Below are 72,089 nucleotides of genomic sequence, written 5' to 3'. Positions count from 1 at the left end.
AATTTGTATTGAATAAGAAACTCAAAACAAATCATTCTTCAGGATGAGACTTCTGGGCTTAGTTTCCTTAACTATAAAATGGAGATAATCCCTACCTTGTATGACTTTTCTGACTTGTTACAACCTGTATGGCCACTGTATCTATGGAAACTTTATCTAGAATTATGCCTAAAGAGAAAATGCTGCAACTTTGCAAGATAATGATTTCACCCAAGGCCAGACACAGTGCAGTGGGCTTCTGGTGGAAGGCAGTAATGAAAGAAAAAGTCCTGCTTAGCCTCAGGAATGGCAAGAGTGACTGGGAACTTAAGGTTGATTGTAAATATGAAAATTTCAGAGGTTTGAATCTCCTCTACTCTCTCAGCTGCCATAATCTGAGAGCTAAACTCCTAGAGGAAAGTCAGAGAGACTTCTGTCACCTCAGAAATCTTTAGCACTCTATTGGCTAGAAAAAGTTCTATCTAGAAATTGTTACATCACTCATTAGTTAGGTATGCAAACAAATAGGGCAATGAAACAAACACTCTTGTATGAAGTATTATGGAAGCAGAGTCAAAGGAACATTTAACCATGGTGACAGACCTGGACCAGATACATAGAAATGGCCTCTTAAGGCAGTGACTCTTGGGCTGAACTCTATAGGCTGTTAGATGAAAAGAGAGGAGTACAGTGCAGATGGGAAAAGAAACAGTTCAATCATGATGGACCGACAGTGCTTCCAGTTCTAGATGGCAGAAAAGAAGTACATGTGCTCATCTCCTCCTGTGAGAGTACCAAAATCACAACTAGTAGTTGGACAACCATCAAACGGAGGATGCTGGAACCTACCAAAAAAAGATAGCCCATATCCAAAGATGAAGAAGAAGCCAAAGTGAGATGGTAGGAGGGGCACAATCATGATAAAATCAAATCCCATACCTGCTGGGTGCATGGCGCACAAACTGGAGAACAATAATACCAAAGACGTTCTCTGACTGCTGTGAAGGTTTGGAACCCCATGTCAGATTTCCCAGCCTGGGGCCGCAACAAAGGGACTGGGAATCCTCAGGGAATCTGACCTGGAAGGCCAGTGGGACTTGATTATAAGACTTCCACAGGACTAGGGGAAACAGATTCCAGTCCTGGAGGGCACAAACAAAACCTTACACGTACCAAGACTCAGAGGGGAGGGGCAGTGACTCCTCAGGAGATTGAATCAGAACTACCTGCTAGTGTTGGAGGGTCTCCTGTGGAGGCGAGGGTCGGCAGGGGCTCAAAGCAGGGATGGGGAGACTGGCAGCAGCTATCTGGGAAGGTCCTCTTTGGTGTAAACTCTCCTGGGGTTCGCCATTAACCCAACCATAGAGCCCATAGACCTGAGGGCTGTGACCTGGATCACCTCAGGCCAAAAACTACCAGGGAGGGAGTGAGACTCCACTCCTGAGCAGATAATTAGACTAAAGTTTTGTTGAACAAGGCTCTGCCCACCAGAGAAAGACCCAGGCTTTCCCACCACCAGTCCCTCCCATGAGGAAGCTTACACAAGCCTTTTAGCCTCCTCCATCAGAGGGCACACAGAAGGAGCAAGAACACCCATAATCACACAGGGACTAACACAAAACCAAAGAAAGGCAATGCCAAAGAATGCTCAAACTACCTCACAATTGCACTCATCTCACATGCTAATAAAGTAATGCTCAAAATATTCCAAGTCAGGCTTCAGCAATACGTGAACCATGAACTTTTAGATGTTCAAGCTGGTTTTAGTAAAGGTAGAGGAACCAGAGATCAAATCGACAACATCTGCTGGGTCATCGAAAAAGCAAGAGAGTTCCAGAAAAACATCGATTTCTGCTTCATTGACTATGCCAAAGCCTTTGTGTGAATCACAATTAACTGTGGAAAATTCTGAAAGAGATGGGAATACCAGACCACCTGATCTGCCTCTTAAGAAACCTGTATGCAGGTCAGGAAGCAACAGTTAGAACTGGATATGGAACAACAGACTTGTTTTAAATAGGAAAAGGAGTACGTCAAGGCTGTATATTGTCACCCTGCTTATTTAACTTATATGCAGAGTACATCATGAGAAATGCTGGGCTGGAGGAAGCACAAACTGGAATCAAGATTGCCGGGAGAAATATTAATAACCTCAGATATGCAGATGACACCACCCTTATGGCAGAAAGTGAAGACGAACTAAAGAGCCTTTTGATGAAAGCAAAAGAGGAGAGTGAAAATGTTGGCTTAAAGCTCAACATTCAGAAAACTAAGATCATGGCATCTGGTCCTATCACTTCTTGGCAAATAGATGGAGAAACAGTGGAAACAGTGGCTGACTTTATTTTTTGGGCTCCAAAATCACTGCAGATGGTTATTGCAGCCATGAAATTAAAAGATGCTTACTCCTTGGAAGGAAAGTTATGACCAATCTAGACAGCATATTAAAAAGCAGAGACATTACTTTGCCAACAAAGGTCCATCTAGTCAAGGCTGTGGTTTTTCCAGTGGCCATGTATGGATGTGAGAGTTGGACTGTAAAGAAAGCTGAGCACCGAAGAATTAATGCTTTTGAACTGTGGTGTTGGAGAAGACTCTTGAGAGTCCCTTGGACTTCAAGGAGATCCAGCCAGTCCATCCTAAAGGAGATCAGTCCTGGGTGTTCATTAGAAGGACTGATGCTGAATCTGAAACTCCAAAACTTTGGCCACCTCATGCGAAGAGCTGACTCACTGGAAAAGACCCTGATGCTGGGAAAGATTGGGGGCAGGTGGAGAAGGGGACGACAGAGGATGAGATGGTTAGATGGCATCACCGACTCAATGGACATGGGTTCGGGTGGACTCTGGCAGTTGGTGATGGACAGGGAGGTCTAGTGTGCTGCAGTTCATGGGGTCGCAAAAAGTTGGACATGACTGAGTGACTGAACTGAAAGTACATATAGTAATGGGAACTGAATATCTTGCTCTTTAAAACAACTCATTGCTCAATATTGACTAAAAGGCATACTAAGACATATCTTAAACTATGTAAGTCACTGTTAGAGTTAATTTATAGTATTTTATGGTATGCATATGATTAATACTCATTAATATGAAATTCTACTTTCTTGGGGTGCTATATATAATTTTTAAGTGGCTCATTAAAATAAACAAGAGCAGAGAGAGATCAAAGGCTGCAACCAGAACTTGTGTTCAATTCTCAAAGGTCAATTTTTAATATAAATGTAAATGTACGTGTAAGTTGGTAGGATGTGGGGTGGGTAGAAGTAAAATGTATGCTGAAATTTTAGAGTCCAGCAGGAAGCAACATGGAATAGTGATAAAAAAAAAAAAGTGCTCTTTTGGAGTGAAACAGGCATCAATTCTGTAAATTCTTCTGTGCAAATTAGAACAAGTCCCTCAACCATTCTGAAGCTTGGTTTCTTTTTCCACAAAGTAAGGCTATTCTTACTAAGGCTTTATTTAATACGGCTATTAAATAACAGGAGGAATGGGGAATTCCCTGGTAGTCCAGTGGTTAGGACTTTGTACTTCGACTGCGGAGGGCCCTGCAGGTTTAGTCCTTGGTCAGGAAATAGGATCCCACAAGCTGTGCAATATGGCCGAAAGAAAAGGATGTCGGCAAGTGCTTGGTACACGGAAGCATCTGGTAGAACTATTAATAGTCCTCTGAGCCACTACCTCCACATGTTAAGTTGATCTGGAAAATATGGCTTTGTGGGAGTGAAGACAAGTTGACGTAGACAAAGAGTTGATTTTTTAAACTAAATTTTCTCTAGCATATTTAGGAAAGAAGCCATAGATACAAATTCAACTAACTCTAAGATTTATAAATTGTGAGCTATCTGCTCTGGAAATGTGTGCTCCTGGGACATTGCAGATATATTTGTCTTTTGTTTCCAACACATACATAACTAGGTAAATTGCTCCTTTTAAATTATTTCAAGTACGATGTAAACATTTACAACTTTAAGCCAAAATAAATCCCAAGCCATAAACTTAAGACACAGCTTTGAAGGGAATTTGCCAATATATAACAGAAGCTTTAAAATTTGGTTAATCCTATGACCCACTTTTAGAAATTCATCCTAAATAAATAATTATGGATATGCCGAAAGATTCAGCCTATAAAACTGTCTATGAATCTTTATAACAGTGAAATATTAGAAATAAGGAGATTCAAAAACAGTGGTCTGGATAAATAAATTTTATCTTTCCATATTGTGAGGCCATTAAAACCACAATAAAGAAGAATATTTAATGGCGTTAAAATAAATTCTTAATGTTCTAAGTGGAAAAAAATAGGACAGCAGAATGTACATGAGATGACTTTTGTGAAAAATACTTAAGTGTGTAAGAAAAAGATGAAAGAAAATTGCTCCAAATGTTATGAATAATTATCATAAGCATGTGGGAGAACTTTATTTTTATTCTTGCTTATTTGGATTTCCTATAAGTTCTACCATAAATATTTATTTTTATTTTAAAGGGTACTGCTTTCTCAAACTTATTTAAATCCATGCCATAAACAACTCGATAATAGCATTGAAATGTGTATATTATCATATGTGAAACAGATCGCCAGTCAAGGTTTGATGCATGAGACAGGGTGCTCAGGGCTGGTGCACTGGGATGACCCAGAGGGATGGGATGGGGAGGGAGGTGGGAGGGGGGTTCAGGAAGGGGAACACATCTAAACCCATGGCTGATTCATGTCAATGTATGGCAAAAATCAAATTTAAAAATTAGGGGGAAAAAAAAAAGAAAATAAACAACTTGAAAACACAAACAGTATTCTGGAAACATATGTTTATATAGAAATACTTGACAAATATAGTATGTTTATTCTATTAAAAGTTAGGCAAATTGATGAGTATTTTGATTCCTTAATAGAAAAGTGAAGAAAGGACATGAATAAAATAATTAATACAACAAATATAAAGTTATGTGAAAATTTTCAACTTTAGAGACAATCAAATGCATGCAAATTAATAAAATTTGGTGACTCTAAACCTATTAAATTTGCATAGTTTAAAGAAAAAGAGCACAGTTTAAATAATAATCAGTGCTAGTAGGGAAATAGATTTTTGCATTCATTATAGGTAGAAGTTTAAAATGGTTCAATATTTTTGTAAAATACATAAAGCAATGTGTATCAGCTGCTTTAAATATTGGTAATGTTTGAATAAATGATTCCACTTTTGGGAATTTGGAAATGATTCTACTTTAGGGAGTGATTTAGAAATCACTCTAATTATAGAATCTATATTATGAACAAAAATGTTCATTGTAGCATTATGAGAGGATAACTGGAAACAATGCCTATCAATGGGAGAGAGAGTGACATTTTCATTACAGAATAGTATATAGGTATTAAAGCAATGGTTAAGAATGCTACATCATAAGATAAAATGTATTTTTAAAGTGAAAAGCCATGTCTCACAACAAATATGTGTGTGCACATTCACATACATACAGTCACCCACTCACTCAAGTACAGAGATACATATAACCTATAAGACAATACACCAATAATTTTAAAGCTGTCATCTGTGGTGTTGGAGAAGACCCTTGAGTGTCTCTTGGACTGCAAGGAGATCAAACCAGTCAATTCTAAAGGAAATCAGTTCTGAATATTCATTGGACGGACTGATGCTGAAGCTGAAACTCCAATACTTTGGCCACCTGATGTGAACTGACTCACTGGAAAAGACCCTGATGCTGGGAAAGATTGAAGGCAGGAGGAGAAGGGGACGACAGAGGATGAGATGGTTGGATGACATCACCGACTTGATGGACATGAGTTTGAGCAAGTTTGGGAATTGGTGATGGACAGGGAAGCCTTGCGTGCTGTAGTCCATGGGGTCGCAAAGAGTTGGACACAACTGAGCGACTGAACTGAACTGATCTTTAGATTGTAGAATTGACTTTTTTCTCCTTAAAGTGTGAATGTGTGTGTATAACTGTGCATGTGTGTTTCTTTATGTGTTTCAAATTTCCTTTAATGGCTATGGGTTAGTTTTATAATGTGGAAAATCTCCTCTGTGAAATAAAAAATTTAAAAAAAAATTAATCTTGTGCCCTTAGGAAAGCATAGAGGAGTTAGCCTTCAATGTAGAGAGAGCTAGTGGAATATTTGCCCATTTAACTAAGGTAAGAAAGTTGCTGCGGCTCCTAGGTGGTACAGTGGTAAAGAATTCTCCGGCCAGTGCAGGAGACAGGAGAGACACAGCTTCGATCCCTGGTAGGGAAGATCCTCTAAAGTAGAAAATGGCAACCCAGTCCAGTAATCTTGCCTAGAACATTCCATGGACAGAGGAACCTGGTGGGGCATAGTCCATGGGGTGGCACAGAATTGGACATGTTTGAGAACGCACACACACATACATATATACACAAGAAAGTTGCTAGAGAAAAAACAAAGCAATAGAAGTTAAAGGTAGACTGTATTAATTTAAAGTCTGGTGTGTTAAGTCACTCAGTTGTGTCCGACTCTTTATGACCCCATGGACTGTAGCCTGTCAGGCTCCTCTATCCAGGCATGAATACTGGAGTGGGTTGCCATTCCCTTCTCCAGGGGAATCTTCCCCACCCAGGAATCAAACCCAACTCTCCTGCATTGCAGGCAGATTTTTTTACTGTCTGAGCCACAAAAGGCCAGAGAAAAGTCTGGTAGTTATCTTAAATCAGTTTTATGGGGAAACATATTCAGCTGTTCCATGCAAAGAAATAGAAAGATAAATTATATTTCTTTATCTTTTAAATGTGTTTTTGGTTGGGAAAGGAGGAGAGTGACCATAATGAACATAAAAGTCATTAAAGTAGAACATCAAAGTGAGCAGGTATAAAATACTTCATTGTTATCTTTCCTTCAATGAGTTGTTTTGCAAAATAAGTAGGTGCCATGTGTATGGGACCAACAAAGTTGGAACTGTCCACTGAGCATGCTAAGAAAAAGGATTTTGGCTTGGCTACATGTCTGCTGAACAATAGAAACTGGAGATATTGGCAAGCTAGTCAGTGATCCCTGGAAAATATTTGTGAGGACAGTATAGCTGAGGTCTAATGCCAGTTGTCAATTATTGATCACCAATGTCTTTGTGATTCAGTCTTCTGAGCTACACAGTGTAAATGTTCACTTATTCATTAAACATGTACTGAGTGCTCAGCACTGTACGGGGCAGTGGGATGGAACTACGGATAAGACACACCGTGGTTTCTTCTCTTAGATCCTGGTGGGTGAAACCCCACTGCAGAACAGTGTCGAGCATTGGTGCTAGAATACCGTGATCTAGTTCTCCCCTTAAACCTGCTCCTTCAAACCCTTACATCACTTGTCCCCTAGAAGAGCCCTTCCTTTTGTTCCTCTGCCTCACTGTTTGTCCTTCTTCACACTCCTTTGTTGTTCCTCCTCAGTGGTCTGTACTTGAAAGCATCAGTGTTCTGGAGGCCCCTCCTCTGCCTCTTCTCATCTCTAATTACACTTGCTCTTTAGGTGATTTATGCCAGTCTTGTGACCCTAAATACCACTTGCATACTCATAATTCCCGGTGTATATCTTCAGCCTTTATGTATCACTTTATCTTCAGACTCAACATTCCACTTGGTCACTGAGTAGTCACTTCCAACTGTAAAAGTCCAAACAATGAGTCTTAAATTGGACTCACCCCCAATAAAAATCCTGCTTTCTGAAACTCTCTCCTTGTCAAAAAAATGGCTAATCTATTCTACAAGTGATTCAACCTAAAATCTTTGGCATTATCTTTGACTCTTCTCTTTTTTTTTCTTCTTTTTATTTTTTTCAGTTATGAGAATATGATAACACATTTACAGGAGGCTTGAAAAATACAGAACAAAGTTGCATGTAGTTATACTAGATATTACTATTATTTTTTAAAAAGAGAAATTAAGATTTTTAGTTGGAGTTTTAATATCAAGCCCTCAAAAATTAATAGAATGAAAAGACAGAAAAGTAGATGGATATAGATGACTCTTTTTTTAAAAAAGTCATCAGCATATCCTATTTACTCAACCTTCAAAATATATTCACAAGCCAAATTTTACCATTTCTCCTGCTGTTGACCCTATTCTGAAAAACATCATCTTTCACCTTGATTATCACAATAGTGCGCTCACTGGCTTCTCATTGTCACCTTCAGGATAGTCTCAACAAAGCAGATAGGCTAATTCTTTATAAGAAAATGAGGAAGAGGAAGAGAGAAAGAGAGAGGAAGGTTGATTGGTTCTTATCTTGCTGTAAATGTAAGAGAACTCCGTGTGGCCAGCAAGCCCCTACGTGATCCATGTTTTGGCTACTGCCCTGACTTCATTGTCTGCTGCGTGTCCCCTTGTTCAGTATTCTATACCTGTACCGGCTCCCTGTGCTATTCCTCCAACTTGCTAGGTACTCTTCCTGACTCAGGGCTTTTGCACTTGCTGTTCTCCCTGATTGAAGAGCACTTTTTTCAAATATTGCTTGGCTTGCTCCTCACTGCCTTTCATCTTGACTCAAATGAACTTCCATTACCAGAGAGCTTTCCCTGATCACCCTACATAAGGTTTCAGCCCACATTCTCAGGGCTACTATTTTGCAGGACTCCAGGGAGGGGCATTCACATCATAGCCCCCCATGAATTGTGACCTTTGGGCAGAGTTGAGCAAGGAACAGCTTGAAGAGCTAAACGCAGGGGCCTGTCCATCACTCTGTCTCCTCCTGCTTTGCTCTTCTTCATAGTATTTAATACTACTACTTGGACTAGTTTTTTAGTGAATATTTTTGTCTCCCTTATCCCTTCTGTAATGACAGCTTCTCTGAGTAGTGATTTTGTCTGTCTTGTTTACTACTATGTCTCCAGAGATTAGAACAGCACCTGTCTTGTAATAAATACCTAATAAATATTTACTAAGTAAATGTATGAATAACTTATGGCAGGATTATTAGCATCTAGGCTTGTGCACCCAGTAGGAGCTACTAGGAAAATGCAATAACTGAGTAGTTAAAATATAGGTAGTGTGACTAACAAAATTTTAAATTTTAAAATTTTAATTAATTCAACTTAAAATTTCAAATGGAAACTGTAAAATATTGTTTTTCATTAAACTCAGTGTCATTGTTTTTAATAGGACTACATTTCACTTTAGCCATTGCATTATGTAAGATATTTAAATTACATTATTTTTACTTTCTTAATGTGGATACTAGGTAATTTAAGATTACACATGTGGCTTGCATTATACTTTAATTGAACAGCATTATTCTAGTTTTTCTTTTTAATCTGTAGAAGAACAATACTTATCTCACAGGGGCATTGTGAAGTTTAAATGAGGTAACTCAGGTAAAGCAACTGGCCTAGTGCCTGGTACACAGTAACTGCTCATTAATGCTGGACATTATTGCATCATTACTATTATTACTGAATATGGAACATATGCATACATATAATAGGAACCAGAGGAACTGGTTCTAAATGTGAGGTGAGGAAAGGCTTCATTTTGAAATGTGTTTGAGCTCAGTTCTAAAGGAGAATTATGGCTAAATTAAACAGATCTTAAAGAGTGACAGTTGGCAGGAGATGCATTGGCCAAAGCATTCCCAGAACAAAGGACAGAGTCACAACTTAAATTTGAGTTTTCAGTTTTCTTCTGACTCCAAAACCTGTGCTCTGAACCATTATATGTGTCTTAATAAACCTGTATCAATTGAAATAAGATTTAAATTTATGAGCAGAACCTCCAGATCTGAAAATGGCCTGTTTAATCTTGAGGTTAGCAACTTTGAAACTGTATTTGATTCACTACTTAAACTTCATGCCTGAAGATCCCTAGGGCATTCTTTGGATTTATTATTTAGTGCATTAGAATGCTACATGATAGTTTTAAGTTTTCTTTTCTTATGTTATTATAATCCTAAACATTGACATATGCATATTATAAATCATATGTACAGACACTTTATAAATGGGCAGAGCTATGAGATTTCCATGCCAGCTTCTGTGATTGCATTTATGATTACATTGGTTCCATTGATTACTTAGTGTGATCAGTTCAGTTCAGTTCAGTTGCTCAGTCGTGTCTGACTCTTTGCGACCCCATGAACTGCAGCACGCAGGACTCCCTGTCCATCACCAACTCCCAGAGTTTACTCAAACTCATGTCCATCGAGTTGGTGATGCCATCCAGCCATCTCATCCTCTGTCATTCCCTTCTCCTCCTGCCCCCAATCCCTCGCAGCATCAGGGTCTTTTCCAATGAGTCAGCGCTTCGCATGAGGTGGCCAAAGTGCTGGAGTTTCAGCTTCAGCATTAGTCCTTCCAGTGAACACCCAGGACTGATCTCCTTTAGGATGAACTGGTTGGATTTCCTTGTAGTCCAAGGGACTCTCAACAGTCTTCTGCAACACCACAGTTCAAAAGCATCTATTTTTCAGTGCTCAGTTTTCTTCACAGTCCAACTCTCACATCCATACATGCTCAGTGTGATAGCAGTGCCCAATTCTTATTTCAATGCTCCTCAAACCCAGAGATCAAGGACCAAAGGGGCAAATCAAAGGTCCACAAGATTTTATTTTATATCTTTACATTTAAAGGAGTCAGTGCAGAAAACTTGACCTATTCAACCCTATCTGAGTAGAATTAGTACAAATAGAAGAAGTGAAGAGAAAAAGAGGTTTTTTTGATAGGCAGAATTCAGTTCAATTTTAGTCAGATACTTTGGATTGCTGTAGAAACTACATACCATATTCTGTAAGCTAATATATACTTAAGTATTATTATGATTTTCCTTCATTACTATTCATATGTGTGTATGCACATACACATATATACATATATATATGTATATATATATATATATACACACCAAGCTGTCATAAACATATTTTACATGAAAATTTGCCATAATATTTGGAAAATATTCCTTACATGACTTTGGGCACCATCAAATCATCTGGACCCCCCTGCCCAACGACAAATGTTCTTAAGTTACTGCTATACCTGGAGGGACCATTCTAATTGGCCTTGCAATACACCCGAGGCTTAAATTAATTTATGTGAATCTCACAGCTGGACAGCTGCCCAGCATTATATATTAGCAGCTGTTTGACACAATAAACCAAGAATCAGATTTTCTTGCAGCAAAAATAAATTTTTAACAATGTCACCCATTTCCACAGAGGCGAAACACAAAATATGATTTCTGTATGAGATGATTGTGATAGAAGCTTCCTCGGAGGAAGGGTGTCATTTTCTAAGTCAAGGCTCTGTCCTGCCACATTATTTAAGCACAACATGACATGGAAATATATTTAATAGGATTTGGCTACAGGCAAAAATCTGAAAAAAAAGTACAGGGGTTCGAAGAATGTGCTGTTGAGTTATGCATGGAATTCAGAATTTACTAGAACTGAAATCCTTGAGACACTCTTCTGCTCATAACAAAACAAAACAAGACAAAACAAAAATTCCTCTCAAGTGTAACTGTACTGGTATTCTCATTATAATAGCTGTCATATTCCCAGAACCACCAAGAAGATAAAAAATGCATTCTTGTATTTATTTCAGTTCCACTGAAGCTATTTTTATTCAGTACATACTAAACAACTAGCACTTCACCATACTCTTTGCGACCACCTATTTATTAGTAATAACAGCTGTAGCACTTGCTTGGACATGTTATGTTTCTATAATTTTGCAACAGTGTTGCATGGCAGGTATTAATTTTCTGGCCATCTTTGATCAAGTGTTTGGAACACAATGTGGTGGTGATTCACCCTGCACCTTTCAGAAAAGAGCAACCTGTAAGGACAGAGGGGCAAGACAGAAGCCTGGATCCCTGCAACACATTATGGAGCTGAGGTGTCATTACAGCTCTTGACCAATTAACCAATGGCTACTATAAGAAGAGGAGAAATACAGTCTACTTTGTTTAAGCCACTGTTGATTTGGTATCTTCTTTGCCTCTGAGTCAGAGATCTATAGTTCAGCTAATGTAGATCCTGTGCAAAATTGCAATCTAGGACACTTACAAAAGAGGGAAATTCTTATTTTCAGGCAAAGAAAATAAGTAACAGTAGAATTGCTGGATAATCATTGGGAATATAAAGAAAAAGTAGAAAAACACAAAATTCCCATTGTTTAACTGATAATTATCACATATTCTAAAAGAGAATACAAAGTACATCCAAAAAGCCAATGAATGCAGGAAAGAGCAGAGCTAGGTAATGAACCCTGAATCTGTTACATAATGTGAAAGTCAGGTTGTACCAAAAAGAATGTTTTCAGGGAGAAAGACAATTCCAGACACACAGTAGGCACAAAGCAAATATTTACAGGATTTAATGAACATACTGGCATTTTAATCAAAATATTATGAGCTTAACATTAATCATTTAGACCAGTGATCAGCAATTTTTTTCTTTAAGGGTCAAATAACAACAACAACAATAATAAACATTTTATGCTTTGTGATCAAAGGACAAAATCAAGCATATTGAATACTTATTTGTATAACCACTTGAAATGTAACATTTCAAAAAAAAATCTCAGCTTGAGCCTCAGACTAGATTTGATCTGCAGGATGTTTGTCCACCCTTGATTTAGATCACAGAGGCAATATAGGACAATTGTTCTATCCATGAGGGGCTGGTTCCAGGAACATCTATTCTTCCTTCCCCCTCAGACACCAAAATCCGAGGATGCTCAAGTCCCTTATATAAAATGACACAGTATTTGCATATAACCTATGCACATTCTCCTTTATCCTTTAAATCATCTCTAAATTACTTGTAATACCTAATATAACATGAATGTTATGTAAATAATTGTTGGCATGTGACAAATTCAATTCTTTTTGGAGCTTCTCAGAATTAAAAAAAAATATTTTTAACCCACCATCAGTTGAATCTAAGGATGTGGAACCCATGGATACAGAGGGTCAACTGTATTAAGCAGTCTGACTCAGTAAAAGATCTGAAGTCTAAAAGTTAAAAATAAATATGCGGTAAATCAGCTTTTGATGGGTCCTTATTTATTGGAAGTCCAAAATTTTCTCATGTGACTTTTCACAAGTGGCCCCAGGTTTCTTTCTTGATCTGTTAAATGGATCAATCAGACTGCTCATGACTTTCAAGTCACAGACACCATTAGGTCCATGCACCTTTGCTCACGCTCATTCCTCTTCACTTTCCTGCCTTGCTTGCCTAGATAATTCACTTGAACATTAAATCCAGTTGACAGTATTACCTCTTCCTCTTTATAACTGTCTCTAGATCCTACCCCTACCTCCTGCTCTAAGTCAATATAACTCCTCCTGTGATCTGATACTATCTCATTCATGCCTCTACTATACATTTTTTTCATGTGTACAAGATAAGGTGATTTATATCTCTTTCCCTTATTATAATCAGGGACTCAGTTTTACTTCAGCACCCTGGATAGTGTACACCTCACTGTATTCATTAAAAACAATACTGTTTATTGAGTCTCTTTTTGTATCCAGTATTGTGCTAAGTTCTTGCATTTGTTATCTTATTTAATTCTCACAACTCCCATTTGAGATAAGTTTAACTTCCCCATTTGACAGATGAGAAACACAGAAAAGTTAAACAAATTGCTCATAGCCTCACAGCCAGTAAAATGACAAAGCTTGAACAAGACTAGTTCTGATGAGCTCCAAACAAGCCCATGCTTTGACCTGTTATGTTGCCTCATTGACAGTTGCAAATAAAAATATGTAACTTAAATTAGGCTAATACTATTTCCTGCTGGAGCATTGCTAGGATCTTTAAAAAATTTTTTTTTGTTTTTATTATTTTTTTAATGAGAATGTTTCTTAGTCAATATGTTAGATTTCCAGAGGCGGAGAGAACCTAAGAGACCAAATGGCCCAGCTCCCTTCTTTTCTTCAGATGTTAAAACAGTAGCCATGAGAAAGCACTTATTTTTAACTCACTATCACATAACATATCCTGGCCTCCTGCTGTGCAGTCTCAAACTTTCTAGGTCATCCCTTGAACTCTCCAGCATGTTCACAAGGCTGTCACCTATAGTCAACCTTGTTTCACATCACTAAATTGGCAGATTCAATGTTAATTTTTAAAATAAATGGTGAAAGTTAGGTCTTTAAAATAAGTTAAAATTCTTCTTCCAATTGCACACAAAATAATAAAATAGACAAACTGCCTGTCTTTGGCTTCAGTTTGGAATAATATCTGAGAGTGGGTTTGATGGTCTTCTCTAAGAAGGAAATGGTAACCCACTCTAGTATGCTTCCCTGGGAAATCTCATGGATAGAAGAGCCCTGCAGGCTACAGTCCATGAGGTCGCAAAACAGTTGGACATAACTTAAAAATTAAACAAGAACAAGACCCTTCTAATCCTCTGCCACTAGGCTTACTTTTAATGTCAGTCTAATCACAATGCATTGTCTTTGGGTGTTCATTTATCTGTCTCTCTCAGATTCTGAGCTCCTCAAGAACAAGGACCAAAGTTATATCCCTATTATGTAGCTCAGTTTTTGTCAGAGTTGATGAAGATCGATGAAGATTTACTGATTTAGTGATATGAGGTTGGACCTAGGAGATACAGCCAAGGGAGACCAGTAGGGTGGCTCTCCTGGACTGTGTGTTATGTGGAACTTACTGAAGTCATCTTCATTGCATATTTCCCTTTTACACAAATCTCTTTCCTTAAAAAGCTGTTAGAAAATGCCTATGAGTGAAACTTTGGCACTTTTTTCCCTAAGCCTGAAAATATTAGGAGAATCCAGGTGGTCAAATTCAGTGTAATCAGTGTTTCTCAGGGAACATTGTGAGTGGATGAATGTAGACTGATTATACAGTAAATATTTAATTTTAGGTTCTCATTATTTCATATTGACATTTTGAAGTAGTAAATATTTTTATGCTGGATTCAGCCTACACCATGAAAATAACTCCCTCAATGGCAAAGTCTACACATGTAATTGTATAATTTAATACTTTCATTTAAAACATTTCTACTTTAAAAAAAAATCTTTGGATCTGAAAAGAGTAATTTCTTATCTGAAAAGGCCCAACCTTAGAATCTCTGGACCAGAGATTAATCAGTCTTTAGCTAGGAAAATACAAGTGTCACTTTTCTGAAAATAACTATTTTCATTTGAGTATTTTCCATTCTCTAGTGCCAATCAAACCCAATGGAGATAGTCAAGAAAGAGTTAAAATAGAACACTCCATGGAGGGACATCAAGTGGATAGCTTTTGCTGAAAAAAAGGGTGGTTTCAGACATTTACTGTTAGGAGCAGGAACAACCCTAGAGGGTTGTTGAGGAAATTCATGTTGAGTAACAAGTGGGAAGGTATTCACAGAGAACCAGCTCAGAAGATTTTTAAATTATGGGCTTACTGGCAGTGGGGGGCATTTAAAGCCATCTGGTCTCATATACTCATAAGTAATTCTATCTCAAGTATTCATGAGCATTTTATGGAAGGCATTTGAAGAACTTTTTCACATTATGAATCCAGCACATCTCCTAATGTCCCGCACAAGACACAAGAAGAGAAACTGTGAGTAAATTGACAGTCAGAGAGGCTGGGTGACTGACCGGAATGATACAGCTAGTAAGAGCTGATGAAAAATGCTTTCCCTCACATTGGACTCCTTAGTGTTTTCCTACTTTCTTTACTTACACTACTCTCAGAGAGGTGAGATGGTCTAATTGGGAAGTAGGTGAAGAGTAAGTAGGCACTCTGTTTATCTCCCACTTTTTCCTCCTCCTCCCTTGGGAGCCAATATTCTTGTAGAAGACATGAGTTCTCTGTCATCATTCCTGGTCCAGGAGTCAGCTCAATTCTGGGATTCCACCAAAGGACCACTTGGCTAATAGACTAAGGCCACATGGCTCCAACCTGCCCTGCATCATTAATAGAGATGCTATTCTGGCTTCTGTCTTTCTTATATGCCCAGAACTGAGCAGGGAAGAGGGGTGCTTTTACTCTTCCCTCCCCTTGGGGACAACAAAAGTAACTAACAGAGTTAGGACTCAAATTTTTCAAAGCTCATGCTCCAAAATCACTACTCTAGTGGCAGCAATGATAACAAAATCCCTGCCTTTCTTGTAATTAGTTTGGGATTCTGTTACAGGTTCTGACTCATTAGCCTGCAAGCAAACATGATATGTGTCATTTTGGGGTAGAAACACTCCACTTCACCACGTGCTGAGATGGTGGTATCACCATCTCCCTATAAGAAGTAAAGAGCCCAAGAACCTGAGTGACTACATGGTATTGCTTGTGTTCTCTAGTCATACGGGGTTTCCTATGAGTAAGAAAAACAAATTTTGATATGTCAATCACCCCATCCAGAGACTTGAGAGTTACTTTGTTTCAACATCTTGGCATAGCTCTACTTTAATAAGGAGCTGACTAAGGAAATAAGAGCCAAAGTAGGTACTAGATCTGGGCAAGCTGGACACAAGCCTAACATAGGAATAGACCATCAAATAAAGAACTCGGCATAGTCATGAAAAAACAAGCGTGTCAGCCTTATCATCATTCATTAACAAGGTTTTCCTATATCTTAGCTATTCCCATGTATCTGTCTTACTCATGAATTAAAGTCTAGTCTCTTGGAGAACAAGGATGATATAAGCCATCTCCATGCCCTGTGTACCCAGCACAGTTCCTGGGCATGTCAAATTGTCAGTGTATGGATGTGGAGCAGAAGCCAAATGAAGCATTGGTAATGAATATCAGAGCTGCAGTGGAGTTATTATGTCTTTGTATTATTTGTAATTATCATTAGCATAAATTATACATCTATTCAGCATAAATATATACATATATTGATGTTTAGGTTAACTATTTAGTAAACTGAATATAGTTCATTATATAATAATCAGGCTTTTATTTTAAACAGGCATTTGTGTTTCAGAGGTCAGACCTGTCAATGCTGTTAATTCAGAGTGCCCTAGTGAAGGAGAGAAATAAAAGCTTTGTGTTTTGAAAATTATTGACAAAAATATCCAAAGACTCAAGGAGAGACAGAAAGAAATTTGAAGCTGGAAGGGACTTCCAGCCAAGCCAGTAGCAGAGCAGCACCTAGAGGTGGAGAGCATGGCTTTAGAAAACAATAATTCTGCATATCTGTAAGGACCATGGGCTAAGGATTGCAGCCAAGGTCACCCCTGGGGGTGGAACAGAGCATTTAAGGAGTGGAGCGGAGCTTGCTGTGCTGGGAGATAAGCCAGCAAACACAGCAACGTAAGCCAGAGAGACGCTGCCTTCGATGGAGAGGCAGTGAGCACAGATGAAGGAGAAGTAGAGCTGCTCCCATGCTGACCACAATCCAAGAGAGTAATGTTCGATTTCATGCCAGCCTGGAGGAAAGAGGTTCTAGCTGCCTTTAATTCAAACTGAACAAATGAAAGAGATGGCTCTCATATGCTGAGGCTATGTAGAAACTCCTCCCTTTTACATTCTTAAGGCAGTGTTCTCAGCCTAGGCTTGGATCACGAAAGAACGTTTGGTAAGATCGTTGCCCTCAAGAATCCAACCAGTTATCTAAAAAGAGAGAGATAAAAGGTAACTACTGACAAAGGAATCCTTTAACCAAAGGGGAAAATCCAAAGACCTCAGTTTGGTAGCCTTGATTGTTAATGACATGCTCCCAGACAATATCTCTTGTGTTTTCTACCATGAACCTTTCTCTTGCAAACCCAAAGTTTTGCTGAAAACTGGTGATGTTTTCACTAAATTTAAAATATGCTATGTCTTTTAAAAGACTTGAATTTCTGTTTCCTCGCTTGGAATAGGACTTCCCAGGTATTGCAGAGGTAAAGAATCTGTCTGCCATTGCAGGAGACACAAGAGATGTGAGTTCAATCCCTGGGTCTGAAAGATCTGTTGTCCTAGGAAATGGCAACTCATTCCAGTATATTTTTGCCTGGAAAGTTCCACTGATGAAGGAGCCTGGCAGGCTACAGTCCATGGGATTGCAAAGAGTCAGATATGACTGAGCACTTAGCACACGCACACACTGCTTGGCATACCTTTGTTTGCCTAAGACATCCTATTCAACTTACAAGCTCTAACTGTGATTTCTCTTCCCTGATATTCTTCTTATTCTCCCAAGCGAAACTGATTGACAGAAAGACAGACAGAGAGATGGCTCTTATATCTGTAGATTATCTACCTACCTACCTACCTACCTCGAGTTGTTGCTCAGTTGTTAAGTTGTGAGAGGGGATATTAATATTACTGAATTCATATTATGTGCTTGCTGTTATGGCCTGAATACAGTCCTTTCAAATTCATATGTTGAAGCCCTAGCCCCCACTGTGACTGTCTTTGGAGACAGGTACTATAAGGAGATCGTTAAGCTTAAATGAGGTCAGAAGGGTAGGCCCTGGGATGATAGGGCTCATGACCTTTTAAGAAGAGACACCAGAGAGCTAGCTCTCACTTTGAGAATACAGCAAAGATGAGAACACAGAGGATACCATCTGCAAGTCAGGAAAAGGGCTCTTACCAGAATTCAACTATGATGGCACCCTGATATTGCACTTCCAGTTTCAGAATTGTGAGAAAATAGTTTCTGTTGCTTGAACCACCCAGTCTATGAAAAAAAGTGAAAGTGTAAGTCATTCAGTCATATCGGATTCTTTGTGACCCCATGGATTGTAGCTCGCCAGACTCCTCTGTCCATGGAATTCTCCAGGCAAGAATACTGGAGTGGGTTTCCATGCTCTCCTTCAGGGGACCTTCCTGACCCAGGGGTCAAACCCAAGTCTCTCGCATTGCAGGTTAATTCTTTACCATCTGAGCCACCAGGCTATGGTATTTTATTTTGTAGCCAGAGCTGATTAGGGCAGTCGGTGTTTTCTTTCCTACATTATGCCTTCAGTGACTCTAACCACTAAAGTAGGTGGTATCATTTCCCCTCCTTTTTAAAATACTTATTTTTATTATTATTTATTTGTTTGTCTGTGCCAGGTCTTAGTGGTGGCACACAAGATTTTGATCTTTAGTTGGGGCATGTGGGATCTTTCAGTTAAGGCATGCAAGAGCTTCAGTTGAGTCATGTGAACTCTTAGTTGCGGCATGTGGGACCTAGTTCCCTGAGCAGGGATTGAACTTGGGCCCCCTGCATTGGAACTGCAGGTTCTCAGCCACTGGTTAACTAGAGGTGTCCCTCCCCACTTTCTGAGGGGTGAAACAATGTTCCTGAAGACACATAGTGGGGTGGAGATTTGAGCCCTGGAAGTCCTATACTCTTTTTCTTCTACATCCCCGCATTCCAGGCCTTCCTCTGGACTCTCAGACAGTACTCAGTATACCCTTGGGTGACAGCAGTTTTCATAGCACAAGTATCTGTTGTCCATATTAAACGGTGTGATAAAATTACTCTTAGATGGTAGAATTATTTATCTCAGAGAATCTGAATAACCAAACTGATAGATCATAATTAATAAGAGGAATTCATGTCAACTGCTACAGAAGCCAGAAGCATGAAGAAATTCTTTGGGCTGGGAAGGGTATGAAAAGTGTCATTTGCTAAGTTGTGTCCAACTCTTTGTGGCCCCATGGACTATAACCCGCCAGGCTCCTCTGTCCATGGAATTGTCCAGGCAAGAATACTGGGGGGGCTAACCATTTCCTTCTCCAGGGGATCTTCCCGACCCAGGGATCAAACCCAAGACTCCCATGTTGCAGGCAGATTCTTTACTGTCTGAACCACCAGGAAAGACCGGGGTACTTTCAGCAAAAGAAAAAGAAATAGGTATTAAATGCTCACTCTTTATCATGTACTGTTATTCACTGAAAGAAGAAAAGAGATTACACTAGATCTCCCCTCATGGTTGAGTAGAAGTAAACACTAAATATTAATTTTCTGTTCTCATGTGTCATTTGATTGAGGTCTGGTTGGTTATGTAGGAGTCAACCTGGGCTACCCATGGGAATCATCTAGGAAACTCAAGAACACACTGTGTTTGAGTCCTGCTTCTAGAGGTCTTCATTTATTGATTTAGGGTCTGGCCTGCTATCAGGAGGTATAAAGAGCTCCCCAAATGACTCTGATGTGCAGCCAAGGTTGAAAATCAGTGTACTAGCAATGTGGAAGGAGGAGGAGGATTCCAGGTTTAATAGAGAAAAGGAGACAGAAAGAGGAGGGAGACAGAGGGGGAGGAGGGCAAGAGCTAATCAGAGACACATAGAGACAACCTTCACTCTCACTCTGCAACTAGCTGCATTTAACAAGTGCCCATATTGTGAAAAGCATGGCAGAGGACCTATTAATACAATTCAGAGAGCGTGTATTAAGAACTAAAACAAACAACACAAAAATCAAACACCATTGTTTATTTAGTGAATGTCTTTCAAGGGGCTTTAAGTACTAGAAAGACATTATCTTAATAAGCTCCCATCATCTCTGCCAGGTAGGGGGCAGGTTAGGCTTTTGTTAAATGATGCCATATTGAAGTACATTATTTGCTTAAATCGGAAACTAATGTAATATAAACTATGGGGACCAGTTATACAGTTAACATCGTAAAGATTCTAACTCAGCTTAGCAGAGAATTGCCACTAGATATGCAGTCTCAGGGGACAGGCTGGGAAAAGAGACCTGAAGAGAGGCTGAAGGATAAAGATGCAGTAAAGCAGTAATGGTATTATTATTACTATCGCTACTATTCAGCCTTACAATACCAGGCATCCTGCTCAGTACTTCCCATGTGTCATCTGTAGTGGGCATTCTATTTTAAATGGTATCCCCAATTTATAGTAGAAGAACAGGGTAAACAGAGAAGTCAAGCAGCTTGCTCAAAGGCAAACAGCTCCCAAGTAGCCAAAATAGATTTTGAATTTTGGTCTGACCTGAACGAAACCCAAGAGCCCATTCTCTAGATGTTAGGCATTCTTTTAGGGGAGGGTGAAGGACCAAGACAAGTCAGTGGACATGAGGTAAAGAAATTAAAAATTCCCTCCATGTCTTGAAACAGAACAGGATCTATTGGTGGTTGATGGGGATTGTTTAAAGAATGAATAGGCAGCTGAAGGCTAAAAGCATCTAGGCTGCAGACTTTAGAGTTAGGGTGGTGGAAGGGATTGTAGGTGGAAAAGCAGAGGGGCACTTGATCACCTTCAGCCATCCCAGGAGTGCTGTCGACAGTCGTCAGACAATGCAGTGGGATGAGAGAGAAAAGAGGGGTTATCATGCACTAACCATGGAATCAAAGTTTGTGTTTTAACTTTTATTGGAGTAGAGTTGGTTTCCAGTGTTGTGTAGATTTCATCTGTACAGCAAAGTGAATCGATTATACATACACATATATCTACTCTTATTTAGATTCTTTTTCCATGTAGGCTATTGTAGAGTATTGAGTAGAGTTCCCTGTGGCATACTGTAGGTTCATAATAGTTATCTGTTTTATATATAGCAGTGTATATATATATCAATTCCAAAAATAGATAGTTAGTGGGAACCTGCTACATTGCACAGGGAGCTTAATTTGGTGCTCTGTGATGACCTCAATGGGGCTGTGGGTGGGAGAGAAGTCCGGGAGGGAGGGGATATGTGTGTGTGTGTGTGTGTGTGTGTGTGTGTGTGTGCGCGCGTGCACGCACGTGCGTGCACGTGTGTGTGTGTATGTTTCTTTTCAGTGTACAGAAAAAACTAACACAACACTACAAAGAAATTATACTCCAAAAATTTTGAGTTTTGATTATAAGCTCCTTTATCTACTATTACGCTAATAGCACTTATAAGACATGTGTTGGGTTCAGTACATACACATGCACACACACATCTGTTTGATATTCAAAGATATCATATATATTACCATAGATACATAACAAAGTAAGAGAGTCAGATAATTTTCACATGAAGCCTTAGGGAATAGCAAGAGGAACAAGAGTTTCTGGGGTTAAACCTGACATCAGCCTATTCCATGACTTCAAGTTTTAGGTACTATTTATTGTGCACTATCCATTGGCCAGGCACTGCGCTAAATGCTTGAAATACATCATCTCATTTAGACAACACAATACCCCCCATGTATTGGTAATGCTACTGGCTTTGATTTCCTGATGAAGAACAGAAGCTTCAAGAGGTACATGAGCTCATTCAAGGTCACACAGCTAGTAAACAGTTCAATGGGGATTAGAATTCAGCTCTTCTTTACTTCAGAGTCCATACCCTTAGTCTGTACGCTTTGATGGAAATGACAGTATGGTAAATGTCACCTCTCCATGGGCATTATAACCTATGGGCTTTCCACGTCTGCAAGTTGAGTATGAGAAAACAGCATTTGGTGGCAGCTACAAAAGCAAATGTTAGCTCTATAGATAGATTAAGAGATAGGACAGGAAAGAGAAGAGATCCAAGGTACTCAGCAATGGCTAGTTACCATCTGGGGGTATCAGGCTTTAGTGCTGAATCTATCTTTATAAGGAGATGGTGTATTAGTGTCCGATAGCTGCTATAACATATGGACACAGACTTACTGGTGTAAAACAATACAAATTATTATCTCATAGCTCTGCTGTCAGAAGTCTGACACAGTTCTCACTGGGCTAACATCACAGTATCAGGAGGAGGGCTTCATACCTTCCTGAAGGTTCCAGGAAAGGATCAGTTTCTTGTCTTTTCCAACATCTAGAGACCACCCACACTGGTTGGCGGTGACCTCCTTTCCCATCTTCAAGGTAGCAACAACACTTGAATCCTCACAGTACACCACTCCCTCACTCCAGGGATCTGCTTCTGACGTCATGTCTGTTTCTCTGACTCCTCTTATGCCTCTCTTTTTCACTTTTAAGGTCTCCTGTGATTTACATTGGACTGAGAATTATCTCCCCATTTTAAGGTCAGCTTATTAGCAATCTTCTTGAACCTACATTCCCCCTTGCCACATAAAGTAAATATATACAGGTTCCAGGGGTTTGGACATGGACATCCTTGGGCAGGGGCACTATTCTGCCTGCCACAGATGTTGAGAAACCAGAACACAAGTCAGAGTGATGTCTAGGGAAGTAAGACAATGGCTGAAAACAATACAGTAGCATAGAAAGCATTATTATTTATTGATGGTTTCTTATGTGTCATGGAGGAGGAAATGACAATACACTCCAGTATTCTTGCCTGGGAAATCCCATGGACAGAGGAACCTGGTGGGTTATAGTCCATGGGGTTGTAAAGAGTTGGACACGACTAAGTGACTAACACAGACACACACACACACACACACACAGACACACACACACACCATGTGTCAGGCACTGGTCCAAATGCTTTCCATGTCTCCCCTCAGATAATCTTTACATCAACCATAAATGACAGTTACTATTAATATTTTCATGCTACAGGTTAGGAACAGAACTTTCTGTTCCTTTCTCTCTGAGGAACAGAAAGTTTAATTAACTTGAGAAAAACATGCAAAATCATATAGTCCGGCCTCTTTTCAGAAGAAAAGAAGCAGAGACTCAGAGAGCTATATCTACTTGCCTAAAGCTACACATCAAGATGATGAGAGAGTTAGAGGTTTTCTTTTCTTTTCTTTTTTTTTTTTTTTGGTATTGGGGTATAGCCTAAACAATGTTGTAATAGTTTCAGGTGAATAGCAAAGAGATTCAGCCATACAAATATGTGTATCCATTCTCCCTCAAATCTCCCTCCCACCCAGGCTGCCACATGACATTGAGCAGAGTTCCCTGTGCTATACAGTAGATCCTTGTTGGTTATCCATTTTAAATATTGCAGTGTGTACCTGTCCATCCCAGACTCCCTGACTATCCCTTCCCCCATCCTTCCCCTCAGCAACCATGTTTGTTCTCTAAGTTGGTGACTCTCTTAGTACAGAAAGGATTGTAATGAAAAGCAATAGTCCTCTGCCTACTTCCTAGCCCCAGTCTCACTTTTCCAAAGGTAACTAGTTTCAACATTTTTTTTTGGGGGGGGGGGGTTACTTATTTTTGTTAAGTTACCGCTATATTTCTAAGTTGAATGTTTATCAAGCTCTTAATTGCTGTCTCTCTTTGCAAGAATTTTCCAGAGTTGTCACAACAAAGTTCCATAAACAGAATAGTTTAAGACAACAGAAATTTATTGTCTCTCATTCTGGAAGTTAGAAACCAACAATCTAGATGTTGGCAGGACCATGCTCCCTCTGAAACTTATAAAAGCGACTCCTTCTTTGACTTCTGCTGCCTTTTGTGTTTTTTCAGGCAATATTTAGCATCCCTTGGCTTGCAGTGCTATAATTGTAATCTCTGCCTTTGTCGTCACAGATCATTCTTCCTGTGTGTCTTTGTGTCTTCAGATGGACATCTCCCAATAAGGACACTAGTCGTATTAGATTAGGTGGCCTCATCTTAACTAATTATATCAGCAACAGCCTTACTTCCAAATAGGCCCCATTCTAAGGTATTGGGAGAAAGGACTTCAAAATGGCTTGTTTTAGGGGGGAGACACAATTCAATCCATAACAGTACTGTCTATGGGTTTCTGCAGTAAACAATGAAGCCATTAGGAAAAATATTTCACCTGCCAATGCAGGAGGCACAGCAGATCCAGGTTTGATCCCTGGGGCAGGAAGATCCTCTGGAGGAATAAATGGCAACCTACTCCAGTAGTCTTGCCTGGAAAGTCCCACTGACACAGAAGTCTGGTGGACTACAGTCCACGAGTTTGCAAACAGTCAGACACAACTGAGTGAGCAGGCATGCATGCAACAGGGGGTCTTTATTTAAAATAATAACTAAAAGAGAAGCATCTTGTCCAAGATGGTAGGAAAAAACATGGATTGGTACTCCATTAAAAATATGATAAGGAAATAAGAAGAGTATAAACCAAAAACGATGTCAAACACAGAAAGAGAATCATTGATAGATGAGAGATTTCAAAAAGTCTCTGCAAAACAGAGGGTAGAAACTTATTACTGATGAATGAAGAGAAACTACCTGCATGATGAATTCCCAAGAGTTCCCATACTTGGAAAAGTAAATATGATGGAAGACGGGGGGTGAGATGTGAGGATGAAAATAGAGAGGTTAAATGGAAGCCTGGGGATGAATCTGTAGCCCTATACCCCCAGTGCACTAACGAGTCAGCAGACAGGCATTTGCCCAAGACTGAAGCTTGCCTCGGCATCTCTTGTGGCTCAGCTGGTTTAAGAATCTGCTTGCAATGCAGGAAACACCTGGTCATCTCAAAAAAACCTTCCCACATATAAGCCCTACCTCCTCAGAGCCCTTATGTGGTTTAGTAAAGTTTCATTCTGAAATAGGAGCAGACAACCAAGAATGCTCAGCTACCTGAGGAACATTGACAACATGAAGGAAAAGACCATGATAAAAAGTCACAGAAATATTTAGGAAACAGAAGACAATTTAAAAAAATTCTCATTGCTTTATTTTAAAACATTTGAGAAGATACTGTAACCAATTTTTTAAAAGATGCAATTTTTTAAAGTTAGAAATAAGAGAACAAATTCTTGGAAATTAAAAATGTGATTGCCAATGAAACAATGAAAGACAAAGAAAATCTACAGTAGAGTAAGAAAATAAGGGAAGGGAAATAGGTTAAGGTCTCAGAACAAAAGGTCTGAGGGAAGATGAGTTCTAACTTAAAACTCCCTGCCAATTAAAGGTGAGGGTAGACACAGAACAGGCAAGGACTCAGGAAGTTCACCTGCCCTTCTTAGAAAGTTATCTTATAAAATAAGAGAGGGAATGCCATGAGACACTTACAGAATATCCTACCCAAGAAGGTCATAGAACAATAGTTGGAAGATTAGAAATACCCAGATTGGCTTAGGAGCCCAGGGCCAAGGAAGGAACTCACCAGGTAAAACCAGGTGCAGGTAGAGGCAAAGGCAGTGATGGGATTAAATAGTATCATCTAGAAGTTGGGAAATGCTGGTACTTAAGAAAGGCAACAGGCTAAGTATGAAAAAGGAGATTCCCTTTAAATTTGATGCTGAAGCCCTTCTTTTCTGCATGATACAAGAATTGAGACATAGGATCTGAAAAGGAGACCTAATCTGGACATGGCACTTAGCTCTGCTGTGAACACTATTACGTAATGATAATCATCAGCTTCCAGACTTTCCTGCTGGTCCAGTGGCTAAGACTCCATGCTCCCCAATGCAAGGGGCCCACGTTCAACCCCTGGTCAGGGAACTAGATCCCACGCGTTGCCACTAAGCGTTCAGATGCCCCAACTAAAATCCCACATGCCAGGGGCCACTACTAAGATCCAGAGCAGCCAGATAAATAAATAATAAATAAATATTTAAAAAATAACTCAAGTTCCATGATTCATTTTTAACTTTAGGAATACAGCTACCAAGAATTCATTGAAGTCTTACTCATGGTTCAGGGAGGGAAACCAAGGCTATCGATTTGGAGTGTACGGGGAAAACATGGGTGGGAGGGTTAGGTCAGTAATGTGCTGTCTTATAAAGTGGAGAGTCTAGAGAGACTGGTTGTAGCTGGTGGGAAAGGAAATGGATACGAAGTGTCCTGGGAGGAGCAAAGGTGACCCAAAGAAGAACTGGAATATGGACCAGGAGGAGTGAGCTTATGAATTGGACAAAATCTTCATCAGCCATTGCAAGGGTGCACAGACAATATACAGACAATGCCTAAGAACTTGACAAGCACTTTAGACACATAGAGGTAGTCTGTAGAAAGATGCTCTCCCCAGGTCTGTCCCCCAACCAGATGTGAAAACAGGTTGGCGATAGCTAGACAGGGACTGCAGGAATGATACGGGCAGGAACCGTTGCTTTCCATGATAAGTCTTCTGCCCTTAGGATTTTGTTTTTTCAATGAAGCCCACATATTATTTAAGAAAGTTAAAAATAAAATGCTATGTTTCTATTGTGGCAAATGTCAAACATTTTCTAATTTCCATAAAAGTTTCACAGTTTCAGTAAGAACTTCTCAATCAGGCAAGTGGTTGGAATGCGCTGCCTAGGAAGGTCACAGATTCACGTCCTTCTAAATAGGCAAAAGGAGCCTGGACGACTAGTTGTCTTAGGAGGGAGATTTTTTTTTTTCCCATATGGTTCCTAATCAAACCACATTCTTTAGCTCTAAAGACATTATGAATTCATAGAGAAACTTTACATCCATTTGTAAGGTTTGATGAACCATCTATTTGTCTAAGGAGCACAATTTTAGACAGCACAAATTTAGACAATTTCAGAAGTTTTTTCTCTCCTCCTCCTCCTCCTTCTTCCATTCATATATTTCACAGGTTTAACAGTTTTCCAAAAGCCTCTGCATTGTTTTTAGATGCCCTAACTTTCAAAAACAAAAAATCTGTTAATCATTTGAGGTAAGAGACCTTTATCTGTTGCATTGGTGAATCCCCCAAATTGAGACAGAATGGATGCCTGTTTTAAATCTGGTTTCCAGGGAAGAGATCTGAGACCTGGAAGTTTGCAGACAGAAGATCTGCCAAGAGCTGCTCTCTGAAACTGTATCTGTAGCAGATGTCATAACTAGGACTGAGAGAGGGACAAGCTGAACTCTGATGCACTGGAATACAAATCTCAGCTGATTCTATGGGGATCTATGGAGTTGAGCTTTGTAATTGTCCCCAGTCTAGGCAAGGGGTAGGGTCATTGTGCTCTACCTCATTAACTGTCATTGAATCCAAGCTGCCTTTTAAGGCAGAGGCTTACCTTGGGCAAAACAACTCTTTTGTGCCAAGGGCAGTAGCTAGACAGGGACTCAGTTAGGAGTGACAGCTGCCAATACTCCCAGCACCCTGGGGAATATGAACACCTCAGCCCTAAAGGGGGGCTCTGGGCAGAGTACCCCTACGATGCTCAATTAGAGTGTGTCTACATGAACTGCACAGCCAGAGCTATTCTGTGCCATAGTCCTCCAGGCCCCCTGCACTTCAGCACGGTCTTTCATCCTTCTTGGAACATGTGATTGATTCCTTTTACTTCCCTTAGATGCTTGTATAATTCATACCATCTGACCAGCATGCCTTGCCTTTCCTTGCACCCTGGATTTTCCAGGGTACAATTCTTGGTCTTGGTTCTTGAATCCTCTGGCTAGTTTACATGTCCTTTCTTCTTGAGAAACTTTATAAAGTCTTGCAAATATGGCAGGTATAGACAAATAGCAATAAAAAGTCAAAGAAAGAAGCTCCAGCTTGTGTTTTGAAGTCCCCATCTTAAACTCCATCCCTAGGCCATCCCAGTCACCTTCTCTCTGAAATCTGCCTGCACTCCCAAAGGCGGAGCTAATGTCTACCAACTGTGTTATTTATATACTATAGGCAATTTACCTTGTAATGAGTCTTTCTCACTATGCTTCAAATTCCTCAAGTCATAGTTTGTTCATTTGTTTCCCCTGGCTTCACACAGTTCCTAGCATATAATAGATGTTCAATAAAAACTCCATCAGATGAATGAATGAATCAATCAATCAATCAGTCAATCAAAATTTGGGATATTTCTTATGGCACAAATTCAGTTATTCTCACTGCTTCCTCGCTAAACTGGGAAGTAAACACCCAGATGATAAGCCTACATTGTGCAATTCACCAAGTCAGCACAATAAGCTTATGATTTAAACAAAAAATATGGAGGGGGGGTAAAATTGTAGCTAAAGCTCTAGCACAATCAATTTTAATTAGCATTGCTCATTATAAGAAATGATAAAGTATCAGTCATTATAATTGCAAGTGTTGACAATTATTCAAAGTCATTAACATCTCAAGATAATACAGACTTAACTGAATTTTAAAGATGTGGAGGTAACGTAGGGAGGAGTTGCTAGGAATACCTTCAGTTTTGCATAGGCTCAGTAAACATACCCCATGAATGATCATTTTCAGTTTTTTGGAGAGGTGAAGAGAGATTCTTAAGATACCACTAGCCTGGCCTCCTTCATTATGAGCCACAGCGCTACAGGAAGTTGCTTCTAAACATGTAAATGTCAGTGTTTCACTCAAACACCCTGAGGATTCCCCCACTGCCTACGGAGAGCTCAATCTCCTTAGCCTTGGATTCAAAGCTCTTAATTTCCAGCTCCAGTTTTTCAATGCTCCTATTCTCCTGGTATTCCTTGCTCATACTCACTTTCATCCAGACAATTCCTTTAATCCACTTTCCTCTTTGGAAACTTTGACTTTGCAGAGACAGATCCCCTTGTTTTAAATACTGTACCCCATTTTTTGGACTTAACACATTTTTAAAGATCCAACTCAAATGACCTGTGACCTCAGGATATCTTCAAAATTCTCATTTAGTGTCTACACTAACTTATGATCTAAATTAGATTCACTAGATACAACAACATCATCAGCAAAGATTGACACTCGAGTCCATTCTATGGTCTCCATAGTAAGTTCTTTACTTGCAATAATGCATTACTGTTTTACTTTTTTTAAAAAAAATAAGGGTTATTAGTATTATACTTACTTAACAATTAGGCCACTGAGACAAAGAGGTTTAGAAACTTGCGCTCAATCACCTAATTACAAAGGGGCTCTTTCTCCAGAATTCCCTTTACAGGCCCCAGTAAAAAGAAGACACGCCACACTGAACTGCTAAAGACCTATTTTGAGTAACCTTGATGTGCCACACTTCTGATCAAGAAATCTTAGGATGAAGTGTTGGGGTGATTGAGGATGCAAAACAAAATGGAGAGATGCTGCTCCATAGAAGTGATTCTAATCTAAAAAACAATCAAAGAGGACCTGTGGGTTTTAACTTATAAGGAAACATTCTAGTATAAAATTCAAAGATGGCATTTTAATAGTGTTATCTTCCCCTCGCCACCATTTTCCTGTTCTCCTCCCCTCCTGAATTTCTTCTGCTTCCTTTTGTAACTTGGTAGCATCACAAGTCATGCAGTTTCTGAGTTAATTTGACTTCTCCCTCTTCTTGCCTCATAGGTACACTTAGGTTCACTTAGGTGAAACTGATTCACTCTGAGTTTAGATCATCTTTGTCTCTCAATTGTTTTCTCAACTCCAATTTAACATCCCCAATTTGTAGTCCTAGTTGTGTGCTCAGCTGTTTCAGTTGTGTTCAACTCTTTGCGACACTATGGACTGCAGCCCATCTGGCTCCTGTGTCCATGGGATTCTTCAGGCAAGGGTACAGGAGTGGACTGCCATGCCCTCCTCCAGGGTAGTCCTAGTTACCATGACGGTATTTCTTAACCATACTTTGAATGATAACTTAGCTGGGTACAGAATTCTAAATTGATATTTATTTCTTCTCAGAACCCAGAAGATAGTATTTTATTGCCTTCTGATTGCTTATAATACTTTTGGTAAGTTTGCTGTTTGTCATTTTCTCATAGGTAAGTTTTCTTTTCTTTCAGGTCACTTTTTAAATCTTTTCTTAGTCTGCAGTGTTTTTCCCCCTGTACTTTATTTTGAAATAGCTATCGATTCACAAAAAGTTACAACATAGTAAAGAGGGGTCTTGAGTGAAAGTTGCTCAGTTGTGTCTGACTCTTTGCAACCCCATGGACTGTAGCCTGCCAGGCTCCTCTGTCCATGGAATTCTGTAGGCGAGAATACTGGAGTGGGTAGCTGTTCCCTTCTCCAGGGGATCTTCCCAACCCAGGTCTCCAACGCTGCAGGAGAATTCTTTACCATCTGAGCCTCCAGGGAAGCCCAGAGAGGGGTCTTATGGCCCCTTTATTCAGTGCCCCATTACAGTCATTTTAGGGAGGAAGTTATGCATTAGCAATGATGGGTAGCCTAATGGAAAAGGATGCAAATTGATCTCTAAACCCCTCCCCAGACATACCCAGGAGAATTCACAGATATGCTACAAAAGTAACCACAGAGACTTTTCTAACTCCTGCACCTGCACCCTAGGCACACAGTAGATAGAAACTAACCCCCGGGGCTTCTCCAGCCCCAGCACATGCACCCTTGGGCACCGCTGTGTTCTCAAGTAATCTCAGGCAGCCAGGAGCCCATTAAGGGTTCATAAATATTCTATACATACATACATCTGTTTATAACAGACTGAATCATGGGGAAGATATGTGCAACAGAGCCTGTTGTTATATAACTTCCAATGTCAATCAAAACTCTCAGTCCATGCCCACTTAGATGGATATGTAAAAGCCCTATTTTCCATGTGCCCAGACACACCTCCTTCTCGAGTGGCCTTGAGCATATGTTCATTTGCATTCCGTTTCCTGATTGGTGGTGGGAACAAGCCCTATTTTGCACAGGGCAGAGCCAAGAGGAGGAGATGGGAAGTATAAAAAGAGAAGCCAAGAGGGATGGTTGTCACTCCTTGGGAATTGGCCCACTCCCACATCTCAGGAATGTACTATCTGCTGTCTGTTTAATAGAAGTTCTGTCTTCTTGAGCTATAACTAGTTTGTTGTTTTGAATCCTTGCTACAGTGAGACAAGAGCCAAGAAATCCTGCCTGCTTGAGTTGTAGTTAGTCCATCATTCCAAATCTTTGTTATGATGAAAACAAGAACTGAGGGAGAGAAATAAATGACCTGATGGTTACATCTTACAAAACTCTGGTACATTATCAAAATCAGAAAAGTGCCACTGCTGCAATGTTCATCTATAGCCATCTCTCATTTTGTCACATGTATGATTCAAGAGTATGATTCATGTGGTAAACATTCCAACAAAGATACAGAACTACTTTAGCACTGTGAAGATCTTACTTACACCTCCTCTGTTTCCTCTGTACCACCTTCTTTAGTCCCTGAAACTACTAATCTGCTCTTATCTCTATAATTTTGTCATTTTTAGAATTTTATGTAAATGAAATCATACAGTATGTGATATGTGAAATTGATCTTTTTCATTCAGAATAAAGCTGTTGAGATCCATTCAAATTACTATATCATTTAGTTCATACTTTTTAACTGCTGAGTAGATTTCCATTGTATGAATGTACCACAGATTGCTTAACTATTCAACTACTGAAGAACACTTTAGTTATTTCTAGATTTTGGCTATCAAAATGAAGCTTTTATAAATATTCATGTACAATTTGTGTGTAGATCAGTTTTCCTTTCTCTCAGAATGAATGTACAGGAGTGTGTTTTATGAGTAACTGTATATTTAATCTTATATGAAACTGCCCAACTATTTTCCAGAATTGCTGTACCATTTTAAATTAACAAGATATACATATCTAAGTATAGATTTATATGTTTTATACGTTTATATGTTGTCTGATTCAACGGATTCATGCTGTTCTATTAATTTTGAGAAATTTTGAGCCATTAACTCTTGGAATATCTTTTATTCCTCACATTTTCTATTTCATCCTCTTAGAAATACAATTAAATAAATTGGAACTTCTTCTATTCTCTATAACTAGTTTTTACTCTTTCTTATGTCTTTTACTTCTTTGTTGTCTCTTTGTGCATTTCAACTACTTCTGTATTCCAGTTAACTAATAATGTTTTCAACTATGTTTGCACTACTGTTTAGTTAATTTATTGAGCTTGCCTATTTTAAGGACCATGCCTTCCATTTGTAAAAATTCTCTTAAATAATTCCAAAGATTTTCTTTTTTTTTGTTGTGTCCTTAATAGTTTATTTTTTTTATTTTTCCAAATACCTTATATGATTTTATTAACTAAAATATCCCTCTTTTATAATCTCTATTCCAACCTTTATATCGCCTGAACTTCTTGAGTGTTTAATTCTGTTGTGTTGCCTGCTGACTTTCATTCATAATAATGTCTTTCTTTATACATTTTGCAATTCTGGATTTTTATTTCACCACCATATTTCTCTATGGGAATCTTAGGAAGCCTAGGTTGAAACTGTTTCCCTGCAGAAGTTTTCTATTTACTTTTGTCAGGTATCCCAGGATCAATTTTGCTTTTGGTTTAGTTTCATACTATGAGATAATATATATTTAAAGTCTCAAATCTAATTCCATGTAAATTAAAGCATTTTTTAAACCATCCATAACCCAAAATATACAAACTTCCCTAGTATCTTTCTAATCTGATGGATTAATAGGTTTTACTTAATTCATTCTTTTTTCTTAAAGTCAAATTTTATGAGGGTTTTCTCAGTTTAAACAGAGAAAGCCTAAGGACTAGTAACTTTATACAATATGGACTTAAACACCTATATCCCACATTATTATTAGTATTGCTACTTTTTCTCTCCACTCTACAGCTTTATTGTCACTATTCCAACTTACTGGTTTTAATTTTGGGCTCATTCTTTGTCTCAGGATGATTATAATTTCCTTTTCTTTTTTTAAAAATTGAAGTATGGCTGATTTACAATGTTGTGTTAATTTCTGCTGTATAGCAAAGTGATTCAGTTATACAGATATATATATATATTTTACAATATATATAGTGTTTTACAATAGTCTTTTCCTTTGTTTATCACAAGATTATGAATATAGTTCTATGTGCCATATAGTAGGACCTTGCTGTTTATCCATTCCACATATAACAGCTTACATCTGCTGCCCCCAATCTCCTGTTCCATTCCTCCTGCAACCCTCTCCCTCTTATTTCTTGTAATATCAGTCTTGCATTTATAAAGTTTACTTTATCCAAGTATTTGATAATGTAAAGCCCTTCAGGTTATCTGGACCAACATATTGTTAGAAATGAAAAACTGAATACAACATTTTTACACTTAAGTTTTATATTCAACTTCAATGTTTCTTCAGCAACTTTTATCCTAAACTTTTTCCTGTATTACTGAAAATTTTAATAATCACCATACTACAAAGGTTTTTTGTTTTGTTTTATTACCTTGCAAATAAATATCTCAAAATGAGATATTACAAAACAGACTCATTACTGTTTTAGTCAAGTTCTATATATTTTCAATTCTTAAAGAGGAGTCTACCTTATTTTTATGTGATGATAACATTACCTCATTTTAGAAACATAGCTTTGCTTCACATGCCAACTTAACAATCAGGAAGCTATTATTGTCACAAGCAATTCTCCAAGGGACAAGGAGAATACCCATCAAAGTGAGGACTACCTACAAAAATGTATATTCTTCCTCATTTGTCTTCTAAACAGTTAAAAACTTAAGGTTATGGATTGTGCTCAACAGGCACCTTGATTACTTCATAGAAATTTTAGAATAATAGCATCACAATGCTCTGTTAAAATTGAGTCTGTGACACACTTTTTGGGAATTGTGTAGCAAATCACCTTTTAAAAAATTAATAATCATATACCTGAGCTTCCAAATTATTTTATTTTTAATTTTTAAAATAAATTAGACAGGATCCAGATCATCTTCAAATGTCAATCTGACTCAATTGCTTTATAATATGCTTACTTGAGCAGGAGCAGAGGGGACAGCTATAACTAATATGTGGGTAACTGTGCAAAACCATGGGTCTGCCCATCGGACTGTGTGAGTATTACTTGTCATTTGTTTTATGAAGAAAAAAAAAACAACTATGAGAAATTATTAGTCTAACCCAGCCCATTAATTTTACAGATGCAGAAATGAAGGCCCAGTGAGATTTTACAGTATAAGTTAAAGGCTGAGGTGAGATTTGAGTTCAGATCCTTTAAGTTATAGTTAGTATACTTTCTACCATACCACAAGTGAAAAGTGAGTATTCTAATAGCATCTTAATGGAAAACAGAGTACCACTGGGTTATTTTAGGAGTTCACATTTTTCTCACTGCATTGAAGTGTGCTCTCTTTCGACCAGATTAAAGCTGACAGAGATGAAACAGTTTTGGGCAGATATCCTTGGGTTGGCTCCAGGGCCTCTAATCTGCATTTCATCATGATACAAGCACATGTTTCCATCATTGGTACACCCGTCTGCATCAGCCGGGATGTTAATCGCATGCTAACCCAATTTCCTGTATGAATTTATTACTTACTCTTCATTTAAGTTCGTGAAACCTAACAGAACCCCAAATAAGTATAACAACCTTAACAAGAAAATCTTGGCTCAAGAACTATGCCCACTAGGGCATAACCCCAAGATGAAGCCTCAGGAGCAGTAGGGGCACAAGAAGATCAGTCTCCCAGTAATACCTTGGGAATTCTCTTTGAAACATTATTATAATGAAAAAATGTGTTAGATGACATGGTAGAAATTGAAATATATGATCAAGTCATGATTCGGCAATAAAATACAATTCTTGTTTTAACTTGATACCTGCTCGATGGTACCACATCAATCCGTGATTTTCAAAATTAGAGGTGTGGTCTTTAGAACAGTGTGGAAGATGGCGAAGTGTGTGGAGGGCAAATGGAAGCTATAATGGGAAGGCATTTTGGAAGCTGAGTCCAAATGCAAATTGGTTGTTAGAGAAACTATTCAGATCCATCTGGTGTTACATGTGATGAATACTAGAAATCCCATCAATGGATATTCATTTTGGCAATGGTGAAGGAAAGTAAAATAGAACAAGGCAGGACACCAGAGTGTGGATGTTGGACTCAAACCCTCTTGCAAATGTGCAGCAAACACTCATCCCATGTTTGAGTGAGTAAACATGAAAGGAGAGGAGTTTTTCAGTTAAAAACAAAAAAAAAAAATATTAAGAAAAAGTGTCAGGGACATCATAACTACATTATATAACCAAGGGAGGGAAATGGCTCTCTGATTGCTAAACTTCCAGATTGTCTGTCTATGTTGATTTATTCATTCATTCCACCTACATCTGTTCCTGAGCACCTGTTTTATGCAAGGCACAGTACCAGGCACTCAAGACAAAAAGATGGGAGAACTACATTCCAGCCCTCAGGGAACTCTCACTCTAGCAGGGGAAGACGACTCTAAAGAGATTCAGTAAAGTTAAACAGAGAGGAACCAATCTATATGGATCAATAGTTACATACTTACTACCAGCCAGCTACTCTTTTAAGTCCTTTACATATGTTGGCTCATATAATCCTCACTGTACCCTGTCTGGGAAGTGTAATTATTTCTCCCACTTTACAATGGGCAAATAAAGCACAGAAAGATTACCTAACTACCCAATCTCACACATCTAGTAAATGACAGAGATGGGATGTGAATCTAGGGAATCTGACTCTAGATTCAAAGTTTTAACTATTATGATCTACTCCCTTTGAAACTAAAAAGATCACCTGAAACATCATAGGAGAAAGTCACACTATCTACACTGTATGTGGAAGTGTATCAGGGTGATAACAGTGCTGGTGATAAAACTGGAGAGGCTTTGCCAACAAGAAGCCTCCTAACCTGAATTTTGAAGAAGATAGTCTGGACAAGGATAGCGTGGGATAACCAGGCAAAGGAGGTGGCTTGAATAAAGTCTTTGAAGCTTGAAATGGAAAAACATATTTGCTCCTGGAACTCCAGGAAGCTCCATATGGCTGCAACATAGATCTGAAGAGGGTAGTAACTGAGCATGACACAGAAAAATGTGTGGCAGAGGAGACCAGATCAGAAATGAAGGATGTTGTGTGTACATCTCAAGAATTCCGAGTTTATCCCTAGGACAAGGGAGAGCCACCATAGAGTGGTATTAAGTAAGGCAATTCATATTAAATGTGCCTTTACATAAAAGAACTCAACCACAAAGGAGGACCTGAGATTTGGAGAGGTAATAGGGAGCAACAAAAAAGGTCAGTTAAAGGACTTTTAGAGATAGTCTAGAATAGTGTGGACTGGGGAGATGGAGGTAAAGATGGATGTAATACTAACTGGGAAGGAATACACTGGAATAGGATTAAATTTTAGGATGACTATCAAATTTCCATTCCACTTGGCTTCCTTTGTGGCTCATCTGGTAAAGAATCTGCCTGCAATGTGGGAGACCTGGGTTTGATCCCTGGCTTTGGAAGATCCCCTGGAGTAATACTCCAGTATTCTGGCCTGGAGAATTTCATGGACTACAGCCCATGGGGTCACAAAGAGTTGGACACAACTGAGCGACTTTCACTTTTTTATTTTTGTTTTTTTTCCTTTATTACTCTGTTGGAGTCCTGGAGAACTTTTTTGGCAAACATTAAAAAAAAAAAAAAAAAAAAAAAATCCAAAAACACAACTTTGAAAAAACCAACAAAGTCTCCTGGGAATCTTTCTTCTACTGGCCACCTTGAATTTGATGCAGTAATCAGTAATGCAGTAATGAATGCAGTGTTTGACTTGATTAATTTTACCTAAAAGATACCTTGTAGTCATAATTAAAACACATAGTATCCAGGCTTAATGCAATGGGGTTATTAAACTTACAGTTATTTCTTAGCAGAAAAAAAAAAAAAAAAGACCTTCAAAATAGTATCAACATTCCCAGCTGTAGTTCCATGCCATTTTGAGTAGGAAATGACTCAAATCTCCCAAGGTTTTGTGATTGAAATATTCAATCAGATAACACCAGGGTGAAAATAATGAAGCCTTGAGAGGATGTGTTTCATCAAGTAGAAAATAATTTTAAAGGCGTTCTTAAGGATGCAAAAATGACTGTGAAAAAATACTGACTTTCTGCCAAAGAAAGGATTATTCCAGCTCACCAGAAAGAGAAGGGAAAAAAATGACACCTGTTGGCAGCTTAATGCTAATATCAATTCTGTTTTCAGGCTGGAAATTATGCATCAACAAATATATAAATATAATTTTTTCACAGCTGTGTAAGTGAAAGAACATATGTTGAGAAATCAGAGATGACTATTATCCATTATTCAAAATTTCCATGGCCACTGAGTGAATCCAGTGTTGGAATTAGAAATATACAATGCTTTTTAATTAATTTAATTTACACTGTTGGCTGATGAAATGCTGCAAATAACCACAACACGAAAAACTCTTCCCTGTTCTCCATCAGAACTGCTCTGCTGTTCACAAGTGCTAACATGGCTACTAATTTCCTATCTGTCCCTGGAGAAAAGTGAAGCAGGGTTAGTGAGTTGGAAGAGAAGCCACACGCCAAAGGCAGGTGGGCCAGGGCCTCCACAGACACTTCCCCTAGAGTCAGATAACAAGATTCACAACCAGTTCATGAATGAAAAATACCATACAGGCTACTCTCAGTTTAAGGAAGAGTAAGAAAGCAGAATTAGCTGAATAAATACTTCTAAGAGACTGTTTTCTACATGCCTAGAAGCTCGATAGGTGTTATGACGCTAGTGGTGCTACTTATCATTCTCCACCACCTTGGACAAATGACTTCGCTTTTCTGAGATTAGTTTTTCCCGTCTGCAGAATGCAGGGTTGGAATTTAATGGCTTTTCTGAGGTTCTTTCTGGATCTCAAACCTTGATGAGTTTCCAATTTTGGCTCTCAGTCCTCAACAAGCTCAGAGTTACACAGAATCCAAATACCTGGCATACCTGAGATGATGCACTAAATTAATGATCAAAATAATAAAACTGAAAATACCAAGAAGAAGGATATTCTGTTTATGGAACATTGTCAGAGCATTGTACACTATAATCCATTACCTTTTTCTCTCTCATGCTCTCAATCCATTTCTTCAAAGCAATCCTAGGGTGCTAATTCCCTCCTAAAGACAAAGGGGCTCTGCTCAGAGAAGGCAGGGCAGTTAAGATTAAGAGGTGGTAAGCAGTCAAGGTAGGAAATAAAACTATGTCTTATTGACTTTGACAACCTAGCTTTAACCACTGATCCATCCTGCCAATGACAACAATGGGGAAATGACCCTGAGGTCAGGTTTTACCCTATGAAGGCTGTGAGGTATGAGAAAGATCACTAGGGTTAGAATCAGATGAACCTGAGCATTTAACCTTGCCGCATGGTACCTGTGTCATGCCAGGCTCTTCCAGTTTGATTCCTCATCTGTAAAAAGGGGATATCAATGTTCGCCTCACGGAGTTGTGCTGAAGCATAAAGAAGCTAACCTTAAATGTTGGACAAATGCCTGCCCCATAGTGCATATATATGAACTGTTTTCCTTCCTCTCACCCTCCTCCTTTCCCCTGTTCTCATTTCTTTTCCTTTTTAAAAATTAATTTTTATTGGAATATAGTTGCTTGACAATGTTGTGTTAGTTTCTGTTGTACGATAAAGTGAACCAGCTCTACATATACGTATATCCACTCTTTATTTAGGTTTCTTTTCCACTTGGGTAATTGAGGTCACCGTAGAGGACTGAGTAGGGTTTCCTATGCTATACAGGAGGTTCTCATTTGTTCATGGTTCTTCAATCACTCAGTCGTGTCCAACTCTTTGTGACCCCATGGTCTGCAGCACGCCAGACTTCCCCGTTCTTCACCATCTCCCGAAGTTTGCTCAAACTCATATCACTGACTCATTGATGCCATCAAACTATCTCAACCTCTGTTGTCCCCTTCTCCTCCTGCCTTCAATCTTTCCCAACATCAGGGTCTTTTGAAATGAATCAGTTCTTTGCATCAGGTGGCCAAACTATTGGAGCTTCAGCTTCAGCATCAGTCCTTCCAATAAATATTCAGGGACTGATCTCCTTTAGGATGGACTGGTTGGATCTCCTTGCAGTCCAAGGGACTCTCAAGAGTCTTCTCCAGCACTACAGCTCAAAAGAATCAATTCTTCGGCACCCAGCCTTTTTCATTGTCCAGTTCTCACATCCATACATGACTACTGGAAAAACCATAGCTTTGACTAGACAGACCTTTGTCCACAAAGTAATGTCTCTGCTTTTTAATACACTATGTTTATCATTTGTTTTCTTCCAAGGAGCAAGCATCTTTTAATTTCATGGCTGAGTCACCATCCACAGTGATTTTGGAGCCCAGGAAAATAAAATCTGTCACTGTTTCCATTGTTTCTCCATCCATCTGCCATGAGGTGATGAGACTGGATGCCATGATCTTCGTTTCTTGAACGTTAGAGTTTTAAGCCAGCTTTTTTCACTCTCTTCTTTCACCTTCATCAAGAGGCTCTTTAGTTCTTCTTCACTTTCTGCCATAAGGATGTTGTCATCCGCATGTCTGAGGTTATTGATATTTCTCCCAGCAATCTTGATTCCAGCTTGTGCTTCATCAAGCCCAGCATTTCTCATGATGTACTCTGCATAGAAGTTAAATAAGCAGGGTGACAATATACAGCTTTGACGTATTCCTTTCCCAATTTGGAACCAGTCCGTTGTTCCATGTTGGGTGCTAACTGTTGCCTCTTGACCTGCATACAGGTTTCTTAGGAGGCAGGTGAGGTGGTATGGTATTCCTATCTCTTTTAATAATTTTCCACTTTGTTATGGTTTACACAGTCAAGGGCTTTAGCATAGTCAATGAAACAGAAGTAGATGTTTTTAACAGAATTCTCTAGATTTTTCTATATTCAACGGATGTTGAAAATTTGATCTCTGGTTCCTCTGCCTTTTTAAAATCCAGCTTGCACATCTGGAAATTCTCAGTTCCCATATTGTTGAAGCCTATCTTAAAGGATTTTGAGTATTACCTTGCTAGCATGTGAAATGAGTGCAACTGTGTGGAAGACTGAAGATTCTTTGGCATTGCCCTTCTTTGGGACTGGAATGAAAACTGACCTTTTCCAGTCCTGTGGCCACTGCTGTTTTCCAAATTTGCTGGCACACTGAGTGCACCACTTTATTTATTTTTTAATTTATTTTTGTTCATATATTTTTTTCCATTTATTTTTCATTAGTTGGAGGCTAGTTACTTTACAACATTGTAGTGGTCTTTGTCATACATTGACATGAATCAGCCATGGAGTTACATGTATTCCCCATCCCTATCCCCTCTCCCACCTCCCTCTCCACCCAATCCCCCTGGGTCTTCCCAGTGCACCAGGCCCAAGCACTTATCTCATGCATCCAGCCTGGACTGGTGATCTGTTTCACCCTTGATAATATACATGTTTCGATGCTGTTCTCTCAAAACATCCCACCCTTGCCTTCTCCCACAGAGTCCAAAAGTCTGTTCTGTATGTCTGTGTCCCTTTTTCTGTTTTGCATATAGGGTTATCATTACCATCTTTCTAAATTCCATATATATGTGTTAGTATACTGTATTGGTCTTTATCTTTCTGGCTTACTTCACTCTGTATAATGGGCTCCAGTTTCATCCATCTCATTAGAACTGATTCAAATGAATTCTTTTTAATGGCTGAGTAATATTCCATGATGTATACGTACCACAGCTTCCTTAGCCATTCGTCTGCTGATGGGCATCTAGATTGCTTCCATGTCCTGGCTATTATAAACAGTGCTGCGATGAACATTGGGGTGCACGTGTCTCTTTCAGATCTGGTTTTCTCGGTGTGTATGCCCAGAAGTGGGATTGCTGGGTCTTATGGCAGTTCTAATTCCAGTTTAACAGCATCATCTTTTAGGATTTGAAATAGCTCAGCTGGAATTCCATCACCTACACTAGCTTTCTTCGTGGTGATGCTTCCTAAGGCCCACTTGACTTCATACTGCAGGATGTCTGGCTATAGGTGAGTGGTTATCCCGGTGAATGGTTAACCATGATAAACATCATTATGGTTACTGGGTCATGAAGATTTTTTTTTTGTATAGTTACTCAGTGTATTCTTGCCACCTCTTCTTAATATTTTCTGCTTCCGTTAGGTCCATACTGTTTCTGTCCTTTATTGTGCCCATCACTGCATGAAATCTTCCCTTGGTATCTCTAATTTTTTTGAAGAGATCTCCAGTCTTACCCATTCTATTGTTCTCCTCTAATTCTTTGCATTGTTCACTTTAAAAGCTTTCCTTATCTCTTCTTGCTATTTTCCAGAACTCTGCATTCATATCAGTGTATCTTTCCTTTTCTCCCTTGCCTTTTGCTTCTCTTCTTTTCTCAGCTATTTGTAAGGCCTCCTCAGGCAACCATTTTGACTTTTTGCATTTCTTTTTCTAGGGGATACTTTTGATCACTGCCTCCTATAAAATGTTAAGAACCTCTGCACATTGTTCTTCAGGCATTCTATCAATCAGATCTAATCCCTTGAATCTACTTGTCACTTCCACCATATAATCATAAGGGATTTGATTTAGGTCAGACCTGAATGAACTAGTATTTTTTTCCTACATTCTTCAATTTAAGTCTGAATTTTGCAATAAGGACTTCATGATCTGAACCACAGTCAGCTCCCGGTCTTATTTTTGCTGACTGTATAGAGCTTCTCCATCCTCAGCTACAAAGAATGTAATCAATATGATTTTGGTATTGACTATCTGGTAATGTCCATGTGCAGAGACATCTCTTGTGTTTTTGGCAGAGGGTGTTTGCTATGACCAGTGCGTTCTCTTGGCAAAACTCTGTTAGCCTTTGCCCTGCTTCATTTTGTACCACAAGGCCAACTTGTCTGTTACTCCAAGTATCTCTTGACTTCCTACTTTTGCATTCCAGTCTCCTATGATGAAAAGGACATCTTGTTTCGGTGTTAGTTCTAGAAGGTCTTGTACGTCTTCATAGAACTGTTCAACTTCAGCTTCTTTGGCATTAGTGGTTGGGGTATAGACATGGATTACCATGATACTGAATGGTTTGCCTTGGAAACAAACAAAGATCATTCTGTCATGTTTGAGATTGTACCAAAGTACTGCATTTCGGTCTCTTTTGCTGACGATGATGGCTACTCCATTTCTTCTAAGGGATTCTTGCCCACAGTAGTAGACATAAAGGTCATCTGAATTAAATGCACACATTCTAGTCCATTTTAGTTCACTGATTGCTAAAATATCGATGTTCACTCTTGCCATCTCCTGTTTGATCACTCCCAATTTACAGTGATTCATGGACCTACCATTCCAGGTTCCTATGCAATATTGCTCTTTACAGCATTGGACTTTACTTTCACCACTTTTACAGACACACCCACAGCTCGGCATTATTTCCACTTTAGCTCACTCTCTTCATTCTTTCTGGAGCTACTTCTCCAGTCTTCTAAAGTAGCATATTGGACACCTACCTACCTGGGGGTCCATCTTTCAGTTTCATATCTTTTTCCCTTTTCATACTGTTCATGGGGTTCTCAAGGTAAGAATACTGAAGTGGTTTGCCATTCCCTTCTTCAGGGGACCATGTTTGTCAGAACTCTCTGCCATGATACGTCTGCCTTGGGTGGCCCCACATAGCATGGCTCATGGTTTCTTTGAGTAAGGCAAGGTTGTGGTTCATGTAATCAGTCTGGTTAGTTTTCTGTGATTGTGATTTTAATTTTGTCCGTCCTCTGATGGATGAGGATAAGAGACTTGTGGAAGCTTCCTGATGGGAGGGACTGGCTGTGGGGAAAACTAGGTCTTGTTCTGGTGGACAAGGCCATACTCAGTCAGTTCAGTTGAGTTGCTTAGTCACGTCTGACTCTTTGTGACCCCACAGACTGCAGCACGCCAGGTCTACCGGTCCATCACCAACTCCAAGAGCTTACTCAAACTCATATCCATTGAGTCAGTGATGCCATTCTGCCTTCAATCTTTACCAGCATCAGGGTCTTTTCAAATGAATCAGCTCTTCCCACGAGGTGGCCAAAGTATTGGAGTTTCAGCTTCAGCATCAGTCCTTCCAATGAATATTCAGTACTGATTTCCTTTAGGATGGATTGGTTGGATATCCTCACAGTCCAAGGGACTCTCAAGAGTCTTCTCCAACACCACAATTCAAAAGCATCAAATCTTTGGCACTCAGCTTTTTTACACTCCAATTCTCTCATCCATACATGACTACCAGAAAAACCATAGCCTTGACTAGACAGACCTTTGTTGGCAAAGTAATGTCTCTGCTTTTTAATATGCTGTCTAGGTTGGTCATAACTTTCCTTCCAAGGAGTAAGCGTCTTTTAATTTCATGGCTGAAGTCACCATCTGCAGTGATTTTGGAGCCCCCCCCAAATAAAGTCTGCCATGTTTCCACTATTTCCCCATCTATTTGCCATGAAGTGATGGGACTGGAAGCCATGATCTTAGCTTTCTGAATGTTGAGCTTTAAGTCAACTTTTTCACTCTTCTCTTTCACTTTCATCAAGAAGTTCTTTAGTTATTTGCTTTCTGCCATAAGGGTGGTGTCATCTGTGGATAAAGTCAGGCAATGCTCAGTAAATCTTTAATCCAATTATATGCTGATGGGTGGGGCTGTGTTCCCTCCCTATACTTTGGCCTGAGGCCAAACTATAGTAGGAGTAATGGTGACATGCCCAAGGACAGGGCCTGCAGGCCCAGAGGAGCTATGCCACGTCCAAGGTAAGGAGCAGCGCCTGTATTTTGCTAGAACAACTGTGAAGAGACACCCCACACCCAAGGTCAGAGAAACCCAAGTAAGACGGTAGGTGTTGCGAAAGGGCATCAGAGGGCAGACACACTGAAACCACAATCACAGAAAACTAGCCAATCTGATCACAGGGCCACAGCCTTGTCTAACTCAATGACACTAAGCCATGCTGTGTGGGGCCACCCAAGATGGACGGGTCAGGGTGGAGAGGTGTGACAGAATGTGGTCCACTGGAGAAGGGAATGGCAAACCACTTCAGTATTCTTGCCTTAAGAACCCCATGAACAGTATGAAAAGGCAAAATGATAGGACACTGAAAGATGAACTCCCCAGGTTGGTAGGTGCCCAATATGCTACTGGTGATCAGTGGAGAAATAACTCCAGAAAGAATGAAGTGATGCAGCCAAAGCAAAAATAACACCCAGTTGTGGATGGGACTGGTGATAAAAGCAAGGTTCAATGCTGTAAAGAGCAATATTGCACAGGAACCTGGAATGTTAGGTCCATGAATCAAGGCAAATTGGAAGTGGTCGAATAGGAGATGGCAAGAATGAATGTCGACATTCCAGGAATCAGCGAACTGAAATGGACTGGAATGGGTGAATTTAATTCAGATGAACATTATATCTACTACTGTGGGCAGGAATCCCTTAGAAGAAATGGAGTAGCCATCATCATCAACAAAAGAGTGCGAAATGCAGTACCTGAATGCAATCTCAAAAATAACAGAATGATCTCTGTTCATTTCCAAGGCAAACCATTCAATATTGTGGTAATCCAAGTCTATGCCCCGACCAGTAACGCTGAAGAAGCTGAAGTTGAACAGTTCTATGAAGACCTACAAGACTTTCTAGAACTAACATCCAAAAAAAGATGTCCTTTTCATTATAGGGGACTGGAATGCAAAAGTAGGAAGTCAAGAGATACTTGGAACAACAGACAAGTTTGACCTTGTGGTACAAAATGAAGCAGGGCAAAGGCTAACAGAGTTCTGCCAAGAGAACACACTGGTCATAGCAAACACCCTCTTCCAACAACACAAGAGAACACTCTACACATGGACATCACCAGATGGTTGACACTGAAATCCGACTGATTATATTCTTTGCAGCCAAAGATGGAGAAGCTCTATACAGTCAGCAGAAAAAAGACCAGGAGCTGACTGTGGCTCAGATTATGAACTCCTTATTGCCAAATTCAAATTTAAATTGAAGAAAGTGGAGAAAACCACTACACCATTCAGGTATGACCTAAATCAAACCCCTTATGACTATACAGCAGAAGTCAGAAATAGATTTAAGGGACTAGATCTGACAGACAGATTGTCTGAGGAACTATGGATGGAGGTTCATGACATTGTACAGGAGACAGGAATCAAGACCATCCCCAAGGAAAAGAAATGCAAAAAAGCAAAATGGCTGTCTGAGGAGGCCTTACAAATAGCTGTGAAAAGAAGGGAAGCCAAAAGCAAAGGAGAAAAGGAAATATGCTCCCATTTGAATGCCCAGTTCCAAAGAACAGCAAGGAGAGATAAGAAAGCCTTCCTCAGTGATCAATGCAAAGAAATAGAGGAAAACAATAGAATGGGAAAGACTAGAGATCTCTTCAAGAAAATTAGAGATACCAAGGGAACATTTCATGCAAAGATGGGCTCAATAAAGGACAGAAATGGTATGGACCTAAAAGAAGCAGAAGATATTAAGAAGAGGCGGCAAGAATACACAGAAGAACTGTACAAAAAAGATCTTCATGACCCAGATAATCATGATGGTGTGATCACTCACCTAGAGCCAGACATCCAGGAATGTGAAGTCAAGTGGGCCTTAGGAAGCATGAACATCCTATGAACATCACTATGAACAAAGCTAGTGGAGGTGATGGAATTCCAGTTGAGCTATTTCAAATCCTGAAAGATGACACTATGTAAGTGCTGCACCAACCTTCAGCAATATGTGAACCATGAACTTCCAGATGTTCAAGCTGGTTTAAGAAAAGGAAGAGGAACCAGAGATCAAATTGCCAACATCCGCTGGATCATCAAAAAAGCAAGAGAGTTCCAGAAAAACATATTTCTGCTTTATTGACTATGCCAAAGCCTTTGACTGTGTGGATCACAGTAAACTGTAAAATTCTGAAAGAGATGGGAATACCAGACCACCTGACCTGCCCCTTGAGAAATCTGTGTGCAGGTCAGGATGCAACAGTTAGAAGTGGACATGGAACAACAGACTGGTTCCAAATAGGAAAAAGAGTACGTCAAGGCTATATATTGTCACCCTGCTTATTTAACTTATATGCAGAGTACATCATGAGAAATGCTGGGCTGGAGGAAGCACAAGCTGGAATCAAGATTGCTGGAAGAAATATCAATAACCTCAGATATGCAGATGACACCACCCTGATGGCAGAAAGTGAAGAAGAACTAAAGAGCCTCTTGATGAAAGTGAAAGAGGAGAGTGAAAAAGTTGGCTTAAAGCTCAACATTTAGAAAACTAAGATCATGGCATCCGGTCCCATCACTTCATGGCAAATAGATGGGGAAACAGTGGAAACAGTGGCTGACTTTATTTTTCTGGGCTCCAAAATCACTGCAGATGGTGACTGCAGCCATGAAATTAAAAGATGCTTACTCCTTGGAAGGAAAATTATGGCCAACCTAGACAGCATATTAAAAAGCAGAGACATTACTTTGCCAAGAAAGGTCCATCTAATCAAGGCTATTATTTTTCCAGTGGTCATGTATGGATGTGAGAGTTGGACTATAAAGAAAGCTGAGTGCCAAAGAATTGATGCTTTTGAACTGTGGTGTTGGAGAAGACTTTTGAGAGTCCCTTGGACTGCAAGGAGATCCAACCAGTCCATCCTAAAGGAGATCAGTCCTGGGTGTTCATTGGAAAGACTGATGTTGAATCTGAAACTCCAATACTTTGGCCACCTCGTGGGAAGAGCTGATTCATTTCATTTGAAAAGACCCTGATGCTGGGAAAGATTGTGTTCAGGAGTAAAAGGGAACAACAGAGGATGAGATGGTTGGATGGCATCACCAACTCAATGGACATGGGTTTGGGTGGACTCCGGCAGTTGATGATGGACAGGAAGACCCGGCGTGCTGCAGTTCATGGGGTCTCAAAGAGTCGGACATGACTGAGCGACTGAACTGAACTGAACTGAATGGTGATAATGGCTACCTCCTTCAAAAGGACTTTTGGCAGCACACCTGGCCTCTCAGGACTGTTGTAGTCAGGGCACTTGACCCCATGGCAGGCCACTTTGACCCATAGCTCCACCAGCGCCTCCCGGGCACACAGGCAAGTCTGGCTCATCTCTTGTAGGGGTCACTGTTGCTTTCTCCGGGGTCCTGGTGCACACACGCTTTGGCTTGTGCCCTCCCAGTGCCTCTGTTTCCCCAGTCCTGTGGAAGTTCTGCAATCAAATCCTGCTGACCTTCAAAGTCAGATTGCCTGGGGATACTCAGCCCCTGTGCCAGATCCCCAGGTTGGATGGCCAAGGGCAGAGTAGAAGCTGCAATAAGATGGTAGGAGGGCCACAATCACATTTAAAATCAAACCTTGTAGCTGCCAGAGACACTTAGAGGGCACAAACAAAACTCTGTGTGCAAGGACTGAGGGAAAGGGGCGATGACCCCCACAGCAGACTGAGCCAGACCGCCTTTGAGTGTCCGAGGATCTCCTGAGGAGGCAGGAGTCAGCAGTGGTCTGCTCGGAGACAGAGGCTCTGCCAACTGCAGTCCTGGGAGGGCGGCGCGTGGCATGTCTTCTTGAAGGAGGTCACCATTAGCTCCTCTACAGGGCTGCCAGGTGACTCACAAACCGGAGAACAATGATACCAAGAGTGTTCTCACAGCTGTGAAAGTTCCAGTCCCCACAACAGACTTCCCCAGGTTCTCGTTAGTTACCTATCATTCTAAATCTTACTTTCATATTTTCCTTAACACCAAGAATGTTTTTTATTGGGCTGATTTCTTCCCCAATTTCCTGCTTGCCCTACTTGTGCACATGGCTTGTCTATAGAGACTGCAGACACTTAAAGGTCACCATTTGTTCAGCCGGGAGGTCACCCTCCCATACTTGAGGCACCGTCTCATACAAACACTGCACAGCTCCCAGGCCAGGCTCAGCTGATCCTGATTTGCATATGCCATCTCCCTTGAAGAGAGAGAATGCAGGAGATACTTATCTGCAAATTGCAGTCCTTCATTAGCCTGTCTGCTAATATTGACATTACAATTTTCTAGTCAACTTTTCACCCACCCCGCCTTCCCTCAGCTCTTCATTCCTGACCTGCAGTCACCCTCTCCTCCCAGGCAACTGCCTTGAGAAACTCCACCTTGTCAAATGTGACCAGTGATGTCCTGTGATGCCATCAGCAAAGGATGTGTCTGCTGAAGGCAAGAAAATGGTTGAGCTGTTAACCAGAATCCTGTCAGCAGGAGACCACATTCTACCACTATGCATACCATTCTTCAGAACCAAGAAACAAATTATAAAAAATAAATTGAACTTGGACTCAGAAGGAGCAGTGGATCTAATATGTAAGAATCCACTATATGCCCACGTCTTCATTGTCATAAAAAACTCTTACTGGTTAACACTTAGTATGCATCAAGTACTATTTGAAGTGCTTTTAAAATATTGGTTCATTTAATCCTTATAGACAGACCCTATGAGACAGGTATCATTAACTTCTTCATTTGACAAAGGAAGAAACTGAACACAGAGAGGTTAAGACAGTCTGCCCAAGGTTGCAGAACTGCTAAGTGACAGAGGCAAGGTTTGAGCCCAGGCAAGACCGGGTTCTGACTCTAGGCTCTTAGACGTCACACTGTACTACCTCTGGGCAGAGAGAGCAGGAACTTTTTAGGAAATGTGATCGGGACCAGTAGCTGGTCACTTGCACAGAAGTGAGTACATATATTAGAGAGTAGCCCTTAGTCATGAGTAATTAGCATGTTGGGGGTGGGGGGGGATGTTCATGAGTGTGATGCATAGAAGGAAAGGAGAGTGTTGGTTAATCTGGCCACTTGGTTAAGAATACTTACAATTAAAAAAAATTATTTCATTGAAGCATAGTTAATTTAGAGTGTTATATTAGTTTCTGGTGTCTAACAAAGTGATTCAGATATATGTATATATATAATATATATATTATTTTTCATATTCTTTTCCAATATGGCTTATTATAGGATATTGAATATAGTTTCCTGTGCCACATAGTAGGAACTTGTTATTTATCCAATCTACATATAATAGATCTGCTAATCCCAAACTCCCAATCCATCTCAAATTCCCAATTAATTTTCTTTTAAATTTTTAAATTTAACTTTTATTTTTAAATTGGCTTCCCAGGGGGTTCAGTGGTAAAGAATCCACCTGCCAATGCAGGAGACAGAAGAGACATGGGTTTGATCCCTGGGTTGGGAAGATACCTTGGAGGAGGAAATGGCAACCTACTCCAGTATTCCTGCCTGGAGAAACCCATGGACAGAGAAGCCTGGAGGGCTACAGTTCATGGGGTCACAAAGAGCTGGACATGACTGAGGGACTGACAAAGATTCTTTCAATCCTACGGCGCTTTACAATTTTCAAAAGTTTCACATGTGTGATTTCATATAATTCCATAAGAAGTCTTTTCCCCCCTACTCTTATATTGCCCCTCCCCACTTCCCTACTGGTAACCAGTAGTTTATTTTCTAAGATATGATCTTCTGTGTTAGTATATTATTATAATTATCTTTCCCATTTTATAGAAGAATAAACGAAACACACAGTAGATATATAACTTGTCCAAGGTAGGATTTTAGGCCAGGGTTGCCAGAATCCTTAGCCCATCCTCTGATGAAGGTTCTTAGCAGCATGAACTCACCCTCAACTAGATCAGTCTTTATATGCAGAATTTCTAGGACCAACTTATCCTTCCTAAGGTACAAGCACTGTCACCATTTCTCATTAGTACTGTCTCAAAAGAATTGGTGTAACATCCAGAAGCAGGGAGTAATTCACACTGTATGCGGAGCCCAGAGTCAGAGGATGATGTACACAGAACAAGTGCTTCGAGCAGACATGCTGAGTTCTGGTGAACGGAGCCGGTTGTACACTCTGTCTCCAACAAAGAGCCTGAAAAGCTGCAGACTTAGGGATGGATAAGAACTCCAAAGAGGCAGAGGGCACCCTCAGCTTATTCCAATAGCCTGCTACATGGCAAATACATGGCATAGGTGCTACCACTTCCCTCCCCTGGACCCTCTCAAGGCTTGCCCAGTCCACAGAGTGCTGCCAGCATGCCCTCAGCCCAGCGCCCACTCAGACTTCTCAGTGAGTTATTCCTGGCAATGGTACCCACCGATGACACCAGGCGTGTGGGTGTGGAGCCTACTGTCCATTCCTGAAACACCTAACAAGTGGCTTGTAAGTGTATATGATCTCATGTGCAATGTGATACCATCCACAATATCTTGCATTCTTCCGCACTAACATTTTATATACACCATTCCGAAATTGAGAGTTCATGTATGAGCTGTGGGAAAGAAAGAGTCCTCTGCAAGATGGAAGGGCAGAGCCACAAGCCTGAAAGCTTGCCCATTACATATGACATTGACACACACATGCAAAATGATGGGCTTGACACTACTTTGAGTAGGAGTAGCCTTAGGACCATGGGACTCAGCCCACCTGAGTTATCCTTTCCAAACCACATATCTCTTCACCTGAGAAGAGCACTAGTAACCTCTCCCACTCTAAAACATGGAAGGCAGCCTTGTAAGAGGGGTCATTTAATGCACACTTGTATAATAAACAACTGGGTCATGCCCATCCTCAGCTGCCTTCCATGGCTCCCTGTGGCTGCTAGATGAACACCAAGCTTCTTGATCTGCCAGGGCTATTACTTACTGGCTTGGTTCTCCTATTCTCAACTCATGAGTTTTATAAGTTTAATTCAACCCATTTAAATTCCATAGTTAAAGTAGACCCTTTGTAGATCCCCAAAGGAGCTGGCTGACCATCATCAAGTTCCTGAAACTCCCTGGGCTTTGCTCATTTCACTTAGAATAGTGCCTGGCACTGAGAAACCCCTCGGCAAATGTCAGTGATTATAAGTGTTGTGGGTTGTGTGTGTGTGTTCTTCCATGTCTGCGGCATGTCTATTTCACAGCATTCAGCTGCTTATCCTTGCTTGTCTCTTTCCACCTCTGAGTCTCCCTCTGAAGTTCTCAGACCCCATTCCCAAGCCCAGAAACATATTCTGCCCTTCTGAAAGAAGTCTCTGGCTCTGCCCTCTCCCAAGCCAGCTCAGTCAGTGCAAAGCTTTTCCTGCACACACACAGAAGAATGACAGGTGCAGGAAGGCTGTACTCAGAAAAGCAGGGCTTTTATTTCCCAAGCCTTTGTCTCTGATTTCTCTTAAGAGCACGGCATATTCCTGCATGCAGATGTGTGGTGACCCCAGTTAGCTGACTATGGCTACATCTTTCAGGGGGCAAACCCACTTGACCTTTCTGTTGCTACTGCTCTTAGTGTTCCGTTAGCAAGGTGGCCGATTGGCCCTTTCAGATTTCCAGTCTGTGAGAGTTTGTCAAGTTGGCAGAGGACGAAGGAAAAACCAGTGTGGGCTGCATTCTGTTTCAGCCAGTAGCATTTCATATTCAAGAAAAAAAATATGGAAGAAAAAAGTCCTGGAGACAGATGGTGTTGATGATTGCATAATAGTGTGAATATACTTAATATCCCAGAATGGTACACTTAAAAATGGTAAAAATGATAAATTTTATGTTTTATATATATTTTACCATACTTTTAAAAAAATGAAAAAGAATCAATGAGTCAGATCAATATCCTAAGTGCACTTCTTACAGTTTTTTTTTTTCCTCCCTATTCCTGTCCCTCTTGTTTACTTAGACTGGGATGTGTATATGTTTGAGCATTATCATTGCTTCTTCACAATAACAGAAGCCTGAGCAAGGGACTGACTCATCGTATCACCTCACACCAGGTGATAGTTGGATGAGGGCATTAGGTGGGAAGTGCATTCTGACAGAATAAGAATCCTGTGGTCAAGTCTTTCAGAGGAAGTAGGTAGGGTGTTCAGAAGAGATGCACATGTGATAAACGAACGTTAGGAAGAATAGGAAGGTTGGAATCAGAAAACCTGGTTGGAAATCCCATTTCCATTCCTGGGGGTACTGTGTGTACAAGTCATGCCATCTCTGGGACTTCAGTCTTATGACCTGTGAGATGCAGAGTGGGCGAGGGTGATGGAGGAAAAGGATAAACTGTAAAGCGCTGTGCTCCTATAAGGGCACTTCATTAGCACCGGCAGCTCAGTCTAGTGCAGAGCTCAGCACAGAAGGAGTAGATGGCTCAGTGTCGGGATGGCTCAGCGTTTGGAGCAGGTCAGAGACTCACCAACATTGAGACTAATGCTACAATTTATCAGGTCAATGGCACCACTGCAGAGAGCACTTCTGATCGTCAGAAGGAAATAAATCCTTAAATCTTCCACCTACTTCTGTTCCATTGCCATTAAATCTGGAGAATATAAACTCCCTGTGCAGGAAGGTTTACTGATTCCTAAGGACAGTGGCTGACTTTTAAAATTCATCAGTGCTAAGACCTGTGCTAGGTCAGTTCCATAGTTTATCTCACGTAATCCATACAAAGTCCTTATAGGACATGGTCATTTATTTACTATGTGTAGGAGCCAAGCTGGGTTCTAGGGGCACAAACATAAATAAGTCAGAGGACTCATCCTCGATTTTAGATATTAGCAATTTAGATATACCTCTACAATGAAGAACCTGAGGCTCAGACAGTTCGAGTCATTTTCCAGATGTTAATATACAGAAAAACCCATGCTTTTCAGGAGGTAGATGAGTGTTTTAAGGAGAAAAAAAGCAGAGAGAGTGAGGAAGAAGAAGTGGGGGAGATGGCTGATGAAGGGGTTGTTGTGGAGAAACTATACCCTGAGTTCAAGGTGGCTTGTTTGGGAAGATGAAGCTCAGGGGAGAGAAGGAAAATGGAAGGAGCCCAGAAATTATCTTAGGAAGTCACAAAACATGAATATTTTCTGGAAACTCAATCCCACATTTAAAAGGGAATGACTTCCTACTGACATAGCCATGACCTTCCCCAGCCCACTGATGACCCAGGACATATTACCTACTTGACTTCTGGACCAAAAAATTGTGCTTTATGAAAAGAATTCTGAACTTGGACTCAGGAAACTGGATCAAAGTCACGTTCTTGTCTCTCAAGGTGTGACCCTGGGTGAATCAGTTACTTCACTGCTCTGAATCCTGTCATTCAAATGGGGGTGCACTTTTATAACACGTATCACACTCTGGTGTTACTTGATAAACACTGCAGGATCATAAAGGCAGTCCTTGGGGCAGGTTGGAGAAAGTATTGAACCCAGAGCCAAAAGTATTTCCTCCTTTTTCCCGACTCATTGAGAGCTGTGTGGCCTTTGGCAAACCTCTCAACCTCTCTGAACCTGTTTCTCTGCCTGTAAGCCACAAAACTTTAAGTGAAGATAAGAGAGAGCTAATATGGAAAGGAAAATGGCTGGCACGTGGACTGAATTTACAATCTCAATCCCTTTATCACAAGGTCTTAGCCATCTCTGCAACTTTCACTTCCAAATCAGCATGGACCTGTATAGGGTCAAATCTCACAACCAAAGCATATAACCAGTTCTGTGCTTTTTCTTACAAACTTTTGCCTTTGAAAGTTGCAAAATATGTCTGATCTGAAGTCCCAGCTTTGCTTACCTCTTGCTGCCTCTGGGGGAAAAGAGGATATAATATCACTGAGGTAGGGTAGAAAGGGAGGGGACCACAGGGATCTAGATACACTTTCCCAATTCAATTGCAAGAAGCAGTTCAGTTCTCCGTATGTGAAAAGTAGTCAAATTATTGCAAATGTCTAGTCAATTCCAAATGTCACCAGCTACCAGTAAACAACAAAAAGCCGGCTACATTTAGGACTGGATCATTTAAAGCATAATTATAATAAATGATTTAAAGGAGCTCTTTTAATTACCACTACATATCAAAGCCTCAGGAAGGCATTCCAGAAGAATTGTTTTCTATTGTAACTGCATAAATTTAAATGCAATTAATTTCATATCTGTCATTCACTTCTCTTCTACTACATTGATCTCTGTATCAGGGAATTCAATGCCTTCCCTTTCATTTGGGGATTTCATGGTTTCGATTGGAAGAGCTTTGTTTTCAGTCCTTCAGTTCCCAAATGCCATTTCCACTCCAATCCATCTCCAGTCCCCAGATGCCATTTTCACTGTGTAATCTGGTATACCAAACAAAGGTTTAAACAAACAAACAATAAAAAGAAGACCAGGTCAAGTCAATCACTGTTATTATTTAATGAGAACTTATTCCAGTATTCTTGCCTAGAGAATTCCATGGACAGAGGAGCCTGGCGGGCTACAGTCCATGGGGTCGCAAAGAGTCAGACATGACCAAGGGGTTAACATTTTCACTTTTTAACTATGTAGGCTAGGCAGGACGCTAGCACCCGGGACGGAAAATAACTAAAGTAAGATGCCTCTCGAGTAAGAAGCTGCTGTGGAGTGGAGCAGAAGAGACAAGGCAGTGAGTGCAGCTCTTCGGGCTGCCTGTGCTCTCTTGTTCTGCTGAGCTGTGTCCTTTTTAGTTTGAAAATTCCTGAGTTTAGAATCTCAATAGCAAATGAAACAACAGCTTGGTCTCCTACAAAAATAGTCTATTCAATCTTGTATCTGAACCTTTGTCCACACAAATAGCTGCTTATATGGTTCATTTTATTGGCCACTTTGTTTAGAATGTTAAATATTCACAGACAAAATCATACATTTTCCTCCTATCAGAAAAAAAAAAAAAAGTGGTTTCTTAACAATGGGTATTTCCAGTCTACTTTCAAGGCAATGTCTGGGCCCAGGATTAATGTACTTCCAGGAGAATTAAATCAATGGGACGTAGAGAAGTGATGGCCTTTTTGATTCTCAAATAAACATTTCTCAGAGGGACTTTCTGGGTCCTCTGGGGATTTCATGGTGATACACTCAAATGTCACCCATCTGTACAAATACCAATATCTAAGTTTTTAAAAAAGACCTATATTTTTCAAAGTGGGCTATCAGAAAAGTACATTAATGTCTCTCTACATCGATTGCTATATGCTATTATAAAAATGATTCCTGGGCTAACCTTGAAAGACTGGAACCACATAGAATGAATATATTTTTCAGCATTTGAGATGTGTTCATCACCCTTCCAAAGATCAAGCTAAGACTGGCGTTCAGGGGAACCAGAGAACCAGGAGCTAACATAAGGGGCCAGAACTCAGTGGTTGATGCCAAGGAAACGAAATCAAATGCCCATCATGATCAAAGCCTTCATGAAGAAAGAGACCTTCCTCCAAGAGGGTTTCAACTTCCTAAATATCTGCTCATTGTTGGGAAGGAGACACTGATGAATCTGATCATTGTTGGGAAGGAGACTCAGAAACTGAAGTTTGGGGGAGGAAACTAGGTTGAATTTGCAATCAGAATTGCTGGGCTGAATCAAGGCTTTGATTCTTCACTGAGTGAACTTAGACAAATTATTTCATCTTTTTGAGGATCAGTTTTGTGGACTATAAAGTGGCTGTGATAATATGTATGCTAAACACAAAATAACACGTGATAAAGGTTCATGACGCAAGTGGAGAAGAGGAAGTGTCCCAAGTGAGGTGAGATGGACCAGTATTCTAAATTGCTCTGACAAGTACCCTTAACTGCCCTCTCCCTGTCTTCCCATCCTTGGTTCCTTCTCTTCCTTCCCCTCTCCCTTCCCCATGGGGAGGAGCATATTCTGAAGCCAGGAGAGGACAGCAGGTTGCAGCTGTCGCTGCAGGAGAGGGCTCTCAACAGGAGCTGCGGCTTCAGGCAGAGGAACCTGCGGCTTTGGCAGGGAAGGAGACTGAGTGTCCTGACCCCTCTTCTCCCATCTGATTTTTGCTGGTACTTTCCATTGGCCAGACCCACCCAGAAGCCAGGAGACCTGGGGGCACTTTGATACAGTCCACGAAGAGCCCTGTGGACAGAGGTGGAGCCTGCATCTGAAGAGGCAAGCACAGACCATTTGGCACTAGACTATATGCAGCAGTTTAGAACATTCTAGAGCCACTGGGCTTGTGTTCAATTGAATCCTTGAAGGTACAGCTGTGATACCTTGGATGGGTCACTTATTTTGCCCATATCTCAATGTTCTCATCTGTTACCTGGCTATAATAAAAGTATCTATATAGGTTATTGGGAGGACTAAATGAACTACTATTCATAACCACTTAGAGCAGTGCCTGGTACATCCTGAGTGCCCAATTGAGCATCAGCTTGTACTGTTTCACGTGGGATACACTGATGAACAGGAAAGAGGTGTGAGTGAATGTCTAAGTGTCCAGAACTGCAGCTGGCACTGGATTGCCTCCTTGATGACTTTTTTTCTTGCTCTCAGATATGGCCTGTGTTGTGACCTCTTTGAGAAAATGAGGTCATAGAGAAAGACCAACCAGGCAGTGGAGTATGGATTTCCATTTTATTTTCCCCTTACATAGTCCTGCTATAATTTTTGTTTTCATGATGTCAGGACCCATGGACCAGGTTCCTGTCAATTACAAACATCTGTTCCCATCCACCTCCAAGCCTGATGTTTTGGAACCAGGAAAGAGAAGCAGTTCACCCCTAGGAACCAGCTGAAAGTTTCCTTCAGTCTCAGTCTCAATCCCTGCATTCTGTTTTGGAACATCAATGGTTTTCAGCCAGTGTTTCTCTTTTCCCTCATCACCTCACCTCCCTAGCTCCAGAGGAGACATGCTAATGGCTGGAAAGCAGCCTGGGACCAGGAGCCGAGAGAAGTGTGATCAAATCCTGGCTCTATCCTTTCTGAACTATGTGACCTTGACCAAATGACAGTTCTCTTCTTAATTATAGGTTTCTTACACAGAGAGCAGACTTGAGTACTGAACGTTGTTTGAATCTAGAAGGGAATCAGAAGCCAAAGCTAGCAATTGTCCTAAACTGAGCAAAGGACAGGAGCTTAAAAACTTATGTTAGAGTTTCTATTCTTGTAGTTACTAGCACTGTGACTGTGGAAATCAGGTCACATGTTGGTCCTTAGTTTTCCCACTTGCAAAATATCTACCTGGTTTATAGCTAGATATGAAGGTGCTTTGCAAATTACTATATATATTTGAGGAAGGTATAAGGAACATATTATTACAGCTCTCTTCTGACCTCAAAAGCTAACCACACTAATTGGAAGGCAGTGTTCCTAAACACCCCCCCACCCTAAGAGTCAAGTTCCGATTTACTGGTCACTCATAGCCAGGAGTACTGGGATAAATGCCAGGGACTGGCATCTTTGCTGTCCGTAACCTCAGCCCACAACCTGGCAGCGGTGAATGTGTGGCTTTCATTATTTATACTTTAGAAACTCCACATGATCGTTCAAGTTCAAAATTTGAATAGATTGCCAGGCAGCTTGTTGAATTATTTATTTTAACTGGCTTATTTCTGTATTGGATAATTTCTTCCATGTGCTTCCACTCTATCAATAATGGGATGCGATTATTGATTTTTCTAAAGCCATTAGGGTCAATGAATTGTTCAATTAGTTTTATGATTTCAAGTGGAGAACGAGGCAAGATTACCCATCTTGGCAGATAGAAACAACTTTCAAAGAGGAGGATAATGCCCTAATTTATAAAATGCACAGGTGGATGTAGAGCGGGCTCTGCATAGCACACACACATCCAAACTTGCCTCATCAGCAGCGTCTCCTAAGGAGCTGGTAGTGAACGCGTATTTGTGATAATGTTTACCCATCGATATTGTCAAGCCATTATAAATCTAGATGGCTAGGAAACCCCAATGACTTTAAAAGATAAACATGAATAGACAATGTCATGTCTACCTCTGGTCCTAAATCTTTAAAGGGTACTCATTTCCACAGAAAAAAGTTCAAAGTTCAAAGAAAAAAGTTCAAAGTTCAAAAAAGTTCAAAGACAGACAAATCCAGACAACACTCTTGTGTGAAACTGACGAACATTTTCTTGACTTCATCTTTGTGTTTGCACTGCTTTCACAATTGGAAGACTCTCCTATCTCTTTCTATTATCATCCTATTTCACAGGTCAGGCAGGCAGGGGAGTGTAAGACAGAATGTCCCAAACTTCAGTCATCAATACATCAAGTCTCATATCCCTAACTTAATATTACCCTGCACTTAACGACTTTTCAAATGACACAAACTAACTCTTAAACACCTACGCTAGGCTGATTCATGTATTTACACCTATGTAATAATGAGTGTGAGTTGCAAGAGTTGAACACAACTTAGCAATTACACCACTACCACCAATCTGGGTTTAAGGCTGTAACCCTATTGTGTGGTGCACCTTAAAACAGACAAGTTGGGCTTCCCTGGCGGTCCAGAATCTACCTGTCAACACAGGGGACATGGGATTAAGACTTGGTCTGGGAAGATTCCACATCACTCGGGGGAACTTAGCCCATGCGCCACAACTACTGAGCCTGTGCTCCACAATGAGAGAGGCCACCACAGTGAGCAAGTCGCACGCCACAACCAGAGAAGAGCCTCTGCCCATGGCAACTAGAGAAAGCCTGTGTGTGACAATAAAGGCCCAGTGCAGCCAACAAATAAATAAAGTTAAAAAGAAAAAATATAGATACATAACTGTTAACCCAAGAACCACATAAAAATCATCTCACATAGATTCTGAGAATTCCTGTATCACATTATAAGAAATACTAGGACAGTACATAAGATCTCAGACACTGGCAATAGGCTTGGGTTTAAACTCCTGCCACCTACTATCCTTACCTCCTTGGGCAAGGTAGTTACACATGCTAGACCTCAGCTTATAACATGAAGATCAGGACTGGACTCACATCAGACTATTGTGAAAGTCAAATAAGGCAATACATGTAAATTGCCTAGAACTCGATGACCATTATTACGTGTAGCTCAGCAAACACCTGTGGAGAGTCATTGGACTTCCCAGGTGGCACTAGTAGTAAAGAATCTGCCAGCCAATGCAGGAGACATAAGAGACACGGGTTCGATCCCTGGGTTGGGAAGATCCCCTGGAGGAGGGCATGCCAGGCCACTCCAGTATTCTTGCCTGGAGAATCCCATGGACAGAGGAGCCTGGCAGGCGATGGTCCATAGGGGTTACAAAGAGTCAAACACGATTGAAGAGACTGAGCACACATGGAGAGTTATTACATCATGGTTAGGAGCAAGGGTTCTGGGACCAGACTGCCTGGGTCCAGATCCTGCTACTGCATAATCTTGGCAAAGTTCTAAACTGTTCAGTGTTTCAGCATCCTCACAAAGTTGTCAGGAGGCTAAGTAAGTTGAAGTAAATATAGTACTTAGAGGAGTGTCTCTAAACAGTGGGCTTCCCAGGTGGCAGAGCAGTAAAGAATCCACCTGCCAATGAAGAAGATGCAAGAGATGTGGGTTCTATCCCTGGGTTGGGAAGATCCCCTAGAGAAGGGTAGGGCAACCCACTCCAGTATTCTTGCCTGGAAAATTCCATGGACAGAGGAGCCTGGTGGGCTATAGCCCATGGGGTCGCAAAGGGTCAGACAGGACTGAGCATGCATGTGTGCTCTAAGCAGTAATTCCAGCATTTATTGTTCAGTCGCTAAGTCCTGTCTGACTCCTTATGACCCCATGGACTGCAGTACATCAGGCTTCCCTGTCCTTCACCATCCCCCAGAGTTTGCTCAAACCCATGTCCATTGAGTAGGTGATGCCATCCAACCATCTCATCCACTATTGCCCTCTTCTCCTCTTGCCCTCAATCTTCCCCAACATCAGGGTCTTTTCCAATGAGTTAACTCTTTGCATCAGATGGCAAAAGTATTGGACCTTTAGCTTCAGCAGTCCTCTCAGTGCATATTCAGGGTTGATTTCTTTTAGAATTGACTGGTTTGAACTTACTATCCAAGATATTTTCAAGAGTCTTCTCCCTCCCATCAAGAAGCTTGCATAAGCCTCTTATCCTCGTCCAATCCCACCACAGGTGTCAGAAATTATAGTATGTGGTTATCTGTACTGTGTTTTGGACACCAAACTGTGAGCTAGTGATATAGAAAACTGACAGAGAAGTTAAAGATCTCCACTTTTTGGTGCATTTTATATGCAAGTATGTCAGTATAGACCAAGTACAGAAATGGAATGAGGGAGAAATTAAAGGAGGGCTTCATGGTGGAGGTAACATTAGGCATTAAGCTTGGTTTTAAAGTTTGAGGTGAGGTGTTTAAGGATGAAATTGATTCTGCTAGACCAATTTTGTGGACACTTCCTTTGGGAAGCCTTCCCTGGTCCCACAGGCACAGTTAAAAGCTACTGATTATTTGAGGGGCAGAAAACAATGTTGGACATTTTTTGAATATTGAGGGACTCAGCCATGGTAAGGATTTGGTTAGTGTTTATGGAAGGTATGAAGTCACCTCTTCTCATCTAGCTTCATTTCTTATTCATAAAGCAAACAGTCTTTCTGTTGCCCCTCTGCCATTCTTTCACAGAAAGAGAAATTAATATTAAGAATGATGAAAATGAACATATGTTAAATACTTCCAATATGCTATACAGTTTATAGATTTCACTTTATCCTGATATCAGTCCTATTGGGTGGGCATTGTTATTATTCCCATTTTATAGATGAATAAGCTTAGTCTTAGAAAGTTCATCTAACTCTTCCAAAATCAACCACTAAGCTAAAACATAGCCCAACTGCCCAAGAACGTGTACACAATCCCTATGCCATGCTGTGCCTCAAAATATCTAAATTATATTCTGTTTCACGAGGAAGTGATGTCAGCTCCCAGGAGGGGACCATTTACTGAATAATGCACAGCCATTTCTCAGATGAATGAAGAAAAGGGTGAAAGCAAACTGCTTTGGGGCCCTGGCATAGGCTAGGTCTGTGCACATCCAGATGATATGCAAATAGTTTACAGCAACAGAGACAAGGTTCCCAGAATGAATCATTTTGCTTCCACTGCCGGCTGAAAAATACTCTGCTGATGCTTCAGTCCAGCATGCGCTCAACTGAACAAGGTTAATTAGGACTGAAGAGATCTAGGACCTCAGCTGAACTCCTTGGTAATCAGAGAATTATGAAGTTAATATACAAGTATAATCTGTAATAAGATGAAGTGAAGGCAAATAGATGCTAATCACTGTTAACTTTCCCGTGTACGGCTTTCATCAAGTCATGTGTATCAGATCTCAGGATCAGTAATCTTCTAGCCGACCCACGGGAGTGGAGGTTCAACCGACTGGAGCAGGGTGGAAGGGGAAAAAATAAGTAGGGTGATGGAATCTTTGCTGTAAGTAGTGTTCATTTAAGCTGTTTCTATGGCCCCTAAATGATAACCACTTAACACAGGCGGATATTTCTTTGGGCTCTTCAACCCACTAAGGGGATTTTTCATAGACTCAGAACATTAGCCTTGGAAGGACCTTAGAGATTTGCTTTCTCCAACTTTTTTATTGTACAGATGGGGAAAGCAGGGCCAGGGAGAAGTGGCTGGTGGGATGTATAATAAAAATAGAAAACTAGATGGCATGGTATTCTAGAAACAAAGTTTACAGTGAATCTGGGAAAAACAGTGTTCTATCAGAATGTGAAATTGACAGAATAGGGGACAGTGAAAAACCAGACAAGCCACCATAACCTTGCTGGTGACAGTGAAATGTAGTGGGAGAGGACCACATGGCTGGAATTTATCATATGTTAATGACATGATAAGGACTGTCCATGCCTGCTCTGGTCCTGGGGTGGAAGGCCTGCAGGACTCCCCTGAGCACAGGACCTGGGATCCTGTGTAAAAATATCAACATAGGCATATATACTTGAGAAACTCTTGGGCTCTTCCCAGGCTGGCTACTCCTTCTCCATCATGGACAATGACAATATTGACCCATGTGATCCTCATACATCGCAAAAGAAAAAAGATGGATCTTTGGACCTATGTGGGGAACAACTGAATCTAGAGGTGGGAGGGCCCAGAAGGCCTCCCAGAGGAATGATATGGATGCTGACATCTGAGGAGCAGTAGGGTTTAGACTAAGATAATGGGATGGGAAGCCAAAATGACCCAGGATTGGTACCTGAGAGCCAGTATGAAGGCTTGGGAGCAAGGACAGCATCAGGGTTGGGCAGATATGCGGAGCAGAGAGGGAGTCCCCCAGACCTGCCCCAGTTACGCCCTGGAGCGTGTCCCCCTGGGTTCACAGAGTACGAAGGTGCTTGTGGGTGCACACGTCAGTAACTGATGACATATACATAATTCACTGCATGCTGTGGCCACATTTGTTCACAGCTGCTCATTTAGCTGGTCTAGCACTGTCCTGAGTTCGGAGAGTCCCCTTGGGTATTATTAAGAAAGGGTACTTTAATGGATATCCTCTGGTTGCTACCCCCTTGTATACTGCCCAGTTGTCACCTCTGGAGAGAGTATTTAAGCAAGGCCTGAAGGTGTCAGGTTGAGCCATGTCTGACTCAGAGAATAGGCAGAACAACTGGGCAATTTTGGATGACTGTAGTCACATCACTAGCATGATAATTGGTAGATAGTCTGACAAAGCTCATGTGTACTCTTTAGTTTAAAAATACTTCTGATAACCAGAGAGCCCTTTACTAGTGTTATGTAGCTTCTCTGAATCGCCTCTGTAAAATGGAAGCTTCAGGAACTTTCCTCTGTACACTACAGGACTGCGCTGAGGATCAGAAGAGACCACTTGAAAATCTTCAACAATTGCTCTGTTATCCAGTATATTGTCTTCACTCATCCCCCTAAATATATTAGAGATCTCAGAACTGGTACCATTTTTCAATTGGTGAAATTTAAGGATCAGAAAGGTGATTCTGGCTAAAGTCACAAAGGAAGTTGAAGCAAACTGTAGCATCAAGAGTCTGGATTCTCTGTCCTATGTCCCTCAGCATCTTGCTCCTTGGACACTCTGCAGTGGGAAGGGGAAAGATGCCCTCTGAATGAAGAGCCAATTAGATACACATAGAACTTCTTGATGACAATTTGTCACTAGCAGGTGCAAGGCTTGCCCCGAGGGCACCCTCCCTCTGAGCATCTGAGCATCTCCGCCCTCAGCACAGCGATGACATGGTTCCTGCCCAGTGGGAATGAAAACTAAGTGGTAGGCAGGCCTGCCATCCAAAGACTATTAGTTCCACTGACAATTTTATTTCTCAGTTTCAAGGACAAAAGCAAAGGTTGGAAAGTTTTGCTTTTAACAAAACATGGTATATCTCTAAAGAGCATTCATCTCTTCTTTTCAAATATCCAATGTCTCTTCTAGCAACGTGGAATCTCATGTACCTAGCACAATACAGCTTTGGTGCTTTGACCCCAAGGAAGTGGTTTATCGGTGTCCTTTACACCTAGTGCAGTGCCTACCACAGAGAGAGAGAGAGAGAGAGAGAGAGAGAGAGAGAAAGAAAGTGAAGTCATTCAATTGTGTCCAACTCTTTGCAACCCTATGGTCTGTAGCCTACCAGGCACCTTCATCCACAGGATTTTCCAGGCAACAGTACTGGAGTGGGTTGCCATTTCCTTCTCCAGGAGATCTTCCCAACTCAGGGATTGAACCCAGGTCTCTGGCATTGCAGGCAGACACTTTACCATCTGAGCCACCAGGGAAACAGGGACCCACCAATGTTTGCTGAAAGTTTAATTAAATGAGTGTGAACACACAAATGTGGAATTTTCCTTTGCTTAATATTTTATATCTGGTTTTTAACAAAAAAAAAAAAATATATATATATATATATATATATATATATATATACATATATCTCCTATTTGTTCCTGAGAAGATTTTAAGTCTATGGTCAGGTATCACTTGGATTTTTGTGTTACTTTTCTTTTCCATGAGCTTGGTTTATCCCAGGCCCATTAGAAGAAGACAAACCGAAAACTGTCACCTGCATCCCCACCCTAACCCCTCAATCATATATGACTTCAAAAGTAGCTCTTCTTCTCCTAAGTTTGTATCTAAATTTCCAAGACATTTATGAAAGCAACAAAAATGATAATTACAAAACAAATATTCATGGATCCACCACAAACACTGGACAATTGCTAACATTTTGGCTACAGTTGCTTTAAAGTGTTTTTTTCTGATAAATTAAACATTTTATATAAAATTAAAATCCTTTCTGACTCTCACTGTCAGTCTCATTTCTTTTTCCCTCTTGACGAATATCTTTGTGAATTAAGTACTGGAAAAGAAAAAGTGAAAGTGAAAATCACTCAGTCATGTCCGACTCCTTGTGACCCCATGGACTGTGACCTGCCAGGCTCCTCTGTCCATGGGATTCTCCAGGCAAGAATACTGGAGTGGGTTGCCACTTCCTTCTCCAGGGGATCCTTTCAACCCTGGGATCGAACCTAGGTCTCCCACGTTGTGGGCAGATTCTTTACCATCTGAACCACAAGGGAAACCCCGGATTAAGTACTAGGTTGGTGCTAAAGTAATTGCAGTTTTGCACTGTTGAAATTCGCTATTTGATATTAAAATACATTCTTAAATAAATGTGGTTATGTTATACATCATTTTAATGCACATTTCTTGCCTTATGTTTTTTTTTGCTGATGCCTTATTATTTGCTTTTTATTTCATATTTATTTTAGACTAGGGAAATGATGTTAGACAAGAAGCAAAGTCGAGCAATTTCCTCATTTGTGTTCAAAATGGATCATAAAGCAGCAGAGAAAACTTGCAGCATCAACAGTGCATTTGACCCAGGAAGCGCTAATGAACGTACACTGCAGTGGTGGTTCAAGTTTTCCAAAGGAGACAGGGGCCTTGAAGAAGAGGAACATAGTGGTTGGCCATTGAAAGATGACAATGACCAATTGAAAGCAATCATTGAAGTTGATTCTCTTACAACTACATGAGAAATTGCCCAAGAACTTAGTGTCGTTCATTCTATGGTCATCTGGCATTTGAAGTAAACTGGAAAGGTAAAAAGGCTTTATCAGTGGCTGTCTCATGAACTGACCAGAAAAAATAAAATCGTCACTTTGCAGTGTCATCTTCTTTTATTCTATGCAACAACAATGAACCATTTCTCAATCAGACTGTGACATGTGATGAAAAGTGGATTTTATATAACAATCAGCAGTGACCCAGCTCAGTGGTTAGACTGGAGATTTTGGGGAATCTCCAAAACCCTTGCCAGAGCCAAACTTGCACCTAAAAAATGTCATGGTCACTGGTGTTCTGCTGCCACTCTGATCCACTAAAGCATTCTGAATCCCAACAAAACCATTACATCTGAGACATATGGTCAGCAAATTGATGAAATGCAATGAAAACTGCAATGACTACAGCTGGCGTTGGTCAACAGAATGGGCCCAATTCTCCACGACAACACCTGACCTCACTTTGCAGAACTAATGCTTCAAAAGTTGAATGAATTAGGCTACAAAGTTTTGCCTCGTCTGTCGTCTGTCGTAGTCAACTGATCTCTTGCGAACTGGCTACCAATTCTTTAAGCTTCTCAACAACTTTTGCAGGGAAAAACCGTCCACAACCAATAGGAGGCAGAAAATGCTCTCCAAGAGTTCATCAAATCCCGAAGCACAGATTTTTACAATACAGAAATATACAAACTTATTTCTTTTTGGCAAAACTGTGTTGATTGTAATGGTTCTGATTTCGATTAATAAAGACGTGTTTGAGCCTGCTATAAAGATTTAAAATTCACAGTCGAAAACCACAATTACATTTGCACCAACCTAACATGTATATTTTCCAGTCTGCTTTTTATACTTCTATTGTATGAATCACATATAGTGCTGTTTTATATTTTGTAGGTTTTTTAAACAATTCCCAAGATTGGTATCATATCATATATACACAAAATATCAACCTGTACACTTTCCCTCTTAAATTATGTGTTTCAGATCTCACCATTAGTTTGTTCTTTTAAGTATTCCATTACATAAATTATTTTGGTCATCTGTTTCTCAAATGGTGGGCATGCACATGATTGACATTTTTTTCTATTATAAATACAGTTGCAATTAGTTTTCTGGTATAATCTCTTTGTGGACATGGTCATAATATTCTCTAGTGTGTGTATATATACACAAAAGTAGAATTATTAGGTCATAGGGAATGACCTAATATATCAAATATACATTGATAATATACCTGCAAGAGCACTCAGAGAGTCAAATTGCTCTTTGCAGGTATATTATCAATGTATATTTCTCCAGCAATTTATGATAATTTTCCTGTCTTTATTCCCTCAGCAACACTCGATCTTGCCACACCTTTAAATGTCTGTTAATCCGATGGGTAAGATAATGTTTTTTTCATTACTATTCCAGTTTGAATTCCCCAGATTACTAAGGTGGGGGATATGTTTATCAGGCATTTGAGACTTCTCTTTTGTGAATTGCCTGTACATTTCCTTTACTCGTTTTTCTACAGATTTTTTGTCTTTCATGTACTGATGTCAGGTTTCCCTTGATACTTGTGGTTAGTTACATATGATGAAAGTATCTTTGAAACCGTGGGTGATCTTATAATCAACATCTCTTGTTACGTATCAGCCTTCTGTGTTTTTTCTTTTTTGATATACATTTATTTTTACTGCTTTAAGCAGTAAAATTTACCAATCTCTTATATGTTATGCTTTTTTGTTATTAATACATTTATTAATTTCCCTGTAACCCATTTTAAGAGTAGTTAGATGTTCTCCCATGAGTTCAGGTCATGATTTTAAGATTTATTTTTGACATTTAGTTTCTTCCAAGGTTCTAAATCATACATTTTCTTTCTTTCTTTCCCTTCCTTCTTTTACTCAAAAATGGATTATGCTTCCCTCTGCCTTGGGTGGAGTTGACCTTCCTCCTCATGTCCCCATTTTTATCTTTCCATAATGCTTTGTATCATGAACCCTATTCTACATGAGGAGTCCATAGGGCAAAACCTTTGTCTTAGTTCATATAAGTATGCTCGGTTCCTAATGTAGTATCTGGAGCAGAATAGGGACTAGATAGAGAAGTGTATTAGCAGAGACTTAGTTGAAATGAGGCGAAGAGTGTGTTAAACTCCTGAGAATAACACTGTAGCACAAACAAGCTGAGACAGTCCTGAAATGTCCTTCATGCTAAAAGCGACAGGAAAACAGAGTTTCCACAGAAAAGTGAACAGTCAATATGAAGAGTGGTTTTGGACAGACTGGCATGGGAGGAAAGATGAAAGGCTTGGTAATGCCTTGTCCAGAATCTTGATAAATGTCTGGATGGCTTCCTGTCTTTAATTTTGATTGATGTATAGTTGATTTACAATGTTGTATTAGTTTCAGGAGTACAGTAAAGTAATTCAGTTATACACATACATGTATTCTTCTTCAGGTTCTTCTCCATTATAGTTATTACAAGATATTGAAAAGAATTCCCTGTGCTATATAGGAGGCCTTTGTTGGTTACCTATTTTATGTATAGTGATCTGTCAGTTCAGTCGCTCAGTCATGTCCGACTCTTTGCAACCCCATGAACCACAGCATGCCAGGCTTCCCTGTCCATCACCAACTCCCAGAGCTTACTAATACTCATGTCCATTGAGTCAGTGATGCCTTCCAACCATCTCATCCTCGGTTGTCCACTTCTCCTCCTGCCTTCAATCTTTCCCAGCATCGGGGTCTTTTCAAATGAGTCAGTTCTTTGAATCAGGTGGCCAAAGAATTGGAGCTTCAACATCAGTGCTTCCAATGAATATTCAGGACTGATTTCCTTTAGGATGGACTGGTTGGATCTCCATGCAGTCCAAGGACTCTCAAGAGTCTTCTCCAACACCACAGTTCAAAAGCATCAATTCTTCAGTGCTCAGCTTTCTTTATAATCCAACTCTCACATCCATACATGACTACTGGAAAAACCATAGCTTTGACTAGAAGGACCTTTGTTGGCAAAGTAATGTCTCTGCTTTTTAATATGCTGTTTAGGTTGGTCATAACTTTCCTTCCAAGGAGCAAGTGTCTTTTAATTTCATGAATGCAGTCCCCATCTGCAGTGATTTTGGAGCCCCCCCAAAATAATGTCTGTCACTATTTCCACTGTTTCTCTGTCTATTTCCCATGAAGTTATGGGACCAGATGCCATGATCTTAGTTTTTTGAATGTTGAGTTTTAAGCCAACTTTTTCACTCTCCTCCTTAAGTTTCATCAAGAGGCTCTTTAGTTCGTCTTCACTTTCTGCCATAAGAGTGGTGTCATCTGCATATCTGAGGTTATTGATATTTCTCCTGGCAATCATGATTCCAGCTTGTGCTTCACCCAGCCTGGCATTTCGCATGATGTACTTTGCATATAAGTTAAATAAGCAGGGTGACAGTATATAGCCTTGATGTACTCCTTTCCGGTTTGGAAGCAGTCTGTTGTTCCATGTTCAGTTCTAACTGTTACTTCCTGACCTGCATACAGATTTCTCAAGAGTCAGGTCAGGTGGTCTGGTATTCCTATCTCTTTCAGAATTTTCCAGTTTGTTGTGATCCACACAGTCAAAGGATTTGGCATAGTTAATAAAGCAGAAATAGATGTTTTTCTGGAACTCTCTTGCTTTTTTGATGATCCAGCGGATGTTGGCAATTTGATCTCTGGTTCCTCTGCCTTTTCTAAATGCAGCTTGAATATCTGGAAGTTCACGGTTCATGTACTGTTGAAGCCTGGCTTGAAGAATTCTGAGCATTACTTTACTAGTGTGTGAGATGAATGCAATTGCTCGGTAGTTTCAGCATTGTCTGGCATTGCTTTTCTTTGGGATTGGAATGAAAACTGACCTTCTACAGTCCTGTGGCCACTGCTAACAAAGCTAGTGGAGGTGATGGAATTCCAGTTGAGCTACTAAAATCCTAAAAGACATATAGTGGTATGCATGTTAATCCCAAACTCCTAATTTATCCTTCCCTTTTACTAACCATCAGGTTGACATCTATGTCGGTGAGTCTATTTTTGTTTTGTAAATAAGTCCATTTTTATCGTTTTGTTTAGATTCCACAGATAAGTGATATTATATGATGTTTGTCTTTGTTTGGCTTACTTCCCTCACTGTGATAACCTCCAGGTCCATCCAGGTTGCTGCAAATGGCATTATTTCATTTTTTTTATGGCTGAGAAATATTCTAGATAACTATCACTTAGTCAACAAAAACCCACTGTATGGCTACTACTTGCCAGGTGCTACTCTAGGATTTACAGAGACTGGACTCAAGACATCTGAGATGCGGCATTACCCTCATTTAAAGGTCTGGGATATGCAGTAGGTTGGCCAAGTTTTCTGTAAGAGGAAGTGACAGAGTAGGATATAAATCTGACTTTGGATGACATTGAAGTGCTTGGTCCTGGACATTAGCTCTTGAGGCAGGTCCTTCATCAGGTAGAGGCAGGAGGATGTTGTCTTAAAGCCCATGGACTCTGTGGCTGGACTGCCTGGGCTGCCTTCCTGCCTCTCCACTAGCCATGAGACCATGGGCTTGTTCTTAATTGCTCTGTGCCCCAAGTTTCCTCATTCTTAAAAAGAGAGTGCTTTTGAAACATATGCATTGCCATTTGTAAAATAGCTAGCTAGTGGGAAGCAGCTGAATAATACGGGGAGCTCAACTTGGTGCTCTGTGACAATCTAGAAGTGGGGGGATGGGATGCGGGTGTGAAGGAGGTTCAAGAGGGAGGGACATGTGTGTACTTATGTCTGATTCACGTTGTTGCATGGCAGAAACCAATACATTATAAAGCAATTATCCTCCAATCAAAACTAAATTAAAAAAATCATAAATAAAGACAATCTGAACATCAAAAAATGAGAGCATTTTATTATTACATACTTTATAGGGTTTTTGCGAATGTTAAATAAACATATGTAAAACATTGAGAGCAGTCCTGGTATGTGACGTGTGTTCTTGCTCTTATGGTTATTTAATGGGATCCCAGATTGGATTGTGATTAAATTTCCTCTCAGTATTGCTGGAGGGTAGATCTGAGCCAATGGGCACAAGTTACCAAAATTCAGATTTAAATTCAAGACAAGGAAAATATTTCAAATAACCAGAGTGGCCAGGGCAGCTTCCCAGAATAATGAGGCCCCACCACCACCTACAGAGATGCTTAAGCTGCATTTAAAGGACCATTGTGTGGAAAGTTGGACTAGACGGTCTCCTCTGAGAATTCTTGGAGTGCCAGGATTCTATGAGTCCATGACCATATCCACCCGGGTTCCAGGCCAGTGACATCATTTCGCATGCTAATGAATGGAAATATTTTCACTCAGGCTGGCCGATTCAAGCCATGCGTACGATGAAAAGGGCAAATCTTTTCATGTGAAATTGTGCATGAATAGAGACTCATTGCCCACGTAAAACGCATTTTGGGGAAATGGCTTTCAACAAAGCAGGGTAAGAATATACTGTGAGCTCTTGTGATACGATCATTTGCAGGAGGAACTCAGGCTGATGTTGCAGAAAACATTGGTCTTGTAATAGACCAAATATTCCTCTTGGGAATTGGAAGTATACATGATTAAAACAGTATCATTGTGGGATGGAGTGGAAGGGAAGGGAGGGAGTTATTATCTATGGTGTATATACTCTGCGTGAGACAGTAAACTTGGCATTTTATATGCCATCTTCTAATACTGATAGTCATGAGAGGAAGGTACAGAGAGGTTAAGAGACATGCTCAGAATCACACAAGCTAGAGGCAGTGAAGCTAGGATTTCGTCTGTATTTTTTACTACACTCGTGATCCGAAGTTGGTGGTCTATGGGTCAGAACTGGCCTGAAAGTATTTGTAAAAGAATTAACTGATCTCACTAAAAAAAAAAAGAAAGAAAGAAATAGAGTGTTTTGTAAAGGTAAATCTAGATTTCCAGGTTCTTTTCAAAAGTTGGACGAGTTGGCAGCACTGGGTCTATAACTGAGCATGGCAACAATTCTGCGAAGCTGAGTGACCACTGCTCCTATGACAGGCACGCCCTTGCCAGCTGCAGAGTTGTCTCCATTCCATGTCTTATTACATCCTAAGTGTAGAGGCCTATTGACTCATGTAATGGTTTGAGTTGTGATCCTTATTCAATTCACTACATTATCAAAACCTAGGGCAAGAAACAGAGGAGGATGGGAGGAAATGGGAAAGGGAGGGCGCAGGGAATGGGACAAGGAGGAAGGAGATAAAGAAATCCAACACCAACGTGAGAACTTGAAGCAAGACAACCAGACAGACCGTCCTGCCTCTGTGCTCTGCTCAATGAACCAGGACAGCCTTTGTATTTTGCAGAAGCTAGTAACTTGGTCATCATTTTGGTCTGAATGCTCTTATATCAGGAAAGATTGCAAACCTAGCCTGGGGGGGAAAATCAATATGCATTATATTTCAAGTAACTCTTTGGTCTTTAAGGGAAAGGAAAATCAGGACAGAGTTTCTCATTAGTGCACTGAGCAGGCCTTGTCTCACTGCTCTACCTGATTCTCATCCTCTCCTCTGTTGCTGAGTCATCCTAATCCACCTGTGAAAATGGATCTTTTCCTGAGCTATTCAAAATCCTCAATGAAAATGCATTTGGTATTGATCATGTTGAAGATGTCTAACCCATCTCCCGTTTTGAGTTTCTATTGCATTCTCTTTTTAGCCAGTCTCTCAATGATGCCCCACCTGCTGCTCTTTTTCTGTTTACTCAACATCTGCTCTACCAAGGAGCAAGTTAATAGTCACATTCATGAGTGCTGGATGGTTTTTGGAAGGTATTTTGATGCTACACTTATCGTCTCTAACACTGCCTTTGTTTGCAACACTGACGTCACAGGAGACCTTCTTTCATGTCTCTCCTACATACCTATGTGACCCTGAGTGGGTTAACAAACCTCTCTGAAATTTAAGTTTCTCCTC

The sequence above is a fragment of the Muntiacus reevesi genome, chromosome 1 (genome assembly GCF_963930625.1).
Source record: "Muntiacus reevesi chromosome 1, mMunRee1.1, whole genome shotgun sequence".
NCBI classification, from domain to species: Eukaryota; Metazoa; Chordata; class Mammalia; order Artiodactyla; family Cervidae; genus Muntiacus; species Muntiacus reevesi.
Note: the sequence above shows the minus strand (reverse complement) of the source record.